The sequence below is a fragment of the Malania oleifera genome, chromosome 3 (assembly GCF_029873635.1).
Source record: "Malania oleifera isolate guangnan ecotype guangnan chromosome 3, ASM2987363v1, whole genome shotgun sequence".
NCBI lineage: Eukaryota > Viridiplantae > Streptophyta > Magnoliopsida > Santalales > Ximeniaceae > Malania > Malania oleifera.
In genome coordinates, this window is record NC_080419.1 from 17824150 (window position 1) to 17896238 (window position 72089).

Sequence of the window (72089 nt, forward strand, 5' to 3'; positions counted from 1 at the left end):
GCGTGCAATAAAGTCTGACTTATTCGAGACAAGATCAGTGCAGCATAGAGTCGGCAGAAAAGTTACGCGGATACTCGCCGCCGAGAACTAAAATTTGAAGTGGGTGATCATGTATATCTGAGAATAACTCCACTGAAGGGGATTTTGATATTTGGGAAGAAGGGTAAGTTGAGCCCTAGGTTTATTGGCCCATTTGAGATACTTGAGAAGATTGGGTCAATAGCCTATCGGCTAACTTTACCGCCATCTCTATTTTGAGTTCATGACGTATTTCATGTTTTTATGCTAAGGAAATACGTTCCAGATCCTTCCCATATCATCAATCATGCAGAACTGGAAGTCAGTGAGACTTTAGCATATGAAAAAGTTTCAGTACAAATTTTAGATAGAAAAGAACAAGAACTGCGTAACAAGAAGATACCACTAGTAAAAGTTCTATGGAGAAACCACGCGATTGAGGAAGCCTCATGGGAGCTTGAAGATGAAATTAGACGGAAATATCTCCACTTGTTCGATGAATTATAGTATTGATGTATATGTTAGGATGGTAATTTTATTTTGTTGAGTTCAGTATAATTGTAATATAGAGTATATGTTAGGTAGTATTTTGGTTTTGGAGGAAATTTTCTTTTATGGTTGTAATCTCCCAAGACTACCCATATAACCACGGTATTCCTCCGCCATAAGTGAGGGCAAGTAATAAAATAAGTAGACCATTTACTTTTGAGAAGGAAGGATCATATGAATAAGTGAATTTCGAGGATGAAATTTTATAAGGAGGGGAGAATGTAGTGACTCGAAGAATAATGTTATTTAAATAATAAAGAGAGAGAGAAATTGAAGCAGTAACAGAAGGAGGCAGCAGACTTTGTCGACGACGTTACATTTTGGATATAATAACCCCAGAAATTTTCCAAGTACTTGTCAACAAACACAGGGGTTTCGTCGATGGGAAGATACTGAGAGAGGATTATTGGGAAGTATGAAATTCGTCGACAAGAGGGCAGGTTTGTCAATGAACTTTCTACAGGACTTGTCGACGAGGTGACGTGGCTCGTCGACGAATCCCGCAGTATAAATAGTGCAAAACTTCAGATTAATTCAAAAATCCAGCGCCACTCTCTCTCTTCTCTCTTTCTCCTACGGTCCCTCTTCTATATCTCTTTGATTTCGGTCGCGTCAGTTGCCAGATCGACGATCTGAGGCCACCACGACGCTCCTGGTAGAGTTCTCTTCAAGTCTGCTGGGGTGGATCGTCGATGGGATCGAGTCGAATTTTTTCTCAGAATCAGGGTAAAGCCTTTTAGTCAATTTTTGACATTCTGACAGTTGTAGGAAATGATGTAGATAAAGAAAATATTGATATTCTGTTCTGGCAAATGTTATTTTTAGGGTATTGAGTGGAGAGCCCTGTGGGTGTAGGACCCGCTACAGTAAGGGATTTTTAACAAAAAATAGGTAAAAGAAATATGCTATGCTAGGTAGTTCTAAAATGATTTCCAGTATGAAATGTATATTTTTACCAGTTTATTATTCACAGCAGGACATTATACAGATTATTAATTATGAATATCATGTATTAAATTATTGTGTGGCTTGAGAATGTAAATATAGTACAAAAGCATGTTTTACAGTATTTTCAGGTTATATTTTACAGAATATACAATCAGTGAATATGTTTTATAGTAATTATAGAATACCATGATTATATAGTTTTCAGTACCATGATTATACAGTTTCCAGTACCATGACTTACAAATTACAGTTCAGTTCAAAAATACAGTTGACACAGTTACAGTTTATTTCAGTGTCATGGTTATTACAGTTATTTCAGAATCATAGTAATTTAGATAGTTGTATATAAAAATATATTATATAGTATCAGACCTTGTTGGACCATTACAGTTTATAGAGCACGGTACCATAGCTATAAATATTTCAGTTCAGAGTGCAACCATCTATTTAGATAATACGTGGCAGTAGGTCGATTGTGCCCGAACATGGACAGACTCCCCATCAGATATGGGTTGAGGAGTGGCCAATCTGACTGAGAGAGTATAGTGGTTTACCCTGGTCGGCCAGCCAGGGTAGATCCCGCCTATAGGCTGCACAACCCTGTCATGAGGGATTAAATCATGATACACAGTTATCCACAGGGAAGTTTTCAGTTATTTATTATGTATGTACAGATTTATAGAGACAGAAAATATACTTATGTACATTAGAAGTATTTTGAATAGTAACCTAAAATACAGATATGTTAAGCAACATGAAAATGGTGGTTGTTTCTATTACTTGTACGGTATTTACAGATCCAGTTATACACGATTATATAGAAACAGATTTTCATAATATTGTAACTCATTTGCCATGCACTAGTAATAGCATATTTCGTCTTACTGAGTGTTGACTCATCTCATTACTTTAACATTTTTCAGGTGACCCAGGTAGGCGAGCAGACCAGGCTCGCAGATAGAGGGATTTCAGTACTGCCCTGTCAGTAGACAATGAGTATGTTTTTGGAATATTTTTGTATAACCCTAACCCAGTTGATGGTATTTTGGGGAATAATCGTACATGTATATTTTGGGAAACATTTTAGCACTCTATTATTGTATATAATTATATATGGTTATGTTTATTTGATTTCCACTTCTCGCTGCTTAGGTTGATGGTTGAGTTTAATCCAGTGTGGTATTAGAGCATTATAAATGTTATAATATAAATAAATAAAAAACCCAAGTTAAATAGCAGGTCGTTACAATTGTCATGTGCCTTTATTTATTTATTTAAAAACATACAAGGCCTACTGGGTCAAAAGTAAATCATACATTACAAAAAATTTTACATTTAAATCTAATGTGGATGTTGTTATATAGGTGAGCCACACATAGAAGTGTGATCCATTTTCTTGAAGGCAGCAAATAAAATGAGAGTTTATTGTTTATAACCATCATTCTTAAACGTGCCAGGACCGACTCTTCATAATATAGGGCCCTAGGCGAATGGTTAAATTAGGGATCCTAAATATTTTCTTTTTCTTTCTTCGTTTTTCATTCATATTTTCTCGTTGACATAATTAAATTTCAAAATTAACACTAACTATAAATTGATAAATTATGAAAACAAATAAAAATAAATTTAATAAATCTACAGAAATAATAGATTGAAAAAATATAACCTGATTATTATTATTATTACAAATCGATCAGCAAGTAAGGTTTTAGAGATATCGGATTTTTACCAGATACAACGCTTTACCCTCAAAGCTTTCAAAATCTAAGAAAAAATAGGAAAAAAAAAATCAGAGTGAAAATAATAGAAAATAATGCACAAACATTAAAATCAAAATTAGGGTTGATGAAAATTACAGAGAATTAGAGGCCCGAAGATGATGAACACAAGAGTCAGAGCAAAAATCATAGAGAGACCAAGCGATGAGAATGAGAGAGTGTGAGAGAAGGAAAGATTTTTTTAGAGAGGTTAAGAGAAAGAGATGAGAGTAATAGATAGAAACATAATAAAGTTGTTAGTTGAGAAGTTAATAAGACTTGAAAAAAAATAATATTAAATTGTATTTATTTTACATTTTAAAATACAATTTCATTTATTTGTTAGTTGAGAAGTCAATGTATGGGAAGAGAGCATAATAAATAATGTTAACATTATTTAATTAAAAAAAATTTGGGGGCCCTAAAATTTTTGAGGTCATAGGCAAACACCTCAGCTGCCTAATCGTTAAATCAGCCCTGAGACGTGCACTAAATGCATTTTAGTGAATAGTTATACAAGAACAATGTTATGTTTTAATATTGTGAAATATCTTTTATGAATCAAAAAGTCTTTTATGAACCAAAAAAGTCTTTAAATAGGATAGAAATACACATTTTCATGGTAGAACTTAAAAAGAAAAAGTAAAGAGTCTTTTTCTATCTTATATTTATGATAGAAAAAAAAAAATCAAAACAATTGTTTTCAAAATATTCATTAATGGGGAGGACTTTTATACATACATTTGTAATAAGGCTAGAAATAATAAAGTTCAGGTGGCATTAACATTAACCTCCACTGCATTATTAAGCGTCTACGCCAAGGAAAGCTTGAAGCTGAAGGCAGATCAGACTGGTCGCCGCCGGACCGATGGGCCTCCTTCCATGGCAATTATCCGTTTGAGAGAGAGAGAGAGAGAGAGAGAGAGAGAGAGTGAGAGAGAGAGATCATCATGTCGTTCTCTTTTTTCAAGCCATCGAGGCCAAGAACCCCGCAGGAGCTCGCGAAGGCGATCAAGGACAGCCTGATGGCTCTCGACACCAAAACCGTTGCAGAAGTTAAAGCCCTTGAAAAGGTTTGTCTCCGTTCTCCAGTTCCTGGCCGAAAGAATGGGGAATGGAGAAGAAAATGCTTTTAAATGGTTTAATTTCTTTAGCATTCAAAGGCACTTTTGTTTAGCTGCTTTTTTCGTGTTTGCCTTCCCTTCCGGGAACCTAACCGATGTTAAATGGGCCCTAAAATTAACATGGTTTAGCCATTTCTTAGACTCTTCTAATAATCAAAAGCACAGTATATGATCATATCGTATGTGTATCTTTGAGTGCATCGGCACATTCATCGACTGCAATCTATATCTCATCCATCACAATGCTTAATTGTATATGGGGAATTAGGATATGAATGAGGCACAGGAAAGTGGCATCCCTAATAAAGGCTAATTTTGGAGAAATGTAGAAGTTTTGAGCACAGTACCTATTTTCTTTAGATTTAAGTGTAGCTTCAACGGGTTCAATGGGAGCCTTCAGGACCATCTTGTGTGAGGAATGTAGTTTCCTCTTTACGGATGCAATGGCTATTAAAACCGTCTTGAATTTAAATGTTCTTTTGATTAAGAACGAATGATGTTTGATTTTGAAGTATCCCAGCTATCCCATAGCTGGCTGCATAAGTAGGGCCTACCTACACCTCCAGCTGGATATAATGCTTGCTTGTGCATGACAAGTAGTTTGTAGTTAGCGTAGGCTAGAAAGTAAGTGGGAATTCAAGGAGGAACAACAAAGTCTTGGGGAGAGTTGGAGATCATGTTTAGTTTATGTGACTATGGAACTATTTGTGAAGGAAGGTATGATGGCCCATTTAACTGAAAACAATGGAAGAACAAATAACCTAATCCCATGTTTGGGAGAGGCTTTGGATTTGGATTTATGTGGATTTGTATAAAATGTAATACAAAATTGTATGAAGCTGTGTTTGGGAGCATGATTTTTGGGCCTTGTATTTAGATTTGGATGGATTTGGACAATTTTCAATACATTTTTCTATTAAATTTTATCCAAATCCAAATCTAAGGCCTTTCCAAATATAGGGTCAAGTTTTGTCGAAATTCTCCTAAATCCAAATATAAGGCTCGAAATCTATGCTCCCAAACACAACGTAATTATTTTGCAATTTTTATTTTTTATTTTTTTTTAAAAATTTATGCAGTGCAATTTTACTATGAATACATATTACCAAAAAATCAGAAGAGAGAGAGAGAGAGAGAGAGAGAGAGAGAGAAAGAGGGCCATCAATACATTTGTTTCATCAATTTAAAGAAAATTGAAAAAAGGCAAAATCAAAATGGAAAATCTACACCTTATATTCATGAGGAAAAAAATTGAGAATGATAAATCATAGTACCTTCAATAAGCATCTTAGCTCAAGGATGAATGCTAAAAGGAAAGGGATTGGACAAATTTAATGAGCAATGTCTGATGAACTTGTTTTTTGGTATTTCCTTTCAGCTTTTAAGGCATTAGCTAACAGTGTAAAGTGCATAAATAGATTACTTATCCCCTGATAGAATACAGAATGAAGTGTTATGCAGATAAAATTAAATTGTTACTACATCAAGTAAGTAATCTGAGGGACAGACAATTAGTGTAGCACAAGAGAGTGGGTCCTCAGTAGAAAGAGTGATTATAAATTTAACTGTGAGTATTAACTCACTCTTCATGTAGGTACGGACATCATTTTTCTGCATGTGTTTGTCTTATGTAGTCTCAAACTAAGGGACAGTTCCTTAGATAACTCATTTGGGTAATTATTAGTAACCAGCTTCTTGTAGTTCAATCTCTCCTAATTTGACAATAAAGTACACAACAAACTCTAGATTGACAATTCAACACCATTGATATCTAGTCTCTTGAATTTCAAGATCTTGGCATACAGGTGAGATTTACAATGGCCAATATTCTTCTCAATGTTAAGCTCTCTCTCTCTCTCTCTCCTCCATTAATATGCAAGCTATTATTTATATATGTGTGCATATTTATTTATCAATTTATTTATTTTTGTAGGCTCTGGAAGAAGTTGAAAAGAACTTTGTGACAATGAGATGTATGCTTTCCGGAGATGGAGAGGTTGAACCAAACATGGACCAGGTCACACAGCTAGCACTTGAGATATGTAGAGAGAATGTTCTCACTCTTCTCATTCACAAGTTACCTATATTGGGTTGGGAGGTAAGCTATTGTGATTCCTAGCACTTTGCCTCATAATAACACACATTGATGCATCACATTTGGTGTAGGCAAGAAAAGATTTAGTTCACTGCTGGTCCATATTGTTGAAGCAAATGGTGGGCTCATCATATTGCTGCGTGCAGTACATTGAGAACCATTTTGAGTTACTGGACTTCCTTGTTGTGTGGTGAGTTTATTTCACATTTTTGTGTAATCTTTATGTTTTCCGTTATCCTGTTTATCTCACGCACAGTCGATAATCTGCTCTCTCTCTCTCTCTCTCTCTCTCTCTCTACATATACATATATATATATATATATATATATATATATATATAAACTAATTGAGGTTTCCACCTCTAGGCATCCATGATGCAGAAATTCCAGAAATTTCATAAAGGAAGCCCTAGAAATGTTGTTCTTTGATAGGTCTGGGATGGGGAGGGGGGATCTATCGAGACAAAGGTTGCTAAAACTTATATTATGAGAATGTGTAACTGGTTTATTTCTTTTGCTGTCCAATTTCACATAATTCCAAATCCAAGGCCTTCATATTCCCAAATGTGGCACTAGTGATTTTCTTGGTTCTTGAGAGTTGCAAGTACTTCATTTGCAGCTGGAAAAATTAGAGATTATTGACAAGAATTTTTTATTTAAAATTGCCCTCACATCAGATTATTTTGGATTATATTTTGATCACTTCGTTTTGATCTTTTGGTACAATATTATTTTGATAAGGAAAAATGAAACTATTTGTAGAAAAAAAAATGTATAACAAAGGAGAGATTCCCTCCCAAAAGTAGAAAAGGAAAGGAAAATACAAAGAGGAAGTATTAGCCACAAAGAGGGAAAATAAAATTTTTCCATAAAGAACTATAAGAAGCTCCTTCTAACTAGGCAAGAAATAATGTATAAATCATGCATAATGCCGATTTTCTCTTTTCAATGATTGTTGCTGTCACATCCATAACTGAAAGAGTGACTGGCCTTACCTCTGCCACGAGTTTTCAACTTGGTTATGAGGCCCTTTTCAAATTAGAATCCTTTAGGGGTCTAGGTTAGCTACTAAAAATTTCCTTTGTATTTTAACATTATCCTGGGTCGTAAGAATAATTATTCCATTTTCCCGTACCAATAAGGTTCAGAATAGAAACCTAAATCTAAAACAAGGCGTCAAAACCCAATTTGGCAGAAAAACCATTTATTATTAAACCACTTTCACATTTCGGTGTATACAGAACATCATAATCTAGACTTGACAAAGGATACATTACAACAAACGAATAATACATACAACTCCTGCCCGCACATAGTTTGCCAAATATTCAGCTTCTTAAAACATTTTAACAACACGGAATCCATTAGGCTATTTTCATTCCTTGGTGCCTACAAAATAATTGGGAGCAATGAGCTAAGCTCAATAGGCTTTTCATTCTGAATTGTAGTGTGTGCATGTGTGTTCAAACACACACACACACACACACATGTATATGTACCATTTAAACCTTTCAAAAGCATGACACCAATGGAAGCCTACAAAATAATTGGGAGCAATGAGCTAAGCTCAATATGTTTTTCATTTTGAAATGTAATGTGTGCATGTGTGTGTTCAAACACACACGCACACACACGTGTGGATGTACCATTTAAACCTTTCAAAAGCATGATGCCAATGGAACACCCAACACGTCCAAGAAATAAAGGAACCATGTCATAAGGTGCATAAGAGAACAGAATCATTCAAGCGACCAGGAAGAGAACATGTAGGTATAACATAATGCAAGGATATACACCTCTTTTGTTTCAATATAAATTGTCAATTGAACAAACCAAACTATCAAGAAACAATCAAAACCGCTCTATTAGGTGCATGGGAGAGAAATTAGCATTTCATATCATCACCTTCATTCATTCGCCCCCACCTTTTTTTTCCAATGGCCTCCACATCCATGCAAATGCCCTTAGGTAGGTCACGTAAACCTCGCTCCTCAAAGCCTGGTCCTGCTTGTCAACAATCCGCCATGAACCAATCCTGCAAAATCCTATTTGCAAATCAATCATCAATCCATCCTCGATGGATTTCCAATCTGGACCACTCTCGCCCCTTAGGGTCTAGCAATTCCTGCTCTTTTGTCAATGGAATACTGTCAATATTCCAATTAGACTGCTCTTAACTCAATAGGCGTGGCAGGTCCTCACTTGTCTTGTCTTCATCATTTCCAAGTTAGAATATCCCATCACACACACCAATATTTGATTTTCGGATGTTTTGTCTCAATTGTACCACACCATAATGTGTATCACAATGTCAAATCACATAACGTCTACCATAGCAGATCACCACATTGCATGAACTAGCATTACCACTCTGGTATAGTTCGGCAAAAAAAAAAGAAGACAAACTACTTGATCACATAACCACAAATTATATAATTTATATTTATAGCAATAACCTCAGTCACCAAAGTGGATCGGCCAAGTCAAAACTCTAAATTCATATGAATATTTTATATTTCCTTTTAAGTTAATATTTTTTTGATTATTTAGATATATACATAGATATAAGCCAATGTTTTAAAAGGCGAAGGCAGGAAGCCAAGACGTTTTAACCCTTAAGAGGCGAGGTGTATGCCTTAAGGTGTTGAGGCGTAAGTCTTTTGAGAATTTTAGTTTTAGATAAAAATATGTAAAATTGCATATATGTTTAAATAATTAAGAAAATCACAAATAAAATGTCAAAAAAAAAAAAAAAGTTACAATTTGTAGACTGCATGCTGACCATTCAAAAATTACTCACTCGAATTCATTATGTATATTATTGTTGAGAATTTCACTTGTGAGCTTGTCCCACATTGGAAAATTAAAGTGGATGATGGGTGCTTATATACATGGTTGGACCCAAGACCCAATAGGCTTAAGCTTTTGGGTCAAGTTGGTGTTTACCCATGTGTATCAAGCCCACCCATGGGCTTCTCCGATTCCTAACAAATGGTATCAAAGCCGACAGTTCGTAAGTCTGGGTAATCGACATCGTAAAAGTCGAGACGTGAAGCTAATTCTCCTGACGTGCTAACAGTTGGAGGACCAAGTGTGTGACTGAGGCCAATAAGGATCATCTAGGTTGCGGATGGATCCGAATAGGGTCAAGACGTGAGAGGTAGGATTGGTTCGGAGGCACGTGGAATGCAATCCGACGCACGTAAGGCGCCAGTGGTAAGGCCCACTTGAGCAACTGTTGGAGAATTGGGCTTACTCTTAGAAGGGAGACGATTTCCGTTCAAGGGGGAGCAGTTAGAACTCACAAGTGAGGGGGTGATTGTTGAGAATTCCACTTGTGAGCTTGTCCCACATTGAAAAATTAGAGTGGATGACGGGTGTTTATATACATGGTTGGACCCAAGACCCAATAGGCTTAAGCTTTTGGGTCAAGTTGGTGTTCACCCATATGTATCAAGCCCACCCATGGGCTCCTCCGATTCCTAACAATTATGATGAGAGATGGGAATAACATTACAAAGTTTAAATTATTTTCAAGTTATAAGATACAACTCTCAGTTGTTTCTGAAAGGTTGGGGTTCATGAGTTTTAGAAATGAATTTATATTATGAGTTATGACATCCTTTTGTATAAACATGTAGTTAATAAATTTCTAGCCAAATCTAACTTGAGAATCATACAACCAAATTGCGTAAGCCTCGACTAAAAAGGCACAAAAGCCATGACTTTTTTAAAAGTGTGTAAACCTTAGTGCTAATACATTGGCCTTTTTGGGATTTGGCAGTGCCTTGAGGTATGCCACAACGCAAGCCTCGATTGAGCCTTTTAAAGAAACATTGACATAAGCATATGCGAACACATGCCCCCCATCCTCCACCCCAACATATATGTATATACCTGTAGATAATTATTTGCCTTTATACAGTTTTAGGGTTTGTTGACACTGCTGAAGTTTTCCTGTACTTTAAACACAAATATAATATATGTCTATATGCAATCTCGGGGGTTTGTCCCCACTAACATGCATTGGTGCCATCGACACAAACATAAATATTTATGTAATCACATTCGTATTTACACTTTCTCAAGGATTTGTGCACACCATGAATGTACACCTGTACCCCAAATTTAAATTTGTCATAAATTATATTTGAAAGGTCCACATGGCCACATCTAAATAACTCATAAATCAAACAACTCTCATCACCAAAATTAGTCATAGTTATCTTAAAATTCAACCACCTAAAAATCATTTTTCCTGCTACACTAAAATTTCAACAATATTATCCAATTAAAATGCCGCTTGAACAAATGAATATCAGGAAATCCATTCCCACAACAATGTTTTCATAAAAAGTATTATAATTTTAGAGATAATGGCCTAAACACACAACCCTATACTAAAACCCCAAATCTCAAAAGTGAGAGCTTCAAGAAAAACCTACCTCATAGTAATTCTCTTGATTTTTTATTTGGACCATTCCAGGCTGTCCAAAATCAGATCCAAAGTCATGTAGAAAAACTGTCTCTTTTGTTCTTTCCTTCTTCTTCTCCTTCTTCTAGCTTGATTTTGGCTGCCCTCAAGGTTATCCTATTTGACTTTTTTTTTTTTTTTCAACTTACTTTTTCTTATTTTGACCCTTATCAATTTAAATTTTTACGAATCTACCAAATCTTTTATTTCTTTATCAGTTATGTCCTAACAAATTGCCAATTTTCTTTCCCCAAACTCATTTCCAAATGTTCCTATTTCAAAGTGTTTTACATAGGTCAACCTATTGGATCCCACAAGGCATTAAAATTGTCTAATATTTAAATTGAAATATTTAAAAGCTTATCTATTACCAACTTGTCTTCGGTCAATGTACCAATATCCTAAACACAATAATAATGTTCAAAATAATGTGATTCATGTACAATTAAATAATTTAAGCACTTAGTTTCTTAAAATAATGATTTAACATTGATAAAACCAAGTAAATATTTTACCAATATATATATATATATATGTTGGGCCAACTTGTTTATATAAAATAAAACATACAACTCACATAAAATTTACATTTTGCATGGAACATTAATTATTTCCACTTATGATTCTCATTTATTGTTGTACAATAGATTTTCCAAGCTTTATCTTTAACTCCAACTAACAACCCACATGAGCAAAAGGTGCCATAATTATACTAATTATGCATTTAATCAAATAATAAAATCAAACACACAAAAACAAAAAAAAATTGTGAGCAAAATATTTTACAGATACTTTTTCACCTCAAGCATCATAGCTACTATGTGTTTGTTTTAATTAAATGCTTCAATCATGTATGCTACTTATTGTTGTCATTTTTAAGCAGCTATGATAACAAGGACATTGCATTGAATTGTGGAAATATGTTGAGAGAATGCATCAAATTTCCAACACTTGCCAAGTAAGATGTCCAAACTTCTACTCTTGCTGGGCATTCTTAGTGGTTGTTTATGATATTGCTCAAGTTGATGCTGTTTTAGTAATTAGGGTGTTAGGAGGTGAAACGGATTCAAAGAAGTTATTGAAAGGATTTTTTCTGTGTGCATTTGTCTTCGCATATTTGTCGTTAATACTGTTAAAGAAATCTAAAATAGTTGGCATTCATGTGTATGTTGCAATTGTCATCATGATGTGCTTTCCTAATTATAATATAAAAATGATTGTGCAGCTTTTGCTTGCCTTGAAATTGCTTAGAGTTGCAAAATTAAAGGCTCATATTCGTGATGCTTATGCCTCAACCCCCCAACTACTAGTTGACATGATCCTGTATGTGCCCTATGTCAACCCACATACTTTGTGACTGCTGAAATTTTGATTAAAATGAATGACCTAACTTGAAGATAGGTCTCTCCATTTATTTATAATACAAATTAAATACATTCTAATGACAATAATATCCTTACTCTCACTAATTAACATATTAACACATTTAATAATAATAATACTAAAAGACATAAATAACATCTAAGACTCCCCCTCAAGTTGGAGCATAAATGTCATATGCTCTTAGTTTGTTACAAATACATTTAGCATAAGTACCCCCCAAATCTTTGGTAAACAAATCAGCAAACTACATATTAGACTTCCCATAAGTGGTAGTAATGAGCTTCTACACAAATTTCTCTCGAACAAAGTGGCAATCAACTTCAATGTGCTTCGTTCACCCATGACAGACTGTGTTGGAGGCAATATGAAGAGCAGATTGATTGTCAGACATCAACTTCGTAGGTTGAGAATGTGAAAAACCCAATTCTTCCAAAATGTTCTTCAACTAGACAAGTTCACAAGTAGTGTGAGCCATAGCGCTATATTCTGATTCAACACTTAACCTAGCCACCACAATTTGTTTCTTACTCTTCCAAGAAACCAAATTGCCACCAACCAAGACACGGTACCTGGTTGTAGATCTCTGGTCGGAAGGTGACTCAGCCCAATCTACTTTTGTATATCATGGATATTAGTGTGACCTTGATCACGACATAAAGGCCTTTCCTAGGTGCACCTTTGAGATATCTCGAGATGTGAATTACTGTGTCCCAATGACTTGTCCTTGGAGAATCTAGAAATTGACTCACAACACTTGTTGCAAAAAATATATCCGACCAAGTGACTAGGAGATAATTTAACTAATCCAACAAATCTTTGGTATTGCCGAGGATTAGGTAGCAAATCACCGATATCCAGCACTAATTTGTTTTTAGTAATCCGTGGGTGTTTTAATTTGTTTAAATCCCAACAATCTAATTTCATCCAATAGATCGAGAACATACTTCCTTTGTGATAAAATAGTTTCCATACGAGATCTAGATACTTCTATACCCAAGAAGTATTTCAACGGTCCCAAATCTTTGGTTTGAAACTTAGTTTGTAGAAAAAGTTTGAGACTCTAAATACCTTTATCATCACATGTAATAACAATATCATCCACATAAAAAACAAGAAGGATCCTACCCAATGAAGTTTGATGATAAAACATGGAATGATCTACTGCACACCTTCGAAGACCAAACTCGAATACTACAGTACTGAAACGACTATACCATGCTTTGGGAGACTTTTAAATCATATAGTCCCTTCTTGAGTCGACACACTAAGCCTGACTCCCTTGAGTGACAAACCTAGGTGGTTGCTCCATATAGACCTCCTCCTCATGGTCACCATGCAAGAAGTCATTCTTCACATCTAACTGATGCAGAGGCCAGTGACAAGTAGTAGCTGAGGAGATGAATAAACATATTGATGTAAGTTTGACAACCGGAGAAAAAGTACTAGAATAATCCAAACCATACATCTGAGTATACCCCTTAGCTACAAGACGAGCCTTTAGACAAGCCATAGAACTATTAGGGTTGACTTTCATAGTGTAAACCCAACCGAAAACCAACCACAGACTTGTCAGGAGGAAGAGGTACCAAGTCCCAAGTGCCGTTGTGATGTAAAGCATTCATCTTTTCAAACATAGCATTCCTCCACCCAAAGTGGGCTAAGACTTCTGAAACAGATTTAGGAAGGGTAGTAGATGATAAAGCAGAAACAAAATAATAATAGGAGGCTAATAAGAAGTCATAACAAACATAGTTGGAAATGGGATGTTGAGTACATGTGCATTTACCTTTCTGAACAACAATGGGAGGATCAACATCATGAGGAATATGATCGTTAGACGAGGAAACTAAAGGTATGGTAGTAGAAGCTAGAGGGGACTCTTTTCCTTAGAGTCGCCATTGTGAATACACAGTATACACCTGCAAATTAGAATGATCAAGACAATGAGAAGGACTTGAACTACATGGAGACTCAAATGGTTGGTTGGGCAAGGACAGCAAAGTAGAATTTGGAAGATTAGACAAAGGAAGAAACTCATGGAGCTTAGAAGCACTTAGGGACTGGGTGTAGTAAGGTGTAGACTTAAAGAAGGTAACATCAGCAGAAACAAAGAAGCGATACAACACAGGACTATAACAATGATATCCATTTTGAGTATATGAGTAGCCCAAAAAGACACATGTTATAGCACGAGAATCCAACTTATCGACCCTAGGAGTTAGTTGATGAACAAAGGACACACACCCAAATATATGAGTAGGATGAGAGAATAAAGGTGAATTAGGAAAGAAAATGAAGTAGGGAATTTTACCACTCAGAACAGAGGATGGCATCCTGTTGATCAGATAGTGTGCAATAAGTACAACATCACTCAAAAACACTTTAGGTACATGAATTTGATAAAGTAAGGTGTGAGCGATTTCAAGGATATGCCTATTTTTCCTCGCAACCCCATTTTGTTGAGGAGTGTGGGCACAGGATGATTAATGGACAATACAAATTGAGTTATGTAAGTACTGAATTGTGCACTGAAGTACTCTTTAGCATTATCACTTTGAAGTATTCGAATTGGTAAACCAAATTGAGTTTTTATTTTAGAACAAAGGGCACAAAATACATGAAATAATTTGGAATGATTTTTTATTAAATATAGCCAAGTCATTCTTGGATAATCATCCACAAAGGCTACAAAATAACGGAAACTCAAGTTGGACACAACTCTACTAGGATCCCAAAAATCAGAATGAGCTAACATAGAAGGGCTTGCAACCCATTTATTGACTCGGGAAGCAAAAAGGACATGATGGTTCTTTCCCAACTAACAAGAAACAATCAAGACTAGACATAGAACTCAAATTAGGAACAAGACATTTTAACTTTTCTAGTGAAGGATGGCTAGGACGACAATGAGTTTGGAAAGGTGTAGCAATAGCAGTGCAGGCAGTAGAAGGAGATAGCGGATCAAAGTGATAAAGTCCACCAGCTTCACGCCCTCCGCCCATTGTCTTCCTTGTCTTCAAATCCTGAATAACCACAAAATCAGGAAGAATGTCACTAAAAAATTCATGGATTAGTAATCTTGCTAACAGACATAAGATTGAAAGGAAATTTAGGGAATATACAAAACCAAAGGAAGAGAAATAGAAGAATTGGGATTTACAGTCCCAATTCCTTTGACTGCTGTGGTGGATCCATCAGAAACAGTAACGCAAGGTAAATTTTTAGAATATTTAAGAGTGGAGAAGATGCTAGGTATACCTATGATATGATCAGTGGCAGTGGAGTATGACCCAAGGACTAGGACGAGAAGTATTGGATGACTAGCATACTGTGAGATTACTTGTTTGGACAAGAGATGCAATGGAAAGAGAAGTTTGTTGTAACTCTTGATACTGCTGGAACTTGGTCTTCCTTTGACATGGATACAATACGTTGCCCCTCACTCAGCCCCAAAGGTTTGGAGTTGGTGGTGGCTGCATTGGCTGCCCCCAAAGGTGTGAAGTTGGTGGTGACTGCATTGGCAACACGTGAAGGTCCACCATAGAGATCCTAACACTGCTCAATAGTATGATTACTCCACCCACAATGAGTGCTCTTGAGAAGAGTACCTCTACCTCGTTCGTCTCTACCACCATGACCACTCGAAACACCACGATTACTTTTGTGGTTATTTGGTAGATAAAGGTTGTCTTCTTAGAGCCAGATGCAAGAGTAGGAGAATGCGTGCTAAAGGAAGCACAAAGGACACGAGAATAAACATTGGCAAATGATGGCAGCTTGGCACCACTAAGTATATGGGATCGGACTGCCTCAAACTCAGGTCTCAAGCCCACTAGAGCCTGAAGGACTATCATCTGTTCCCTCTGCTTCTGCATCTCACGAGCGTCAGCAGTTTTAGGTTGCATGACGTTAAGCTCCTTATGAATACGATTCGTCCCTCCAAAATAATCTGCGATGCTCCTATCTCATTGTTGTAATTGAAAGTACTTCTGGGATAAGCCATACATATGTGTAATGTTACTAGAGTATAGAAGCTTGACATAATCCCAAATCTCCTTGCACATATCTAGATGCATACACATCCATGCAATCTGTGGCTCCATCGAATTTCATAAGAGGGAAACAATTAAGGCATCTTATTGAACCTACACTTTTTTTCTCTTCTCGTAAAAAGGATTAGATTGGAGCAAGTGGTTAGATTTTCCTAATCCTACTAAATAAACCTGAACAACTTTAGACCATTGAACATAATTCTTTCTGTTCAACTTTTGAGTCATTATCTGTGGCAGTGATGTAGGAAACAGATTTTTGGGATTCATAGACTCCATCCCAACACTCAAACTTGCAGTCACACCAATGTCAAACAAGAAGAACAATAAAAATTAATCGGGGCAATCACAAACTATGTGAAGCACCGGCACAACCACGGACGAGATGAATGACTCATCGACTGATATAGCACGCCACTGCTTCACAACTGGATGCACGAACACTGCCACTGCTCCAATAAACTCACAAAGAAGCCTTTACAAACACCAAACATAAATTAACAGAGTACTGCAAGTGCATGGTCAAAAAGGTTGGATTTTTTTAGCAAAAAACGTGCACAAAAGCTTGATAATATTGTCTAAAGAGGGGATCAGAACATGGCAGATGGACAAAAAAAAAAAAAAATGTTGGCTAGAAAGTGGAAACTCACTCACGCGCTGATGCATGGGGTCGGCACTGTTGGCAGTTAGCCAGCGCGTGGGACCTTTTCCGGTGATGGGATTTTGTGGGGTTAGGCTTCAGAGGGTTCTCTGTTTGGGTATATGGTTGGTTTTGTGAAATAATGAGGGGTGGAGGTGGATTTGAGAAGGACAGCGACAGGAATGTGTTTTCCAGCGACAGCTGAGTATAATAGGGTTTTGGTTGGATCACACTTTGATACCATGTTGAGATTTTGATTAAAATGAATGACCTAACTTGAAGATAGGTCTCTCCCTCTATTTGTAATTTAAATTAAATACATTCTAATGACAATAACACCCTTAGTAACTCTCACTAATTAACATACTAAAACACTTAATAATAATACTAGAAGACATAAATAACTTCTAACAGTGACTATATGTTGGAATTTAAGTTTTTTTTTTCCCTCTGCAAAGAGTAAGAATGAATTTATTATGAGCTCAGGGAAAAACCAAAAGAATACAGGCTGCCTCTAAAAGAAAGGCAACAAAACAATCAGAAAAATTTGAGACATGAATGACTAGAAGACTCTTAGGATTTACATCTTCTAGTCTGAGCCTAACATCTTGGATGATTTTTTTAATCACTTCTTCAATGTTAAGATGATTGCCAGCATACAGTATAGAATATCTTAGTCCCCAGGTAAACTGCAGCAGACCATATAAATCTGTGAATGTCACCTTTTTTCCTTGCTGGGATTTTAGAAATCCAGTTGAGATTATCTTCCCAAGTAGCGAATAATCTGGAGACGTTAAAGGAAGAGGAAGCTTTTCATAAAACAACAACAACAACAAAACCAAGCCTTAAGTCCCACTAGTTGGGGTCGGCTATATGAATCCTTTTCTGGCAATTTATGCGATCATGGACCATTTCTTTTGAGCTTTTCCTATATATATTTGTAACTTCACTCTTGAAAAATAGATGATTCCTATCTTCAGTACCTTTTCCACAAAGAAGACAATCAGCACCAAGTACTTTCCCCCATGAGAGAAGCTTATTTAAAGTTGGGAGTCTGTCCAAGATTGCTAGCCAAGTAATATAGGCATGCTTTGGGACTAAGCTCTTCAACCAGATGACCTTATAACATGAAACTTTTTTTTTTTCTCTCTTATTGAATTCCATACAGATTTAAAGGAAATTTAAGTTTTTATTAAATGATCAATTGATCGCTGTTTGTTTTTATCTATATATCTCGGAGTTTAAATTCCTTCTAAATATTAAACTATTGAGTGTCGTTTATTTTATCTACTTTATATATTTAAGAAGAAAACGAACTAGAGCAAACGTCCTTTCAAAAGAAGGAAAATTTTAATTTTTCCCTTGGAATTTCTGTTGCCTAACTAAATTCTGTTTTTTTTTTTTATGCACTTGAAAAGATGGGTCATGGATTGATTTTTACTGTGTTTAATTCATATCCTATTGAAGTGATTCTCCCAATACATTGGCTCAGTTAACCACTATAAATGGTGGAACAAGAGTGTTTGGTATCTAGGGCTCTCCCTCAACTTTAAAAGACGCTTACGGCTGTTTAGTTGTGGAAAACAATTTTCATTTTCCATTTTCAATTTTCCAGAAATTAAAAAAAGGCCACATTGTTTTCCAAATTTTCAACATTTATGTGGAAAACTTGGAAAACAATAAAAAGATGTTCTCCAACCCTTTTATACAAATGTTGGAGAATTCGAAAACAAGATGGTAGTTTCGTATGCATTTGGAAAACTAGAAATGAAAAATGTTTTCCACAACTAAACACACCTTTAATCCCTTGAGTACTCCATTGCTTTTGACAAACACAAATCCTGATTTTTATGGTTTAATAGGCCAAGTTTTATCTTTATTTGAGTGTAAAATCTTGAATCTTCACTCACACACATCTCTCGACCATTGTTTCCATTTCACCCTTTGGGAACCTTTGATTCAACTATATTAATGAAGAAAAAAATATGTTTAATTGTTTGTACCATCTTAAATGTCTCACTTTATGATATATTGCTTGGGTTACTCTTACATTCCTATTACATGAATTTGTTTTTGACCTAAGCATCATTTCTCATTACAGCTTTTTTGACTGATTGTATTTAATTTCTCATAGCTTTATGACGTGTGCTGAATTATTTGGCTTATGTTGTGGATTGAAACTTTCATTGGTGCTTCACAGACAACAAGAGTGAACAGATTGCTTTATGGTTGCATGTTGGCGTAATGGTTTAAGAACTTTAGATGTATGAACTAACAGCTAATGCTTCATTTCTCTGAAGAGAATCATTTTGTGAGTTCTACCCATGAAAAAGTAGACAGACTGATTTGATTGAAAGGAGTGCGTCATGTCCTAAGAGATCACCGCGGGAGCCATTTGTCAATGAAAGTAACATAGGTCAAAGCATTAGGTGAAGAAATGATCTAAAGATTTGATGAAAGTCACGGCTCTTGATAGTGGAATGTTGGTGAAGGATTTGTGCTGCAGCAATAGAAGTTGGGATTGAGGTTTTTTGAGTTGAAAAGGAAAAATTCTTGGAAAGGGATAGAATTTCTTATAAGAAAGTGAGAGGTTTCATTCCACTTTATCAAGGCATTGTTGCCCTATAATAGGATTTAAAAAAGGAGGGGATCTGTTTTTTTTTTTTTTTTACCCTTTCCCTTTTTAATCCGTGGACAACTGAATAGAGGATGATAAATAGAGAGTGAATTTTTAACAATAACGAGAGCCATCTCAATAGGTGAATATATATATTGAAAAGAGAAGTTAATCTAAATAACACAAGGGGTCATTTGGTTCGTTGCTTCTTTCAACATTCCCAAGGGTGTGAAGTCATTGCATTACATTCCTAAATGCTCCTTTTTTTTTTTTTTTTTGAGGGAGAGGGGGGTGGGTGGAGGAGGATATGACGTGGTGGGGATCTCACATTCTCTTAAATGAAAGATTCCCACAAAACATGCGAATCTTATTTTTCAACTAAGTTGCCCTGCTATTTTGGTGGATGTAAATGCCCTTATAATCATTGTTGTTAGAATCTTATGATTCACCTTCATATGATTTGTATCAATTCCACCCAAAATTGATTTGAATCTTACTAGAGAATTAAAAACAACAAAATCTATCAATTCACCTCATGAATCTAATGAATCCATCAACTCACATGATTCTAGACCCATCATGTCTTGATAGACCGACTACTATAAAACCAAGAAACAACATATCTTTTTTCTTTTTATTGCTTTAATTTTTACATTATTATTTTCCATTCCTTGCCTACATCATTCTATGCTAAAAAGGAGGAGAAAATAGAACTTCAATTTAGTTGCCTTCGCAAAACCATTCTTCACTTTTGAGTATAGTGTTCCTCTAGCGAGAGGAAGGAGCAGAAGAATCATTGGCTAAGTTGGAACTCATATTTCACTCTGTTGTTAAGAGTCAAAAGTTTTCTCTTAGTAGTTTGTTCAATTATTATCAATTATTTTAAGTTAATTATTTTTTCCATATAATTTTAAGAATATTCTTTAAATATAATTTTTTAAAAATTGTTGATAAACACCAAAATTTCAGTTTTTTATTATTTTTTTCTTGATTATTTCTGCTATTCAACATAAAGTTCTTATTCCTATTCATATTTATTGATTCATTCCCTTACTTTTTATTGTTTAGGGAAGGCATACACATGAAATATGATTTTCTTTATTGTCAAAATTTAAATGTATTTTTCTATTTTTCTTGTTGTTCAAATATCAATATATGCATGTCATTTGGAATCGATTTTGGGAATTTGTACGATCTGATTCGATTCTTGATTCCTAATTCCCAAAATTGGAGTTTCAATTCACAATTCAAATCTCAATTTGACAAGTATACCTATAATATAGTAGTATTACATGTCATAATTATATTTATAGTAATGAATTATTATAACAACAAAAAGATAAATAAAAAAACAACAAATAACATTATTTTGTTATAAATTATAATTATATGACATAATAGTTGAAATTTTGAAATCATGTTGATCCCATTTATTTTTCTTTGGTTTAATTGGATTTTATGCTTTGAATTTTTTTTTTGGTTCATTATAGTTGAAATATTTAGAGCATGGGTTTAATTTGTTAGATATGTTTAATAGGTTTTTGTGCTGAAAATATGATGGTCTTCATATATTGTTTGTACACGGGTTAAAGGTATAAAAGTAATCTTATTGAATTGGCTGCAAAGAGTCCCATGTTGAGCCAAACGCTGACATGGGCATCCTGTAAATATTTCAATTTTATCATGCGAACCGAACAAAAATATTCTCTTGATATTGGCATCCCATTCTCAAGAATGAAATTCTTGGTTATATCATTCCGTGGGAATATTTTTGATTCCCCAAAGTGTACACCTCCTAAGGAAAGACTAAGATAACTTTCAAGAATAGAAAGTCCACCAAACTAATTTATCCTATGAAGTGCTCTCTCAGAAAAAAGAGAGTTCCTATTATGTAGAGCCATGAAATGAGCATCCTCAACAATAAGCTAAGGCTTGGTGAAAATGGAGGAGAGGTGCATAGGCTGAAAATAGCTCCAGAAGAAATGGAAAGCTATAGTGAGATTTTAATTCAGTTCTTTTTTTTTTCTTTAATTGATGAGGAAAAATGAAGCCCCTTTTGGGGGGCTGTATAATGCTGCCTTTATTTTGTTGTTTTGACTTCTAAGCTTCAACAGATAATGTCAGTGAAGGATATCGCTTCTGAACTATGCTTGCCCTTTCATTATTCGCTTATCAATAATTAAATATTAAGGCATCCTTTTACAAAAGACAGCATACGATGAAAAGGTTTAATTTTGATTAAATGGTGGTAGGAATTCATTCTTCAGAAATAATCAATTGTCAAATTATGAGCATTAGGGACATTTGAGGAAGAAAAGTCTCTTGAAATGCTAAAGTAGGTGTTTGGGTTTTGGTCATGAGAGTGTTCTAAATAATTGGTTTACACACTTCTAAAATCTGAGGGTTAGGACTAAATCCAGACCATCCCTTCCAAGATCACCTCAGCAGAATCTGGGTAAAAGCCTTTTCTCAAAATTTTTGTGCCATTTTGCTGAGTTGAGCCAATCATCTTACTTTTGGATGGCTCAGGATGAGAAGCATTAATGCAATTATATCCTTAATTGGTTTATTAATCTTGCCTTGTGTCACATGTATTCTACACGTGGGCTTTTGATTGATCCAAAGCACTACCTCAGTGTCTCGTAGCCCAAGGATGGTTGTTCCAGTGGTTAAAAGTGGAGGGATTGATGGTCTACTGTACTGCTGAAAAGAAGGCCAATTATACAGCATCGTAAAGCATATTGAGATGAACCCAAAAGCTACATAGAAACATTCAACCAAGAACAGGTGTCAGAAACCAATGGACCTACATAAAGGACAATTGGCAGCCATGAAGAGGGTACAGCAGCAATTGATTGTTAGCCTGGGAAGCAGTTTATGGGAACTGTAGGAATGTGGATATTGAATTAGTTTATAAATTGGAGTAGGGGTTTTATTTGAGGGGAACCATTTACCATCCAGAAACTCTGCTGGCGATGATATTCCACCATCCTTATTTTATATTTAACTTCAGTATAGAATAACTTGGTTTAGTTTTTCTGTAGTTTGAGGGTCTATTTCAGTGGGAATGGGATTAGACTCCAGTTATAAATTCTCATTAATGAAGGTATTTGGCTTCATTTACCGATAATTATCCAGTTATTCTTAGTTATTGTTGTTGTTGTTGCTTCTTGTTTTTTTCTTTTGGAAGAAGGTGAGAAGAAAATATAAGCATTTAGGGGAAAACAATACAAGAGAAAACAAGCTTATAGTCTAAGCTTGTTTAAACCATAACATCTACATTTTACATCAAACAGAATACAAGTGGCAATAGAATCAGAATTAGAAGTATTTCTTCAAATGGCATGGCATTACTTGTCTTCCAAAGATAGTAGATGAAGCTGCCCAGCTCAGCTTGTTAATGACTGCAGAATGAGTACTTCCAAGAGATGAGAGCCAAGTTGGTTCCACTTCCCAACTTGGTCTTAGATGAAATTGTTTCAATGAGCATATTGCAATCAGCTTTACTGGCAAGACACACTCTGAGGTTCCTAAAATCTGAATGGTACTGCCCTTGTCAGATTTAGGGATACCAGAAGTGAGCAAGTCTGATTTTGAGTGGTTGCCCTGAAAAGAATTAAAATAGATATAAAGCATCAATCTTTTATGCTTTTTGCAGAAATATAGGAGCCATTCACAAAATCAGTAGATCATCAGCAAAACACAGATTTTTAATTCCCAGTTTGGTGCATTCGGTATGATACTTCAATTCACCATGACTTGCAGCCTTATGTAAAATTCTTGTAAAGATTACCAAACCATGACAAAAATATAAAGGGTGAGAGGATCCCCTTCTTGAACTCTTTCTTTTCTATTAAAAACTTTTTTTTCCATTAAAAAAAAAAAAAAGCCTTCAAGTGAACCATTGATGCATAAAGAAAATTGAGGAGTAGAGATGCACTCTTTAATGAATTAGTGAAGTTAACTGGAGTTCTTATCCCTTTTAGAATCTGATAATTATGTCCCACATAATAGAATTGAAATCTTTTCTTAGGTCAACCTTCAAAGTCATTTTAGGGAGGCCCCTTATTTAATTGGTAATTGTGGAGGCTCTCTTGAGCAAGGAGGATATTATCCTGTATAACCCTTCCTTTGACAAAGCTGTCTATTTTGTACTAATAAAAAAGGAAAACGGGATTGGAGCCTATTAGTGAGAAGTTTAGTGATGCATTTATAGAGAAAATTGCAGCAGGCAATAGGTCTGAGGTCTGCTGGATATGGGGGACTTTCTGTTTTTGGAATTAGCACCAAAGCTGTGGCATTAATTTGCCTCAACAGATTAGAGTCAGAACTCATAAGAAGGAGAGAATAGATGCATGAACATCTTTTTCGATAATATGCTAGCAGGTTTGAAAACCTAGCATTAAAAACATCTGGATCAGGGGCTTTATTTTCAGTAAAGGAGAAGAAAGCTTTCTTGATTTCCTCCTTGCTAACAGGTTTATTGAGTTGGTTCTTCTCTTGCTCTGATCATGAAACTTAAAGGATCATTAGAAAAGCCTGATTACAAGGGATGGTGGAATATTCTTGGTTCCCATAAAGTTTTGATAAAAAGAAAGCAGCCTCATCAGTCGTCCCTTGTATCTTTAAAATCTTCTAATTTCTCATCTTCATGGTTAATCATGTAGCTGATTTGAAATTTGCTTTTCATGGAGTTCACTGAAAGAGAGAAAAATTCGTTATTTTTATCCCTGAGCTGAAGCCAAGAGATCCTGGACTTTTGCTTCAAGATACTTTCTTCAGCATTTAGCATATTTGGGTAGCATTCCTCCTTTGAAGAAGCAGTAGAAATGTTTTCAGGCATTGAACAATTCAATAGAGCCACCTGAGCTTTATCCAGCTCTTCCTTTGCTTGATTAGTTCTATCACCTATACTGGTAAGGAACTCCTTATGAGATGACCATAGGGTATTCGTAAGAGTTTTCAACTTCTGGCATAATATGAACATAGGTGTACCACTTATAGAGGTGGAGTCCCAAGAGTTTTGAAGATCATCAAGGAACTTAGAATGGGTAGTCCAACAATTCAGGAATTTGAAAGGAATTTTATGAGCTCCTTTAGAAATTTCAGTGTATAAATTGACCACAGCAGAACAATTATAAGAGATAGTAGAAGGAAAAAATTCCACAATGAAATTAGGGAAAACCATGTTGCTGATCTGATTTGTTACATTCTGTCATTGTGTCATCCATGCTCGAGTGGAATAAGAAATCCCTAAAATCAGCCATTCCTGCCTGACTGGGAAGGGAAATGGGTCAACTGCTTTCTGTCATATTTCTAATTGTGCATGCGTTGGAGTCACCCAAAGGAAACCAGAGAAAATTGGTCAACTTAATTGAGAAGTTGAGTAAAAGAGACCCCATCTCTTCTTTCATCTACTTCATTTAGGCATACATGAATGAGATCCAGAAGCTTGGAAATCCAGAAGGATCAAGCATGCCCTTCCAAAGAAAGGCATTGAGCATGAGGAATCACCTCTATGATATTGAAAAAAGATTGGTCCTTCCATGGGAAGGTGAGAGAACCCACCGCTTACTCTTCTCAGTTGCTTGAGAATCCTTGGCCAAATGATTATTGGTTACTTTATCATCTTGATGTAAATTGAGTGAGCAGATTATGTGCTAAATTATGTTAAAACTGATGTGGCTAATGCTAACTAAAAATTCTGAAGGAATCACACAGGTAATTGTGATAAATTTTGAACTCCTCAATGTAACTGAAATCTTGTAATATTGCTTTTACATTGCTTACCTTCATTGATGGTTTTTTTGTTCCCATTCTTGGTAATTCTAATTACTTGTGTGAATCACGAAGTTATTTGGTGTTTGTTCTCCTTCGACACACTGTGGCCATAACTTTAGATTCGGATGTTCATTTGTTTTCCAGGACTTGTGTGCGGCTGGGAATGTGAGGCATGATGCCTAGGGGCTTCATATATCATTAATTTGGAAATTTACACTATAAGTAGTCTTGTGGTGTCTCAATAAAGTAAAGGAATGAGAGGAGTTTTTTATGATCGGAGAATTGGAAGCATTGGTGACCTTGTTCTAAGTAGGTTGGTCTTTGGTGCTTGTGTTTTGACAGATTTACAAGTTTTTGACTGGCTGATATTCGTAGCAACCATCTTCTTTTCACTCTTTTGTCCCCCCCCGCCCCGGGGTAGTTTACTTGATGCCCTTTTGTTGGATAATTAGATTTGCATACTATTGCTTTTTTAGATGTGAAGCTTGTCCACATTGAACAATTTTTAAGCAAAAATTGTGGGAAGTAGATTTCCTCACTTTAGGAGTCAACAAGAAAGGGTCGACATTGCATTCCTTGCTTCTTTTTGAAATCTTTCTTTGATTTATTTATATCTGTCATGCAAGATTCGTTTACGGCACATATAGATTTTCACAACTGTCTTTCAGATATATATTGGAGTCTGCAAGCTTTGAGTTGTTCTTCAAATTTGTGGAGCTGCCTAACTTTGATGTCGCTTCTGACGCATTCACTACCTTTAAGGTTGGAGCTATGAGTTCGTAAGTTTTGACGTTAGTTTGTTTTTGATTATCAAATGAGAGAACCAATTCTTGCTGCAACTTCTAAATGTCCTTAATATAAAAAACATGGGCAGGATCTGTTTACTAGACATGGAACTGTAGTCTCTGAATTTCTGACTGCTCATTATGAGGAGGTTTGCTTCTTTCTCTGTATTTTTTGGGAAATATATCCTGTACAAGTCTAGACATCACCAAATTTTGGATTGACATGTTATCCAAAAAGGATTTTGGATTGGCATTTTGGAACTTTGATATTCATTGAATTCTTCTTGATCTTCTTGGACAAAGATTCCTTGGAGGAATATTCTGAACATCAGGAAGCTCCTGTATTGTGGGGACATTGACGTACTTATCCCTGATTTTCTGTACCTTCATGGTGCTGGAAGTGAAGATAATTTCCTTCACACATTAGTTTTACTTCTCATTGTTCATTTTATTTTCCTATTTTTTTAGTTTTGCTTTTGTCTTATCTTATAAGAAATTGTTGTTTCAGTTCTTTCATATTTATGAAAGACTCTTAACCTCATCTAATTACGTGACTAGAAGACAATCCTTGAAGGTTAGCTTGTTTATGATCTCCATATTTGCTTCCTGCTTCTCTTGATCTATAATATGTGTTAAGGGTAGACCTTCAATGGGTTTTAGCTTCTCTCGGAATTTCTTTTGGAGCCTCCAAATTCTCATATAATGAAGCGCTACATTTTAGAAGTTCGGTACTTGAAAGTAATGATGACGTTGTTAAAGGTAATGAGTGTTGTCTCATCATTAATTTCATTTTATGGATTTTTTTTTTATTTAGACGGGTAGAGGGTGGTATTGCACAACATATATGCTTTAAGTTCTGTGCAATAATCCTGCAGCTGAAAATATTTATTTTTAAAAAGTTCCATAGCTTTAATTCGTGCATGCTAGGAAAAGATTGTTTTCACAATGAGTTAGAAAGTTCTGCAATTTTCTGTAGTCTTTATTGTCAATTTATTACCATTTGCCAGAATTCCACATCATGCCTGTGTAGCTTTTTTGCATCTAATTAAGATCACTGAGTTAGCATGCTATTTTCTCTTGATATTTAAAATTTGTGACTGATTCTTTCCTAGTTCTTTTGCCCTGCTCTTTTTCTATTTCCTTCATAATTTTGATTGCCTTTTAGATCAGGTTTTTGTATTTCCTGGTTGCTATTGTTTCTGTTTGGGTTGCAACTTGGGCCTGGTTGGTTTCAATATTTTTATAATTTTAAATGTATCAAAACAAAAAAATTCATCAAAATGAATGGAACTGCAAACTTTTACAGAAACAAACTTGCATCTGTACTTTCAGTCGCTCATAAAAGTATGGGCATCCCTAAACCTCTTTAATACTGGTACAGTGTGGCCTTTAGCGGTCTGTTTTTCTTCTTGTTCCAATACGTTGAAGCCTCATTAGCCTTCCTTGCCTACAGCTGGAACTAGTTCCCCATAGTGGCAAGCCTTTACCTACATTCTGAACCATGTTTTTGTCAGGTTTGATTGTTATGGACTGCTTCCTTGGCATCTTTACACTCGGGATATTAATTTAGATTCTGGTTCTGCTCAGGTACACTTTTCAGTTAGACTAGATTAGTTTCCACATTTAATACAACAACAACAACAAAACCAAGCCATAAGTCCCACTAGGTGGGGTCGGATATATGAATCATTTTCCGCCAATTTATGCAATCATGGACCATTTCTTTTGACAAATTCAGGGATATTAAATCCTTATTCACTATTTCCTCCCAAGTTATTTTAGGTCTACTCCTACCCCTTCTACTATCCCCCACAATAACTACCTCTCTTCCTCACTGGTGCACTATATGGCCTACGTTGCAAGTGTCCATACCATTTGAGTCGTCCCTTTCTTATCTTATCTTCTATAGGAGGTACACCTAACCTACCATGAATATGTTCATTCCTTAAATTTATCTTTCAATGTTATACCAAGTTTCCACATTTAATATATTGAAAAATTGAAGCACTGATTTTATGAAGCAGTAAGCAACTATGGACATTAATTTAATTTAATTTTTTTTATGTAGAGTATTTTAATTTGGTTAAAATCTTTTAAATTGTAGGTTGTTATTGTTTAGTAAAGTTGTATTTGAGCTTGTTTGGATTTCTAAATTATTTTTCTTGCTTCCCAAGCATTGTCAGCCTATAATGGCTCCTACACATTAGTTTTTCTTGAGTAGGATTGAAATTATAATTGTTTCGGGCATTCATCTTGCATCACTTCTTTTCCTGTGCTCTTATCTACTTATTTATTTTATTCTAATGGCTTTTATTTATTTGTCTTGTGCAGGACTCGAGCAAAAACATCCAGATATCTGCTTTTCATATTTTCAAGGTGCAGGAATTTCTTTCTTCTAGTATATGTCAGGTGCTAGCTTTTTGATTAATGAGATTAAAATGTGGGCAGAAGGGGAGCCTTTGTGCAATGGTAGTTGTTGCCACGTGACCTGGTGGTGGTAATGGGTTTAAGGCGTGGAAACAGCCTCTTGCAAAAAGCAAGGTAAGGCTGCGTGCTATAGACCTATTGTGGTCTGCTCCTTCCACAAACCCCACATACATGGGACCTTCATGCACCCGGCTGCCGTTCTCAATTAGAATGTGGGGCAGATTCAATGTTAGAATAACTTAACCATTTTAATTAAGCTCACAAAAATTTCAGCACTGGACATATGATTTTACAAAAATAGGAAGGTAATGGATTGTCCTGTAAAATGAAGATTCCATTGTATTTCTAATTGCAGTGAATGCGCAATGTCTTGCTGTGAAATGCAGCCTTTTGGGAGAATCAATGACTGCATATTTAACGCACTGCTAGTACTAGTACATCGGAGAATTCTTAATTGCCCACAGAACTGTTGTCAGAAGAAAAATTAGAATTGTGTGTTCCTAAAAATAAAATCATAATGCACTTTCCTTTAAAAAAACACTGAAAAAGGTTGCTGTTCTAGATGTTCTGAGAGCCAGTCAATTTACAGTCAGGCCCCTTTGTTCTAAAATAAATAAATAAATAAATACAATGCTGAACAAGATAAAGCCATTTGATTTTGATTTTTACCTGTGATATGTAAGCCCATATTTATTTATTTTATTTTTTCTCGAACATCGACATAGTGTTAGGACCTTGTGAGCAACCAGAAAAATATGACACTAGAAATTTAACGTGGTTCGGTCAATATCGACCTACGTTCACGGAGCATACCACAAATTCACTATTCACCGGAAAAATACAACTCTCTTCCTCCTCTCACTCTCTTCCTCCTCTCTTTCTTCTCTCTGCTCTCTGAGCTTCTCACTTGTACATATTACAACTTCCTCAGCTCTCTATTTATAGGGCTGATATTTAATCACAATTTAATACAATAAATTATAAATTTGGGAGATTATAATCATGGAGATAAATGGTGGATAAATGTCCAGCTTGCAATGGATAAATGATGGATAAATGTCCAACTTGCAACGCCAACTCTTCACGCCTGGCTCCAGCTGTATCTCCTGTCTCCTGCTACAACAATCTCCCACTTGGAGACGGAGACACCTCCTCATGAATAAATGATGTGCTCAAAATATGTCTTTAAGCATGAAGACCAACTGAAGTTGAACATAACTTCACCTTCTCTGTAGTCACCACCTTAATTAACATATCTGTCAGATTTCTGCTACCTTGGATTTTTTCAAGTATCAACATGCCGTCCTCTATCAGAACTCTGACGTAGTGGTAACGCAATCCAATATGCTTAGTTCTAGAATGAAATGCAGAGTTCTTTGCTAGATGTATCGCACTCTGACTTTCACTGTACAAAACATTCCTCTCTTGCTTTAAATCAAACTCCGTTAACAAACCCTGAAGCCAAATCATCTCTTTACTGACTTCTGTCACTGCTACATATTCAATTTCTGTAGTGGATAAAATAACAATCTTCTGTATCTGTGACATCCAACTAACAGCTGTTGTGCCAACAGTGAATATGTACCCGGTGGTGCTTCTGCGATGATCAATTTCACCTGCAAAATCAGCATCTACAAATCTTCGGATTTTCATATCGCTTTTGTCGAAACATAGGCACTTATCAATAGTGCCTTGTAAATATCTCAAAATCCACTTTACTGCTTCCCAGTGTGTCTTCCCTGGATTTGATATATACCTACTAACAGCTCCCATTGCTTGACCAATATCCGGTTTGGTACCAACCATAGCATACATTAGACTTCCAACGGCTGAGGCGTATGGTACCTTAGCCATGAAGTCTTTTTCTTCATCTGTCTGGGGAGACTGATCCTTTGAGAGACGGAAATGACCTGCCAATGATGTATTTACAGCCTTGGTGCTGCTCATGTTAAACCTCTGTAAAACACGGCTGATGTACTCTTACTGAGATAACCGCAACTTGTCTTGTTGCTTATCTCTAGAGATTCGCATCCTAAGAATCTGCTTTGCAGGACCCAAGTCTTTCATATCAAATTCCTCAGAAAATTGCTGCTTCAATTTTCTGATCTCTTCTATATCTGATCCTGCGACTAGCATATCATCAACATTTAACAGTAGAATAATATAGCTAACACGATACCTTTTGAAATAGTAGTAGTGGTCGGCATTGCATTTTAAAAAATTGTTCCTCTGCATACAGTTGTCGAATTTCTTATACCACTGTCTAGGAGCTTATTTGAGACCATACAAACTCTTCTTCAATTTGCATACAAGATTCTCTTTACCTTTTATTGAGAAACCTTTTGGCTGTTGCATATAAATTTCCTCATCAAGATCACCGTGAAGAAATGCCGTCTTCACGTCTAACTGCTCAAAATGTAAACCCTCCAAGGTAACAATACTCAGAACAGATCTGATGGTTGTCAACTTCACAACTGGTGCAAAGATTTCGGTGTAGTCAATTCCCTCCTTCTGCTCGAAGCCTTTAACTACCAACCGACCTTGTACCTCCTGGATCCATCATGTTCTTCTTTGATCCTGTAAACCCATTTGTTGTGAAGAACCTTCTTACCATTGGGCAACTTAGCTAGTTCCCATGTTTTGTTGGAGTTAAGAGATTTCATCTCGTCTTTCATTGCAAGCTCTCACTTGCTCGCATCTCCTGCTTGACATGCTTCAACATAGCATTTAGGTTCTTCTCCATTTATAATAAGTAAATGGTTCACATACCTCTTGTTTGGTACGTGCTGCCGAGAAAATTTCCTAAGCTCTGGTGTTAGAGTAGGAGGTGGTGGTGCAACAATCTGCTCCACATGTTCCTTTACCTGAGGATTCTCGGTGTTCTGCTGAGGATTCTCGGTGTTCTGCTGATGTGTCCTTACACCTTCTAAAACATCATCCACATCTACAAAAGTTGTTTCAGACTCTGTAGATTTTGTTGTATGTTTATCTTTGTACATCACATTCTCATCAAAAATCACATCTCTGTTTCTGATCACCTTTTTGTTTTCATCATCTCAAATGCGATATCCATATTCATCTCCACCATAACCGATGAAAGTGCATTTCTGAGATTTCGGATCCAGCTTATTCCTGACATGATCATTGATATGTACATATACAACATAATCAAAAACTTTCAAATGTGAAAGTCTTACCTCTTTGTTCCTCCAAACTTCTTTTGGTAGACTATAGTCCAATAGTACTGATGAACTTCTGTTAATCAAATAAGCTGCTGTGTTGACTGCTTTTGTCCAAAACATCTTTGGCAAACCTGACTGCATACGCATGCTTCTAGCTTTTTCTGTCAATGTTCTGTTCATCCGCTCGGCTATGTCGTTGTGTTGAGACGTACCTAGCACAATTCTTTTCATTCTAATACCATGCTTATAGCAGAATTTCTTGAACTCGGTGTCAACATACTTATCACCGTTATTTGTTATAGCTTTTTTATTTTCAAACCAGTTTCGTTTTCTACCATCGCTTTCCAAATTTTAAAAGCATCAAAAACACCAGATTTATACTTTAGGAAGTAAAGTCATACCTTCCGTGAATGATCATCAATAAACATGACGAAGTAATGTTTTCCACCTATGGACGAAACGGTTGTTGGTCCCCATACATCTGAATGGACTAGCTCAAGTCTCTCCTTCTTCGGGGTACTGATGTTTGTCTGGAAACTGAATCTCTTCTGTTTCCCAAATATGCAATCCTCACATGTGTCAATCTTCACCAACTGTAAATCACTCAACTTACCCTTTGAGTGCATTACCCTGAGTTCCTTCTCACTCAGGTGTCCGAGTCGTTGATGCCATAAGTTGCTATCATCATTTCCTATAGCAACTGTAATAGACATGCATGCATTAGGAGTTACATAAAGAGTACCACTTTTCTTACCTTGAGCAATTGTCAATGCACTCTTTGAAATCTTCCATTCATCACCAATGAAAGATGTGTTATATCCTTCATCTGCCAATTGACCGACTAAGATCAAATTCTTCCTCAGGTCTGGAATATACTTGACATCTCTCAGTTTCCATACTGACCCATTCATTTTGATCTTCACTGTCCCCTTACCGGCAATGTCGCAAGGTTGATCATTGCCCAGATATATTTTACCGAAATTACCTGATGTATACTCCTCTAGGCAATCTCTGCTGCAAGTGGCATGAAATGAAGCTCCAGAGTCTAACACCCAAGACTCCTTTTTGCTCTCCAAAGAGCAGATCAACAAATCATCATTTTCTAAAACAACATTTACTTCTGTCTTTGCCCTCGTCTCGTATTCTTTCTTCTGACTTCTGCACTAGTTCTTATAATAACCAGTTTTTCCATAGTTCCAGTACTCAATAACTTTTGTATTATGGGAACCTGTGTCCTGAGAATCTTTGAGATTTCTGGATTTAGACCGCCTGGGTCTAGATCTACCGCAGTTGTTTGATCGTCCATGCCTGTTTCCTCTGCCTTGACTTTCCATGTTCAAGGCTAAACTCGAAGTGGAGCCATGGTTTGACTGCATTCTGATTTCCTCCGTCAAAATCATGCCGACGACCTCATCGTATACAAGCGTCGATTTTCATGTAGAGCTATTGATGGCAGTAACAACATCATTCCAATTTTCGGCCAACTGACTGAGAATCAGTAGGGCACGAATCTCATTATCAAATGTTATCCCGACTGAGGCGAATTGATCCGACAACTCGTTGAAATTATTCAAATGTCTGCTAAAACTTTCACCTGCAGACATGCTCATGGTAAATAGTCTTTTCATAAGATGTACCTTGTTTGTGGTTGAAGGCTGCTTGTACATATTAGAGAGCGTATCTATCAAAAATTTGGTGGATGATATATGCTTGATATTGAATGCCACAGACTTTGACAACGTCATTTTGATGGCTCCGAGAGCTTTTCGATCAAGTAACTCTCACTTGTCCTAGTACATAGATGCTAACTTACTCTTCAATGGTAAGTGCAATTTCTTCCCAAACAAATAATCTTTTATCTGCATCTTCCAGAAACCGAAATTGTTGTCATTGAACATTTCAATTTTTGAGTTCTTTTTGTTCGACATCTCGATTCGCTGATCTAGAGATGAAATTAGCTCAAATGGATGACACGGTTGGATCTGGAACGATCGAAAAACCTCAAAAATGGTTTAAGTTGCTCGAAAAACGGACCCAAAATGACTCCGAAAAGTTAAGTCAAAGTTTAGGTCAAACATTGTCAACTGGCCAACGCTGACGTGGCAAGGCACTAACGTGGTCGAGTGCTAACGTGGTAGTGGGGTCCACCTGCTGATGTGGCACTGTGGGCCCAGTTGACGTAACGGTTGACCCAACATTGCTAACGTGGCCAGATGACGTGCCGCCCCAGGTCTGGATCGGTTCGGGTCGGATACAGATCCGCTGATCGGGTCTCGGGTTGATCCAGTCTGAGAGAGTCTCTGTGTCGGGTAGGGTGTGTTCCAGGTCGGGTTGAGGCGGTCTAGGCGAGGAAGACGCGTGGCAATGCGTGGGGCGCGTGAGCAATAGGTCAACGGCGCGTGGCGAAGCATCCTGCTCCGACGAGGCGCGTGGTGGCGCGTGAGGCTTCGTCTGGGCTCTGTTCGAGCTCCGACTTGCACGGTTCTCTTCGTCTCGTTGAGCTGAAGGTGATGGTGGCCTCAAAATTCAGTTTCGAGCCACTGTACAGAGCTCTGATTTCGGTGTACAACTCCGATCTGGCTTTTCTGTTCCAACCAGGCTTTGATACCACTTGTTAGGACCTTGTAAGCAACCAGAAAAATATGACACCAGAAATTTAATGTGGTTCGGTCAATATCGACCTACGTCCACGGAGCACACCACAAATTCACTATTCGCCGGAAAAATACAACTCTTCCTCCTCTCACTTTCTTCCTCCTCTCTTTCTTCTCTCTGCTCTCTGAGCTTCTCTCTTGTACATATTACAACTTCCTCAGCTCTCTATTTATAGGGCTGATATTTAATCACAATTTAATACAATAAATTATAAATTTGGGAGGTTATAATCATGGAGATAAATGGTGGATAAATATCCAGCTTGCAACGCATAAATGATGAATAAATGTCCAGCTTGCAACCTCTTCACGCCTGGCTCCAACTGTATCTCCTGTCTCCAGCTACAACACATAGATTTTGACAAAATATCTGAATGTTCATAAATTTGTTCATAGGTTAGATTTGTTTGCAACAAGCATTTTAATACTTGATACAATTATTTAGTATTGGATGCATCTATTAGCAGTAATAGTTACTGATTTCTGCTTTATAGTTATTGGATTGTGCTAAGCATTGAAACCATCACTAGGGACATACAATTGTTGAACAAGAAAATCTGACCTGGTAGTAAAGGAGCTAATGAATGAGTGGCAGGTGCTAAATAAAAGGGGTGAAAGACTTGCTTTGTACTGAATTGATCTCTGTGGGTAATCTAATAATAAAAGCAGCTTGTGTCTTGATTGAGGGAATTTGTTGAATTGCAGTAATTAAAGTCTTGCTAAGATGAAAAATGTTGGGATGTCTGATCAAGATCTACGTTTATCCTAAGTGATTTTCATTTTAGACTACCAGGTGGCTGTTTAAATTTCATATTAGGCAATGTGGTGCACTTCAAGAGTGCCATCATTATCCTTTTGATCAGGCATATATTACTTCATGTGTTTCTACTGCTTCTTTATTTGAAAAATATGACAGGCATAGAGTGTTCTGAATGTGTTAGTTCTCACAGATAATTTATCGGCTTTTCCCCAAATTTACCTGCAGGTTTTTGTTGCAAATCCAAACAAGCCACCAGAAATAAAAGTAATCTTGGCAAAGAATCATGAAAGATTGCTCACACTGCTTCACAATCTATCAGGCGGCAAAGGTAGAGCACATACCTGACCATGTATCTCTGCATTAGAATATGTGATTGGGTGCTAATTTAACATGTCTGGAATAATTCCACCAAGGCACTAACACATACTTCCTGGTACGGTCTTCTGTGCTAATTTATCACTCTTCTGCAGGTGCCGATGATGATCAATTTGAAGAGGAAAAGGAGCTGATCATCAAGGAAATTGAAAGAGTATCTCGCATACCCAATCCTCATTTTTAGATTTCTCTCTCTATTGTTGCTTTTCCTCTTGCACTGCGATTGTTTTTCTGAGGTTCAATATCCAATCCATATAATGTCTGCTGCAAATGCCATCTCTGTCTCCATTGTTGCTTTTCCCCCTGCACAGAGATTGTATTTCTGAGATTCACTATCCAATCCATATTACGTTTGCTGCAAATGCAATCTCTCTCTCTCTCTCTCTCTTGTGTTGACCGACCCGCAAAATATTAGTTGTAAATGATATTCTTGGGAACTGTATGCCTCAGTTGAAAATTTACTTTCATAATTTTTGGCATGAAAAAATGGCACTTCTAAACTGTTGGTGATCACAGAAACTGGTGAGTGCAAAAGACCTAAGCTATAAGCCATAGGCCAAATTCTTGTGCTGCTGGCTGCAAGTACCTCACACCACTTGCACACCAATTTTGAGTGGAAGTGCTAGGTGGGCCTTGTTGCCTTTGTAACTGAAGCCTAAACCTAGCCTGTGACCATTTACTGGTTGCCCATAACAACTAACACTTGTTCATCATTTTTTGTAGCATTTGTTTTTTCCAGCTTTAGGGCTCAATGATTACTTCAAATGGATTCCATGGTTACTCCCTAACCGTTTGCCTGTCAGGAATTATTGCATCGTCTGTGTTTGCACACTGGATTTATTGATAACTAAGACTTGAATCTTGTTATGGCTTGTCATTTTGAATGATTATTACATTGTGTGAGAGCATACATTTTAAACATTGAATTTATATTCGTGCAAATTTGGATAAGATTGTTTTTACAATGTGGATAAGATTGTTTATATAGGTAAGGTTAAGAGTCTTGCATATATGACTTTTTTGTTTTTTTAACCCCATTCTATGGGCAGCCTCCTTTACATGTTCAATTTGTTCTTGGCCTTCATGTCATTTCTCCTTGTGTCGTATTTGGAGTATAAAATTCGAGCCTTCAATTTTTAATTCAGTGTAGAATATAACTTGTTTGTAATATAACCATATATTTTATTTTATTCAAATTTAATATTCCATTTCTGTGCTACACAAACCTCATTTATAATTCTTCCACATAAATTTCAGATGCAGGTTGAAAGGAATAGGCTTATATCTTAAAGCTAGAATGAAAGAAATGAGACCTAAAATATCAATTTTAAAGTGTATAAAGATTTATAAATCTACCTTATTTTTATGTGAATGAATGTATTGGCCCCTTAGCCTAATTGTGAGGGAAAGAGGACTTAAGGTTTTATCATTTTAAAATTTTCTATTTGGAAGCATGTGTTTGTTGTTTGGAATTTAATTCTAATGTTATGTGAATTTAAGCAAACTAAATTTTTATACTCCAAAAATTATGTAGTTAGCAAGGTTTTAAATGAGTTACATCAATCATTTGTTGAATAATTATTAAAACTTACACAAATTTAATTCAAAGTTGGAAGGTTATGCTCTCATGCACAATGTCTTTTGAATGTTAAATGGAGCTGTTGTGATTAATGTGATGGTGGTAAAGTTGCAAATGAGTCAAATTTTATCATATTCAAGCTTGTTATTTAACTTTTAATCGAGTTTAAGCTCAATCAATGGTCAGATTGAACTTTAATATGCTTGTTCAATCCTATTTATTATGTAATGAATGAGCTCACAAGCCTTTGTCGAGATAAGATACCAAAATGTACACAATTAGTGTAATTCTTTTGAAACACCATTTCAAGAGGCCAGAGGCTTTTAGGATTTTGTTATGCAAAAGGTGAAAAGAAACTTATTAATACTACCTTCGATATTTTTTGTCACGCTAGCTTATTGGCCTTTGACATTATTTATATCACTATATTCAGATTATGGAATTTGAACTAAATATGCTCATGCCAAATCAGTTCCTACTTTTTAAGCCCATTGTAGTTAATCTAGTTAATTTGCCATTATTTAATTAGCTCATAAATGAGTTTAATCTAAAGTTATTAAATAAGCTCAATCGAGTTGCATTAAACTAACTCATAGATGGGTCTAATCTATACCTAGTAAACAAGTCCAATTAAGCATATAATTGAGCCACTAGCCAAATCCATTCATATTTAAGCTTGACTTATTTATTTAAGAAATTGCAAAAGTAGGCTTGGGAATCGTTCAATTTATATAATGAACAAAGCTAAATAAGTTCTTGTCGATCCAAGCTCCCGAGCTACTTGTGAGTGATTTGATTCATTTGTAATCTTAGTACTTGGATAGTTTGCCAACTTTTATGGCTAACTAAGGGAGGGTGAGACCTCCTATTTTTCAATTATGAGCATAAATAATAATTAGGCAACTTTTTTGTTTTTCTTTGTTTTTGTTAATTGTTTTTTTTAAAACCTATACTAATATGAAACCAAGTCACCATCTTGTTAGGTGAGACACATCTCAGTAAGACGGAATAAATTAATACTAGTGTGTGACTATCATGAGTTTAGTGTATACAAAATATAATCAGTTGTTAATTAACCACAGTTATAAAATCATTCTTAGCCCATACTCACACACACACACACACATAATTATTTATAAGTGAAAGTTCTCGAGAATAGGGAAGATTACACGCTCATACATGTACCCTCCCTCTGCTCTAATACCATTACAATTACCAGGGCACTTACCTTACTCAGTAAGCCCTCAAGGTTATGTTTATAAGTGAAGTCTCCGAGAATAGAGAAAATTATACGCCCATACATATAACTTCCCTCTACTCAGGTACGAAACTGTAATTACTAGGACATTTGCCTTTCTCAGCAAGCCCTCGGACGGAGAGTTTACTTCACCTCAAATACGTATAATACTACTATATTTAATGTTGACCTTATAGGTCATGCCTGGTTTTGATTATGACAAATACTCATTATATCTAATGGGTGTTTAAAATTATGTCTGGGAACCTCAATTGTCAAGATCAAGATGCACTTAGAAAGAGTGAAGAGTCAAGACCCAAATAATCTTATGTTGTAATATATTTCTTTTATGTCAATGGTCTGTAATAGTAATTAGGGTTGTTACTTGTAAAAATCACACACCCCACATGCATGGTCCAATAAGTAAGCTAAGATTGAATAATAACTAAAACTGGACCTAGAAAATACCCTAGGACACTCACCTTTGCACTTGTATGTATTAGGCACTTGAATAGGGTGAATGAGGAATGAAATAGGACCGAAATGCACAAATTGTGCACCTTCGGTCGACTGACACGTGTAATTCATTCTGCTCTTGGTCGATCGAACTCGGTCTGGTTCAACCAGTTGACCACAGCCTGGTCGACCGAGCTTCTGAAACTCATTTGACCCTGGTCGACCAAACCACCTTGAAGCTAACTATTTGACTTCATAATCGACCGAGATAAATTTGTACTGCACCAACTTGGTCGACCGAGTTCCCACGTGTGGGAATCCAATGGTCTGGTCGATCGACCAGTCTAGTTCATTCTAGTCTTGGTCGACCGAATCTTGCTAATTTGGAAAAATTGCCTCGAACATACATGTCCGATCGACCAACCCTGGAATTCATTTTTGGCCCGGTCGACCGAGCCTCAAGAACTTTGGTCGACCGAACCCATCCTAGTCGATCGGTGCTCTCGGGTTGCCCTGCATTTTTACCGCGGTTAACTATTTTTTTAATAGGGTTAAAATTACTAAATGTCATTAAAACTTTTCTAATAATCCCAACCTTGTCACCAATGGTTATAATTCATGGGGTGTCTATATATACCCCTTCATTTGGGAAAATTAGCAACGCGATTAGCAAAATAGATTAAGAAATTCTCTCTCATTCTGAAAAATCCTACTACTCATTTTCATACTCAAAATCACTCATACTTACCCTCTTCGATTGCTTAAAACCTTTGTAAGTTGATTGAGTGTTTGTTTTAATAGGTTTGCTCTCCCATTCGTGTTTGGTTGATTTGATTTTAACGAGAGCTAAACCTAAGTGTTCTTAGGGGGCTTTGCTAATAAGTCTATCTTACGAAGACTTGCATTAAACTTTTGAGTATTGCATTTGTGTTACAATATTTTAGGAAGTTTGTATTTGTTTTTGGGTTGCAAAAATATTTTCAAAAACATTCTCAAATATCTTGAGTGATTATCTTGACTTACTTTTGAAAAGATATTTGTGTTTGTGATATTAGTCTTTGTTGCAATATTCACTAACTTACATATCATTTTGCTGAATACAAAGATTAAATATCTTTTGCAAACCAAACATATACATTACTTGACATCTACGCGATTGAGATATCCTACTGATTTATATTCTTGAGACTTGTTTGATATTTTTGTGTGAACCCGTTGATTGAATATCTTGAGATACAAAAATTGCTTGTTGACACACTCACGCACTCAATACACTGATAGCAAATATATTTGAGAGTTGAAATATTAGACCACACTAAGCTTACATATTAAATCATTTTGTGGTGTATGTGACTGAGCGCATTTGGGTACATATCTATTTTACATGAAAGCACAATCACTGTACCGATATTATTTGATTGTAAAATCTGAATGTTTCCAGGCGTGGCCTGAGGGGGGCGGTAATCCAGTCCGGTAAGGATTGATTGTAAAGGTTGAGGTCAGCCCTGTGCTAATTAACCTAGTTTGTTTAGGTGTCGCTCCACCCGTTTAAGTGAGCAATTATAGTGGTAATCCTTGTGCTTCTTAGCCAAGGCGGGGACGTAAACAATTGGCCGAACCTCGATAAAATTTTTGTGTGTCACTCTTACTTTACTACTTTCTAGTGCATGTGCTGTTAATTAAATTACTTTATTTAATTTCTGGTATATTTACATTACTTGCACTAAATTGATCGTAGGGTTGTAAATATACTAGTGTTAGGAGATTAACCTAGGGCTTAAATCTTAAAAATACCAATTCATCCCCCTCTTGGGATCACGGTAAAGCTAACATTTAATACTTTGTTACTTTACTCTGTATGTTGTTGTCTTTATAAAACCCCAACTCTTCATAATCTTTGTCCTTTATATATTACTTGGCTCTTCATATGCTCTGTTTTCATATACTCTACTATGTTCTCTTATCACATACTCTATTTTCACAATTCACATCCTCTATCTTCATATATTTTGTATTCACATACACTGTTCTGCATTGTTCTATTATACTCTGGTTAAATCTACAAATATGAATTTAGAACTCACTGTCAGATGGATAAAATCGACAAGCTTCCCTCTATGATGGGTTGTGCGGCCTGTAGGCTGGACTTAACCCTGATCGGCCCACCAAAGTTAAATCAATTCCCAACTCTTCAGTTTGCTAGTCCGATTGGCTTTCCCATGCTGGTCTAGATTCCAGGGAGAACACTACCCTTCACAGCTCAATCGACTATTCCATACCAATACTCACTCTAAAATGTGTGGTTGCACTAAACTCTCCATAACTCTTGCAATGCACCCGTGCATACTATGGTCCACCGGAGTTCTCAAACCATACATTACAACTTAACATTAATATTTTGCTCTAAATAAACAATTCCAAATACAGTATAATCCCAACACATTTCAGTATTTCCACATGTTATACATATTTCATAACTCAACACAGTATTTTCATTTTTCCTTATGTCACAAAATTTGAATAATACACATATTTATATAACTACTGAAATAATAAGTCAATCCATGTTTGTTATCTGCTTTACGGAAAATATAGGTTAAATTATCTCCACAATCTATCATATACTCAAAATAAGCGTTAATAAGCAAAATGGAGATAATTAACCCTACTCACCTTGACCAATTTTTAGAAAATGTAAAACAATTCCGACCACTCATTTCAACCAATCAAATTATCCAAAGAATCCATTATTTAAATCCTATTGCCTTTTTCTTTATTTTAATCGGTTCATTTTCAAAAATAATAGCCATTAACTCAACCCTATACTCAAAAACCTCAGTTTAAATGGTTGGCTTTCAAAACCTACATGATAATCATATACATACACATATAATTTCCATTTGAACCGGTAGAATTTACAAAATAACTGACTTAATCTATTCCCCTTACCTAATTTCCTGAAGCTACGCCTGCAAGGATCCCAACACTATGCTTGCGGCGCTCGCACGAACTTTGAATTCATAAATCCTAATTTAATCAACTCAACCCTAGGTAAAATACTAAATTAACATTTCCTAAGCCCATAAACTCCAAATAAATAATTAAACTACCAAAATCATCAAATTTGCTTAATTTCCTAAATCTTACCCTAGCCTTGAGTTGGTACTTGAAAGCCTAATTCAAAAATTCGCTCCGGTTAAATTGACACGGATCGATGCTAGGCCCTAGAAATGACGTCTGATCGTCAATTAGGCTGAAGATTTGAGAGAAATTGAGGAGAAAGTGTGGGTTTACTTTACCCCAATAGTGGTGCTTACAACGCTTTTACGAAAAATCGACTCCAGTTAAATTAACAATGACGGAGAATGGAACCCAGCAGTATTTTCCATTTTCGATCGGCCAAGTATTAGCCGAGAAAATGAGGAGAGAGAGAGAGTGGAGGCGAGGAGAGAGAATGATGAGAGCTACGCTTAAGGTGGGGTTCTATCTGCTAGTATTGCAAATGGAGATTTCAATTTGAAATCTCTTAAGCTCAAAAACGTTCTAGCTTCCTTTATATATGTATATAACTTAAAGTATAATAATATTATATTATATACCTATATGTGTATAAATATATATATATATATATATATATATAACCATCATATTACTTAACTTAATTAAGTCAATTTAATAATAATTAATTAATTAATAATTAATCTTTGTTTTTTTTTTCCCGGGTTACTACAATTGGATCATAAAGAATGTCTTTGGATAAAGAAGATATAGAATTCAATGGAGTTGAGAACACAAGGAAAAAGAACCTCTACATGGGGTACTTTGTAAAAGCCTCTAAAGATTATGCTAGCACCTCCTCAAATGCTTACACTCATACCACATGCTTCTTATGTAAGAAGAAGAGACATATAAAGTTTGAATGTCCATTGAAGATAAAGGGTGTAAAAACTAAATAGGTTTAGAAAGTAAAAGAAACATCTCTTCTTAAATCATCAAAACCTAAGAAAGTATGGGTACCAAGATGAAAGCTTAGATCACAAACCAAGGACTCCATAGAACAGTTATTCCCTTTTTAGGAATTAAGAAAGCTAAATATACTAAAATGAAAAGGGATGCCTCCATAGCCTATAGGATTTAAGGTAGTCAATTCAAAGAGATTTAGTGATAACTATAAGTGTGCTTTGATAATAGACAATGTTTAACTCATAAAATATTAATAAATATGTCTACTATATTAGAAACCTTGAAGATCTAATGCATAAACTGAAAGTTTATATTGACTGTGCATATCATGGTAAATAATTCACTATATCAGCTATAGATAAAGAGATGAAATAGCATATCCTTAGTTGAATTGTTAAGGAAAGGTTATAAATACTTAAGGTTAAAATTAGCACGCCATATGTTGCTTTTTGCATAAACTTGAGATTTAGAAGAACTAATTAAAAAGGAACCTAGTTGATTGATTAAAACACTAAAAGAAGCTCCAAAGTGAAGAATCTGAAACTCATAGCATATAGCTGATTCAAGAAGAAAAGTTCAACTAAGAAGTTTTTTGAAATTGTTATTAAAAGCCTTCACTCCATGATCATATCAGAAGCTGCTACTTAGAAAATCTAAAGAGCTCACAAATACTAAGAAGAAAATTCTCTTTGTTCAATATATGGAAAACCACTTAATCAAAATTAATACAAGGATATTGAACAAGTAGAAACAAGGCATAAAAATCTAAAAGATGAGCTTCTGAACTTATTGATAATTATTATATTGAATTAAAAGAATATAAAAACACGGCATTGTTGGCCACAATCAAAGGATAGATTATACAAGGCTTATCTTCGAAGTTAAAGAAGTCATATACTTCAATAAGTGGATTTGGAAAGATATTTGAAGCTTGGTAAAATAGGAAAGGGAAAAATCAAATGAGAGAAATTTTGAAACCAAACACTAAGCTGGGTTGAAATGTTTGACACTACAATTTGTTTGCTTAGCTCTTTTTTTTTTTTTTTTTTTGTTTTCTCTTGACCATATTAGTTCACATGTTGATGATTGGATTAAGTTATATATTTTTTGGCATGCTGAATGATTGATGACCATGTTATGATTGAAATATATGTTGGCTTATGGACCTTATTATTGCAATCTAAATGTGAAATTTTTTTTGTGTCCTTAGTACTTTTGCATAGTATTTCTTTCGGTCTATCCTTTTGTTGATATAAAAAAGGGAAAAAATTTAGCAAACTGAGCATGAGCATGACATGATAAGTTTAAAAGCATGACTGATAATGATGATAGTTTCACATGATATTTACACTCATACTATACATGAATACATAGTTTGTCCCTCAAGAATGAATTATGAATTTATTGAATATGAAATACATTTCATTCAGGGGGAGTTAAACTTGTTAAGTAATGATATCATGATTATTGAAAATTATTAAAAATTCTAATATACAATCTTTTGTATTTTCTCATACTATTTTGGGACCTGCATAAAGGATAGAAAATTAGAAACGAGGTGACAACTTTACAATTATTTGAAAAATAAAAATAAAAATAAAAATAAAAATAAAATTTTATTTTTCAATATTTAAATTTGGATGTTGAAAATTAATTAAATATGAATTTCAAGTTTTCTATATAAACGATAAAATTTGAAAACAATGTGACTATTTTATAATTATTTAAAAAATCAAAATAAAAAAATATATTTTACAACTAAACTGGCCTAAAAATTTTTTATGTTGTTTTCGGTTCTTGCTCAGCTAATTTAATCAATTGATTTATTAGGTCATGATATATGCAAACACACACACACACACACACACACACACACACATATATTTCTAATCTTTTAAGGGGTTTTTTTTGCCTGCAAAATCTATAAATTTTTTAAATGTTTCAAAGGGAATATATTTAAAAAGGCTTGCTTGTTGGTATCAAATGGCTGAGTTTACAAAACAACAATGTCCAAAACTGAAGGGCAAGTTCAGCATGAAGTAGACAGGACTAAAATTATGAAATCTACATTTTTTAAACACAACCTACAATCAAGTTTTATTTTTCTTAACAATAAATAAATGGACTTATTGTCTATCTTTTTATGCATGATGAATGCAAAGTTTCTGTTTTATGCCTTCACTAGATATATACTTTTACTTATGGTTGCTCATTGCCTTAATATATATATATATATATATATATATATATATATATATATTCTCTTTTTGATTGATGTCAAAAGGGGGAGAATTTTTGGGCAAAAATTGAGCATGACACCTGCGTACCTAAGCGTGTATACTGGCTCAACTATGAAATGAAATAAATGAGCATGATATTGAAATTGATATTGAAAATGATCATGATATTTCAAATATTGTTAAGTTGATGTTTATCGTAAGGGAGCGCCTTATTAAGTCTTACTCATTTTTACTCCTTGTTTGTCATCATAAAAAAGGGGGAGATTGTTGGTCTCACAAGACTTAGAATCTTGTTTTGATAATAACAAATCAAGGGACTTAACATATTTTGATTAAGTGATGATGTTTCAAGAATCAAGCATATAAGTTCAAGATCAAGTGCTTACAAGCTTTGTTGAAAAATTATACTCCTAAGACAAGTGGTCAAATGAAAGCTTAAAGTATACTTAAAGCGTGGACTTAAAGATAGAAAAATCTGATGAAGCTTAAAGCATATTGAAAGTTTGAAGACAATATGGACTCATGAAAGATAAGCACATGAAGACTTAGTGCATAAAACATTTAAGTTTTAAAGAGTCTTATGTAAGTACTTCATTTAATGTTGATATGGATGCATTGAAGCTTTTAGGTTTCATTATTGACTTAGAGACCAAATTTTGAAAATCTCAAAAAATATTTACAAATGTAATGACTCGGGAATTTAAATAATTAGAAAATATGATAAATGAAATGGATTAATGGATAATGAAGGAAAAAGGAAAGAAATTAGAAGGAAAAGTAGGCCTCGTCGACGAAAGTCCTATATTCGTCGACGAGTGTCCTTCTAAGCTCGTTGACAAAGTCTACTTCTCGTCGACAAAGAAATCCTAAGAGAGAATTTTGGAACTCTGAATTTCGTCGACGAAGGTATCTTCTTGTTGACGAAGTCTCTATAACACCTCGTCGACGAATCGACGTGTCTTGTCGAGGAAGCCCTACCTATAATGAAATCTCGCGAATTTTCTCCACTCTCTCTCTAAAAAACGACCTCCCAGCCTTCTTTCTTCAATTTTGGGCCGATTTTGACCCGGTTTGACGATCTGGAACCGCCACGAGGTTCGTGGGATCATTCTCTTCAAGGCTGTAGGAGCTGATCATTAGGTTGTGAGGTTTGGAAAACATCCCAAAATCAGGGTAAGTTAGTTATTTTGAGATTTTCTTAAAGAATGTTGTTATTTGGAGCCTAGGAAGTAGTAAATAAGTATTTTTTTTAGATTTAAGTTAATTGAAATTTATTTTAATTAAGTTAGGATTTTTGGATTCAGGGTCCAAGTGAACGCTGCGGGTATTGGTTCAGGGATCCTGCCAGCTTAGTTTGAAAGTCAGGTAAGGGGGAAATTTATATATTAAATCAGGTTTTTCATGAATTAAAATGGATTATGTGTTATTTATATATATATATATTTATATGTGAGTTTAAAATATTAGCCATGAAATTTATGTTTTCTGAGCTTAGGATTGTTTATATAGTTATGTATATGTGAAAATAAATGAATGAAAGTGAAAACATATTTTTCTAAGGAAGTAAGTAATGAATGAAATGTATTTTTATTATATCAATGTTAATTTTGGGTTGACTTATTTTGTAAGAAATGTATATGAAATTTTACTGCTAAAACAATGTGGCATGAGATTCTGTGCAAATATATGTTAGATATATGAGATGCGGGTTAAGTAAGTAAAGCTTATGAATAAAATATGATATGGACAATATTGCTTGTGTATGTTAAATGTAACCATGTAAATGTAAAACAACTGAAAGACAGTCATGTTAGCAGATTCTAGCGCATTTTTATGTGAAAACTAACTGTAACATATTCTAGCGCATTTTTATGTGGAAACTAATAAATGATGGCTAAAGACCAGCTGTAATACGAAGTAATGAAACGAAATGTTATGCAATGAAATGACAATGGAATGACAATACAATGAAATTAAATGTGAAACATGAATGATACAAATGGGAAAGAATCACTTAAAGTGAAACGAAATGCAAAGTTAAGTTATGAACATGAATGAATGTGTATGAATGTATAATGACAGAAAGAAATTATGTATTATAATATTAGAAGTATGTATGTACGCAGAACATGTTACGATTGAGCAAGGCGACTTCTTCACCTGAGGGCTTTTTGAGAAAGGCGAGTGCACTAATAGTTTCAGGTGTGACAGTAGCTGCATAACGTACTAGGGCAGAGGGAACCTATTTGTATAGGTGGGTAGATTTCCCTATCCTTAGGGCCTTTGTCGATAAACTATTGTTGAATGCGTGAGTACGAGATTAATCTAATACTTGAAGGCTTACTAAGTAAGGTAAGTGTCCCGGTATGTTTTAGTTGTGATCTTAGGGTTACCTATGTATCAGAGCAGAGGGGTGCTACTTGTATGGGCGGGTAATCACCCCTATCCTTAAGTAATCTCGTGGGTTAAATTTCTGCATGTGGTTGATTAGGTTCAGAAAATGATTTCAGAGTTATGTTAATGATTTGCAAATGTAATTAAAATGATATCTATATATCTCATGTTAGCCACACGCTGTTTTAATATGTATATTTCTTTCCTTCCTGAGATGTGTCTCACCCGAATATGAATGTTTCTTTTTCAGGACATCCTCGAGGTCGGGCCTAAAGAGCTTGAGAGTTTTAGAATTTTTGAGGATTGTAAAAGAGAAAGGGTATATTATGATAAACTTTGGGGATGTAAATATTCTATGTTTTACATTTTTATGTTTAAAGGTTATTGAGTAGAGAATGGAATGATTGTGAATATACTGGATTGTTTTGGAGATGTATGTATCTATGGAAAATGCAGGTGATGGATAAATTTTATGGATTCTAGTTAGAATATAGTAAACTCTGGTATTATGGAATGTTGGTATTGTAGAACTATGTTTATGGAGATTATGGTTATATTTTCCGCTGCAAATGTATGTAAGGATTTATGATTTATCAGGTTATTATTAGGTATAATGCACCGGACCCAAGTTTAGGGGTTCGGGGTGTTACATCAAAAGTCTCAAAACAATATGACAAGTATAAAAGTTAATAAAAGTTTTTGGAAACGAATTTGAAATAGCATATGTTGTGGTACATACAAGCAACTGACTTGGTTTGGACAGGCAACTGTACTTTTATACTGAAATAAATTGTGCAAACAAAATAGGCACAGTTGACTGACCCCATGAGTACAAGCGACTAACCCCGATAGTGCAGTCGACTTTACTTCGTAACGATCAAATTTAAACAATGAAAAAAAGTTTCCAAACTTAATTTCTTGAACCCCAAACTTTATGAAAACTTGGGAAGTACTCAAAGCAACTTGGGGAACACGAAATAGAAGCTTTTTTCATCTATAAATACATGGGAAACCAAAGGATTTCACACACCAATCAATTGCAAATAACATTCAAGCTATATTGTTCATACTCTTCAAACTCTCATTACATACACTCTATTGAAGTTTTCTTGTTGAAATTCTTGCTGATCAAATCACACGGTTCTTTACTCACTTACTAAGAAATTCAAATTTAAAAGAGAACCCGGTGATAAAATTATGAGCTTCAATTCTTTCTATATTGATATATAATTAAAGTATTTTCTGTTGTGCATTAAATTGTACTAATCAACTTTTTCGAGAGTGTCATTGTACACAAATTGTATCTTGTTGTTTTTGATGGTTCTGGTTGTTGAATCATTGGACTAGCGATAGGGGATTCTTGCTAGGGAGATTTGTTGACGGTTTAGGGGATTGGATCGTTGTACTAACGAGAGGGGATTCTTGTTAGAGAGGTCATAACTTTGGCCTAATAAAAAAGTTAGAAAGGAAAATCCTCACAACGGTTTGCTTGGGACAAGGACGTAAGTCTTGGACCGAACCGTGTAAAAATACGGTGTCACTCTCCTTACCCTACTCCCTTTAATTTTTTGCATTTTATAAATTGCATGGATGCTTAGTTAATTGTTGGAAATTAATTTGACTTTGATAATTACGTAAACCTGGATTAAATAAAGTACGTTGATAAATATCAAAGTACATTAACAGATCTAAACGTAAGTAACTTGTTTGATATAGAAATCTGAATTTTGAAGGCTTGTTGAAATTTCTTTTTTATTGTAAATTCAAGCTTATCTTATTGATTGGATTGAGTTTTTGGTCATTGCAAATATATTATACTTGTGTAATTGAGATTGGTTAAAGTTCAAAGGATTTCTTAAATCATTGTGTTTGTGTGTGATAGCTTAAAAGAAAAGCTAGGATTCAAACCAACTAAAGGAACTTATTAAAAAGAATTTGTAAAGAAAATTTTTAAATCCCAGTTCACCCCCCCCCCCTCTTGGGAGTATACCTTACTTTTCACCCAATAAATGTCAGGATTAAAGCTCTTTGTTGACTTTATGAGTCCTATCTCGTTTTGATTATAACAAATCCAAAATATCTCACTTGTGCATCTAGTGCTTGAATAGATATTCGTTTTAGAAGGCACGTAGAGTCAAGATACAATGGAAGTCATGAGGAACCAAAAGCTTACTTCACCTGTTGTGTGGCATGGCAATATGAAGAGTAAGAGTTGAAGACATTTAATTTGAATTATAATAGCATTTAAGTTTGGTCTGTAATAATACATATCATGCATGATGTGGATGAATGCTCAAATAAAGACCGTAGATTAACCTTAGGGAACCAAAACGTTTCTATAAAACCTTTTCATAAGTTGTCATACACATACCCTAAAAGTTTGAAAAATTTTAAGGTCAAAAACAGAGCTAATTCTTTTATTTTAATGAACCCCGGTCGATTGGCCCTTATACATTTAAACAAACCCAATTGACTGACCATAGCCTTAGGCCAAATATCGTTTTTAAACTAAGCCCAGTCAACCGGTGTAATGACCTGGAATTAAAATAATTAGAAAATATATGAATATAATGGATTAAAGGAAAATAAGGGGAAGAAAAGAAGAATTTTTAAGAAAATAACAAGCCTCGTCGACAAATGTCCTGTATTCGTCGACGAGTGTCCCTCAAAGCTCGTCGACGAACATCAGTTTCTCGTCGATGAAGGAATCTCGAGAGTATATTTGGAACTCTGAATTTCGTCGACGAAGTCTCTATAACGCCTTGTCGACGAATCGACCTGTCTCGTCAACGAAGCATTGCCTATAAATTGAAGTTCTTTCATTTTTCCAAGTAAAACTTGAGGAAAATTCTCCTTCTCTCTCTAGAAAACGACCTCCCAGCCTTCTCTCTTCGATTTCGGGCCAGATTTAACCCGGTTTAACGATCCGGAACCGCCAAGAGGTTCGTGGGATCATTCTCTTCAAGGCTGTAGGAGCTGATCGTTGGGTTGTGAGGTTTAGGAAACATTTCAAAATCAAGGTAAGTGATTTGTTTTGGGATTTTCTTAAGGAATGTTGTTATTTGGAGTCTAGGAAGTAGTAAATAAGTGTTTTTCTTAAGATTTGAGTTAATTGAAATTTATTTTAATTAAGCTAGGATTTTTGGATTCAAGGTCCAAGTGAACGCTGTGGGTATCGGTTTGGGGATCCTACCAACGTAGTTTGAAGTCAGGTAAGGGAGAAATTTATGTATTAAATCAGGTTTTTCATGAATTAAAATGGATTATATGTTATTTAAATATATATATTTTTTTTTATGTGGGTTTAAAATACCAGTCATGAAATTTATGTTTTCTAAGCTTAGAAATGCTTATATAGCTATGTATATATGAAAGTAAACGAATGAAAGTGAAAATAAATTTTCTAAGGAAGTAAGTAAGGAAGGAAATGTATTTTCATTATATAAATGTTAAATGTTGGTTGGCTTATTTTTTTAAGGAATATATATGAATTTTACTATTAAATTGTGTGGCATGAGATTCTGTGCGAATATATGTTAACTATACGAGATGCAGGTTAAGTAAGTAAAGCTTTATGAATAAAAAATGATATGGAAAATGTTGCTTGTGTATGTTAAATGCAACCACGTAAATGTAAGATAGCTGAAAGATAGCCATGTTAGCAGATTATAGCGCATTTCTATGTGGAAACTAACTGTAGTAGATTCTAGCGCATTTCTATGTGGAAACTAACAAAGGATAGCTAAAGACCAGCTGTAGTACAAAGTAATGAAATGAAATGTTATGCAATAAAATAACAATGCAATGAAATGAGATGTGAAACGTGAACAATACAAATGGGAAAGAGTCACTTAAAGTCAAACAAAATGCAAAGTTAAGTTATGAACATGAATGAATGTGTATGAATGTATAATGATAGAAAAGAATAATGTATTATGATATTAAAAGTATGTATGTATATAGAACATGTTACGATTGGCCAAGGCGAACTCTTCGCCTGAGGGTTTGCTGAGAAAGGCGAGTGCACTGGTAGCTTCAGGTGTGGTAGTAGTTGCATAACGTACTAGGGCAGAGGGAACCTATTTGTAAGGGCGGGTAGATTTCTCTATCCTTAGGGCCTTTTTCAGTAAACTATTGTTGAATGTGTGAGTACGAGATTAATCTAACACTTTAGGGCTTACAGAGTAAGGTAAGTGCCCTTGTATGCTTTAGTTGTGACCTTAGGGTTACCTATGTATCAGAGCAGAGGGGTGCTACTTGTATGGGCGGGTAATCACTCCTATCCTTGGGTAATCTCGTGGGTTAAATATTTGCATGTGATTGTGTAGGTTCAGAAAATGATTTCAATGTTACTTGATGATTTGCAAATGAAGTTAAAATGCTGTCTATTTGCCTCATGTTGGCCACACGCTATTTTAATATGTATGTTTCTTCCCTTACTGAGATGTGTCTCACCCGAATATGAATGTTTCTTTTTTAGGACATCCTCGAGATCGAGCTTAGGGAGCTCGAGGGTATTTAGCGTTTTTGAGGACTAAAGAATCAGGGTATATGTTGATAATATTTTAGGGATGCATATATTATGTTATAAGTCTTTATGTTTTAAGTCTGTGGGGAAAAGAATATTTGTGGACATACTGGAATGTTATGGAATTATGTATTTATGGAAATGCAAGTGATGGTTGGTTTTATGGATTTATAGGTAGAAAATAGAAAACTCTGGTATTACGGTATTATGGTATTACGGTATTATGGTATATGTTGTATGGAGATTATGTTTATATTTTCCGCTGCGTATGTTATGAAATATGGGTTATCAGGGATATTATCAAGTATAATGCACCGGACCCAGGTTTAAGGGTGCGAGGCGTTACAACTGGCCTACTTATTTGGCCCATTTCTAAAGCCCCAGCCGATCAGCCAAACTTAGAACTAAAATGCCCAGCCGACCGATTCTCGAAGGATTGAAAATCGCCTTCGTCCAGCTGACCGGAGATGTCCCTAGTCGACCGGACCCCTATTTGCTTTTTTGAAAAAGTACTGAGGCCAGCCAACCAGTGCCTTAACAAGTCGACCAGACCTCTCTGGCAATTTGAAATTCGGCTTGGGCCGGCAGACCGGTGCATTCCCCGACTGACCGGACCTCTCGAGTTGGGAAAATTTTTAACGCTAAAATATCATTAAGTTTTGATTAAACAAATTCTAAAATGCCCAGCGTGTCCCTACTAGTTAAAATTTCTGAGAACTCTATATATAGCTCACTCATAAGCTTAATTAGGAACTTGATTAGCATTGAAATTCTCTAAAAAAATGTGTGCAAATATTTCTTATACTCTCACATATACAAGCATTTTGTTCTTTCTCTTTCTTACACTCATTTGAAAAATCATCTTAGAAAGAGAGCATTAATTCATCTTCTTCATTTGCAAATTGATTGCAACTTGAAGATTTTTTGAATACACATTCTTGTGGGCTTTATACATTCTATTTAAAAGCTTTTACTCTCACTCACTCATTAGTTTTTGAAATCATTTTTTAAGAGTAAGTGAGCCTTTGTGCATATCCATTGCAAGGTTCAAAAGCTTATATTGTGTTTATTGCAAAAATATTTTTATAAGCTAATCTCCAACATCTCCTACACTTCATATTTGAAAAATACTTTTGGAGATATTATTTGAGCTTTTGATCTTTGAAATACACTTAGTGAATATTTCATACTTGAATCAAAGATCATTTTTCATTTCTCACATTATATCATAAATATATTTTTTGAGAGATAAACAAATACTCTATTGAGCATAAACTCCCATCATATTGTACACATTTGCTTATAGTAGAAACACTTTATTTATACGCAAAATATTCATATCTTTGTATTCCCAGCGTGTGGTATCGTCGGAAGAGGAAGGCACCATCATGTAAGGTGCATCGGTTTGGTTCAGCTCGGTCAAGTGAGCTAGGGAGACTCCGCCCTATAAGGAGAATCAGTTTGGCTCAGTCTATTTAAGTGAGTTAGGGAGACTCCGCCCTGTAAGCAGAACCGTTTTGGCTCGGCCTAGTAAGTGAGCTAATGAGACTCCACCCTGTAAGAAGAACCAGTTTGGCTCGGCCCAGTAAGTGAGCTAGGGAGACTCTACCCTGTAAGGAGAATTTGTAAACAGCGTCACTCCGCCCGGTTAAGTGAGCATATAGTGAATCCTCAAATGGGTTGGCTTGAGGCAAGGACATAGGCATGTTTTGCTGAACCTTATAAAAACTTACTATCACTCTTTCCCTATTCTATTTACATTTTTGTATTTGCTTGTTTATATTTATCTGTTGAGATTACTACAGGTGCATTTAAATACTGTTTCGTGGTTGATTAGGAAATACTAGAACTGTCATACTTGTTTAAGTTATTTAAAAGTTCATAAATCTGCTTGACCTGTATTTGATTAGACAGACTTTAGGTTGTGTAATACTGGTCTTAATTTTAACTTGACCTAAAAGTTTTTTAAATATCCAATTCACCCCTCCCCCTCATGGGATTACACCAAAAATCACATTTGGTATCAAAGCCTCGTTGTATTAGAATTAACCGTTTTTGTAAAAGATCGCAATGACTTATGTTAGTGTAACCCCTTTTGGTGAGGGATAGTCGTCCACGCGTCCTCCAATTTTCATTGGTGTTGACTACACCTTCTAGAAACAAAGGATGCGCATTTTTATTCAAAATATTGATTGGAAGGTGTGGAGGGTTGTCTCAAAAGGAGATTTTGTCTCTATGAAAACTATTAAAGGAAAGAGTGTACCTAAGAATGAAAATGAATTTACTGATGAGGATATGAAAGGAGTTTAGGTTAATGTCACTCCCATGAATGCCTTATATTGTGCATTAGATGTTAATGAATTTAATAGAGTCACGGAATGTCAAATAGTTAAGGAAATATGGGAAAAACTATAGGTTAAATGTGGGGACCCGAAACAAAAAAATAAAATAAAGAAAAGAGAAAGGAAATTAAAAAGGATAAAACAGCGGAGCTCGTCGACGAGACTCCATTTCTTGTCGACAAAGTCTCTTCTGTAGTTCAGTGACGAGATGCAGGGACCCATCGACAAGGATATACCGAGGGATTTTCATAGATTCTTAAATCTCAAGCTTGTTGACGAGGTCACCTTCTCAGCCACGAGCAACCTTCTTCGGCTCGTTGATGAGAACTCTGATTCGTCGACAAGGCTGGCCGGGTCAAACATGTTATAAATAGAATATTCTTTTTTTTCCTTGCTAAGTTATCCCATTTTCTCTCTCTCTCTCTCTCTCTAGGATTTCGTGTCGTCTGTTGCCGAAATCAACAATTTGACATCACTACATTGATTAGAAGGAGAATCTCTACAGTTATAGCAGATCAGATTTTCGATCTGAGGATTTTTGGATTTTTCCCTAAAATCGAGGTAAGGATCTGATTTCATTTCTGGTTCAAAATATATGTAGTAGTCGAGATTATAGTGAAGTATTGTTCTTCGGTTTTTAGGTTTCGAGGATCCAAGGTCATTGTTTTGGATTGATCCGTTCGTATTTTGATTTTCAGGATTAAGGTAAGGGGATTTGTTTACATCAATATTTTTAGAAAACTAAACCGCTAAAAAGTTAGCTTATGTCTGTACACACATTTTGACTGCTTATTTGCAAAATTTTACTGGCTATAAATATTGTTTCTTACGATTTTATGGTTTTTGACAAAAATAGTGGTTTTGGGTTTGTGAACTCCAAACTTTCCAAACTACTCTAATTGTTTTCAAACTAAAGTAGGAGCTTCTTGATACCCTTGTTTGCCGTCCAAATGGTATTTTTCGAGTTATACACTGTTTATAGTGGATTTTGACTGAATAAGCATAACATATGATATGAAGTGAAACATACTGAAATGTTATATTTGTGAATGAACTGTGAAAACTGGAATCCATTCTGTTATCTGAAAATGTGAAAAACAAGTGCCGATTAATCACCGAGTTTTATATGTAAAAAGGGTTGAATCAAGAGTGTTTGTGCCAGTTAACACCACTATCTGACAGAAAGAAAGAATGCATAAAAGATTGCATGATTACGATTGTGAAAATACTGAAACTGCACAGGTTGTTATATTTTATTGTAAATTATATATATGATTGATTGGGACCACAACTTGTTACTAAAGGAGTTGAAAGATACTTTAGGTTATCTGAAGCTTTAAATAGCTTGAGGCGCAGTTCCGTTACTAACTGAGGTACAGTGCAACCACACATGTGAATCAGTGTGGGTATCGAGATAGTCGGCTTGTAGGAGTGTATGGGGCCACTGGTGAAATAATGTACCAGGTGGGGCAGCCGGACTATATCTGTGATGCTTAACAATGCCTACACGAACAGGGCTCTATCAGAGTTATCAGTGCACAACTTGTGCCACGAGGTAATTAGGCATATTTCTTAAAGTTTCAAAGCTAGTCATCATCCTAAATTTTCATATACATTATTTAAAAACTAAAATGGGCAAAGTCACAGGGTTAAGTACTGTGTGGAGGGAATCGTATAGTGTATGGGCCTGTACCCTACCTTAACCTCGAGGGCTCTCACTTGTAATGATGTTGTATTATGTTTATATATCTCTGATAGTACTATACTATGAATAAGATACTGTGCAACTGTTTTTAATTGGAATAAACTCATGTAGTCACGTGCTGATGTAATATCTTCCACCTTACTAAAAAGTGTCTCACCCAATCTTACAACCTCTGTTTCAGGTCCTATAGGACGTCGGTCCTAGTTCTTCTAGAAGGACTTTGGCGTGTAGAGTCTTGTTAGTAGACGTAAGTTTTTGTATCTATACTGGGTTCTTAGCCTGATTGAATGTAAGGGGATGTAATACAGTTTATGTTTTAAGTATGGATCTTATGTACTAAAGAATCCAGATAGAACTCTAGTATATGTCTAATAGAACCCCGTAAGAATGTTTATCTTTTCCGTTGTGCATGAATACAAATATGTATGAGATACACTTGGTTGTCCCTATTTAGGGCAGGTTGCTTATGTATGTTTATCAGATACATGTATAACGTATGGATAGTAGCACTCTGGACTCGTATAAAGGGTCGGGGTGTTACAGTGTGGTATTAGAGCCCTTAACCAGTCAAAAGTGTGATGCGATTCATACTGCTTGGCTAGGGGTATACTCAAAGCTTAAGTTACTAGAATCTGTAGTTTAGAATATACTAGAGTATAGGAAGAGGATAAGACCTTGAGTTTTGCTTATTATACCTGGAGACATAAATCCATTGACAGACTTCTGTGCTTTTCTAGATCATTCGAAAGGTTTAGAAAATCACAACAATCTATTGGCAGTTTTGTTTCTAAGTGGAAGGGCAGAACTTAAGTCAGAATGAGCATGTGAGTCATTAGGGTATGTTAGTACTAGGAATGTTATTATGGGAAGTGAGTTATAATGTGGCTGTATTAGTTGGTTAAGCTTCTAATTGGTTTCCTCAATTGTTTTTCAAGATGGAATCCAAGGGTAATACTGCCAATATTAGAGGCAATAGCAGTGAGGGAGCTGGCCCTGAGGTGGGCAGTGACTCTACGAATGTTCTACGGGACTTCACTCAGCAGCTGATGGCTAGGTTGGTTCGGACGAATAGGGGGCAGGATCGTCCTGCAGTTGAGTTGGGTTGTTCCATTGATCAGTTCACCCAACTGAAGCCTTTTGTTTTCATGTGAAGTGCGGACCCGATTCGAACTGAGAATTCGATCGGGGAGATTGAGAAGATTATGGATGTCCTGAACTGCACTAAGAAGTAGAAAGTGGCCTTCGCAACATTCAAGTTGTCGGGCAAAACGGAGAGATGGTGGAAGTCTACAAAGATGCTTGAAGAGCATCGACCCATTCCTATAGTAGTGATGTGGGCCAGGTTCAAGGAGTTATTCTTTGAATAATATTTTATAGCCACGGTCAGAAATGCTAAGATTGAGGAGTTTATGAGTTTGGAGCAGGGGCAGCTGACAGTTCAACAGTACGCTGCCAGTTTTCAGGAGCTATCCCATTTTGCTCCATTCACGGTTCCAGATGAGGCAATGAAGGCTTGGAAATTTCAAAGGGGCCTAAAGAAGGAGATCAGGAAGTAGACTGCGATCTGGCAAATGCAGGACTTTGTTACTCTGGTTGACAAAGCCACCGTAGTAGAGGAGAGTCTATAAGAGGAGGTCGGGGTTCAAATCTCGAAGAAGAGACCTACGCCTTCCAGTTCCTATGGAGGGGCAAAGCAGGGCAACTAGAAGAAGATGAACCGTAGTGGTGCTTCTCAGAGTACCACGTCCACTTCTATTTGTTCTATGTGTGGGAAACCTCACGCAAGGCAATGTTGGAGGGCTATGGGGGCTTGTTTACGATGTGGCAAGATGGGACATCAGGTGAGGGATTGTAATCTGCTGAGATATAGCGGAGCTCCACAACAACCTTTCAGAGGTTGTACGCAGGCACCACGAGATGGACAGCAAGGGGAACTGCCCAGGCTAGGGTGTACTCATTGACTCCAGGTGATCTAGAAAACGCTGGAGATGTGGTAACAGGTAATATTTACATGTTATCCAATAAAGTTGTTATATTATTTGACTCGGGAGCAAAGCATTCCTTTATCTCTCGAGGATTTGTTAAACTGTGTGGATTAGAGATGCAATAGTTGAGTTATAAACTAGTAGTGGCTACACCATCGAGGACGGCAATTGTATGTAGCAAAGTAGTCCGTGATTTTCTTGTAGTGATCCAAGGAAGGGCACTACCAGTTAGCCTTATAGTATTTGACATGTACGGCTTCGATATTATTCTGGGTATGGACTGGTTGTCTTCCTGTTATGCCAGTATCAACTGCCATAGGAAAGAAGTGATGTTTAGACCTCAAGAGGAGCAGGAATTCAAGTTTATAGGGTTGTGTGTGTGTTTTGCACCACAGATCCTTTCAACTTTGCAGGCTAGAAGATTGCTCTGGGAGGGATGCCAAGGGTATCTGGTATTTGTGAAAGACACGTCGGAAAGAAGAACGTATACTGGAGATGATTCCTGTGGTGCGCAAGTTTCCTGATGTGTTTCTAGAGGACTTCTCAGGATTACCTCCAGACCGTGAAGTGGAATTTGTTATAGAGTTAGCTCCAGGTAGGGCGCCAATATTGAAAGCTCCATATCGTATGGCTCCAGCTGAATTGAGAGAGTTGAAAGAACAGCTTCAGGATCTGCTAGATAAGGGGTACATTCTACTGAGTGTTTCTCCTTGGGGAGCACCTGTGTTATTTGTGAAGAAGAAGGACGAGTCGATGAGAATGTGCATCGATTATAGAGAACTTAACAAGGTAACAATAAAGAACAAATACTTGTTACCCAGGATCGATGATCTGTTTGACCAGCTACAAGGCACGCATATTTTCTCCAAGATCGATCTACGATCTAGGTATCACCAGTTGAAGGTAAAAACGAAGGATGTTCTGAAAACAACTTTCCAAACTCAGTACGACCATTACGAATTTATGGTTATGCCATTCGGTTTGACTAATGCACCCACAATATTTATGGATTTGATGAATAGGGTATTTCACAAATACTTAGACCAGTTCATCGTGGTATTTATTGATGACATCTTAGTGTATTCTATAAGTGCTGCAGAACATAAAGTTCATCTGAGACTGCTACTGTAAATGCTTAGGGAGAAGAAGTTATTTGTTAAACTGAAGAAGTGTGAGTTCTGGCTGGAACAGATTATATTTCTAGGGCACATAGTGTCTAAGGAAGGAGTATCAGTGGATCCGAGTAAGATAAAGGTAGTAGTGGATTGGGTGAGACCGAAGAATGTTCAGGAGGTCAGTAGTTTTCTAGGTCTTGCGGGTTACTACCGACGGTTCGTAGAAGGGTTCTCCAGTTTAGCAGGCCCTTTGACGCGACTCACGAAAAAGAACGTGAGGTATGATTGGACTGATGAGTGCGAGCTGAGTTTCCAAGAGCTGAAACAGCGGCTGGTTACTGCTCTAGTTCTGACCATTCCATTTGGGAATGGTGGATTTTTTATCTACGGTAATGCCTCTAAGAAGGGTCTCGACTTTGTTCTAATGTAGTAGAGTAGAGTAGTTGCTTATGCTTCTCATCAACTTAAAGAGTACGAGAAGAACTACCCAACACATGATATGGAATTGGCAGCTGTAGTGTTTGCATTGAAGATCTGGAGGCACTACCTGTATGGTGAAAGATACGAGATTTTTCTTAAGTACATTTTCACCCAAAAAGAGCTGAACATGAGACAATGTAGGTGACAAGAACTGATAAAGGACTACGACTACACCATTAGCTATCACTCGGGGAAAGTAAATGTGGTAACTGATGCTTTAAGTAGGAAGTCAGTTGATGCGTCAGTATCTGCAGTGGGAGTTCAGCATCAGATCTGTATGGACCTGGAAAGGTTGGGCTTGGAGGTAGTGGAAGGGAATCATCACGCCAGTCTTGCTAACTTGGCGGTACAGCTAACCTTACAGGAGCGGATCCGAGCAGCGCAGAATGAGGATCCAAAGCTTGTTAAGGTTATGGAAGGAGTTCAGAGTGGGTTAAAGCCAGATTTCAGTATCTCTGGTGATGGGATATTGAGATTTCACAGCAAGGTTTGTGTACCCAATGACACCGAGATTAAACTAGTCATTCTGGAGGAGGCACACCGTTTACTCTACACTGTACATCCTAGCAGTACGAAGATGTATCGAAATCTAAAGGAATATTTCTGGTGGTCGAACATGAAAAGAGAGATCACCCAATTCATAGAGCAGTACCTGATATGTCAGTAGGTCAAGGCAGAACACTAGAGGCCGGCAGGACCACTTTAGCCACTTAACATCCCCAAGTGGAAGTGGGAACACATTTCGATGGATTTTATGATAGGATTATCTGCAGCAGTGCATGGACATAATGTTATATAGGTTGTAGTTGATCGGCTTACAAATACTGCACATTTCATTCCTATCAGAGTCAACTATTCCTTGAATAGGCTAGCAGAGTTGTACATGCAGGAGATAGTACGACTCTATGGTATCCCTGTTTCTATTATTTCGGATTAAGATCCACGTTTTACGTCTTGTTTCTAAAAGATTTTACAAGATGCCTTAGGATCACAACTCACATTCAGTACGTCTTTCCACCCGTAGACAGATGGGCAGTCTGAGAGGACTATTTAAACATTAGAGAATATGTTGCGGGCTTGTGTACTGGACTTTGGGGATAGTTGGATATGGTATCTACGATTGGTTGAGTTTGCATATAACAATAGTTATCTAGCCAGTATAGAGATGGCACCTTACAATGCATTGTATGGTCCTCGGTGTCGATCTCCGTTGTACTGGGATCAAGTATGTGAGTGGTAGATACTGGGTCCGGAACTGATTCATCAGGCCTCTGCAGAGGTCTAGTTGATCAGGGAGAGAATCAAGGCAGCTCAGAGTTGGCAGAAGAGTTATGCTAATACTCGCAAACGAAAGCTGGAGTTTGAGGTAGGAGATATGATGTTTTTGAAGATCACTCCGATGAAAGGGGTGATGAGGTTCAGAAAGAAAAGGAAGCTAAGTCCTTGGTATATCGAGCCTTTTGAGATCCTCGAAAGGATAGGTTCAATAGCTTATTGGGTGGCCTTACCCCCAGCACTATCCAAAGTCCATGATGTGTTCCACGTGTTAGTGCTGAGGAAGTAGGTGTCAGATCTATCACACGTGCTAAGTTACGAACCTCTAGAGATCAGTGATGTTTTATCGTATGAGGAGGTACCAGTATAGATATTAGATCGAAAAGTTCAGCAGTTATAGACAAAGGAAATACCGCTAGTAAAGGTATTATGGCGGAACCATGCAGTGGAAGAAGCTTCATGGGAGTTAGAAACTGAGATACATCAGAAGTATCCTCAGTTGTTCAAAGATGGTTAAGTTAGTTAGATAAGTGAATGTATGTATGTTAGTATGTTTAGTAAGTAAATATGATATTCGGGAGAGTTTGTATGTACGTTGTAAACTCCCAAAACTTTATGTTGTAACCACGGTATTCCTCCGCCATAAGTGAGGGTAGGTAATAAATTCGGGCCGGAGTTGCTTTGTGGGTAGCTTCCAACTTTTCTGTAGGTCTTCGACGTAAGGAAGAGTATGCTTGGTATTGGTTGGTGAATTTCGAGGACGAAATTCTTATAAGGAGGGGAGATTGTAGGGACCCAAAACTAGAAAATAAAATAAAGAAAAGAGAAAGGAAATTAAAAAGGATAAAACAACGGAGCTCGTCGACAAGGTTTCATTTCTTGTCGACGAAATCTCTTCTATAGTTCGGCGACGAGACGCAGGGACCAGTTGACGAGGAGATACCGAGAGATTTTCATAGATTCTGAAATCTCAGGCTCGTCGACGAGGTCTCCTTCTCGGCCATAAGCGACCTTCTTCGGCTCGTCGACGAGAACTCTGACTCGTTGACGAGGCTGGCCGAGTCAAACTAGTTATAAATAGAATATCCTTTTCTTCCATGCTAAGTTATCTCATTTTCTCTCTCTCCCACTCTCTCTAGAACACAAACCAACTCTCTCTCTATAGGATTTTTGTGCTGTCCGTTGCCGGAATCAACAATCGAACATCACTACATTGATTAGGAGGAGAATCTTTACAGTTATAGCGGATCGGATTTTCAATCTAAGGATTTTCGAGTTTTTCCCTAGAATCGAAGTAAGGATCTGATTTCATTTCTAGTTCAGAATATATGTAGTAGTCGAGATTATAGTGAAGTATTGTTCTTCGATTTTTAGGTTTCGAGGATCCCATGTCATTGTTTTGGATCGATCCGTTCGTATTTTGGTTTTCAAGATTAAGGTAAGTAGGTTTGTTTACATAAGTATTTTTAGAAAACTAAACTACTAAAAAGTTAACTTATGTCTATATGCACATTTTGACTGCTTATCTGCAAAATTTTATTGGGTATAAATGTTGTTTCTTATGATTTTACGGTTTTATGATTTTTGGCAAAAATAAGGGTTTTGGGTTTGTGAACTCCAAACTTTCCAAACTACTCTAATTGTTTTCAAACTAAAGTAGGAGCTTCTTGATACCCTTGTTTGCAGTTCAAATGGTATTTTTCGAGTTATACACTATTTATAGCGGATTTTTGACTAAACGAGCATGACATATGATATGAAGTGAAACATACTGAACTGTCATATTTGTGAATGAACTGTGAAAAATGGAACCCATTATGTTATCTGAAAATGTGAAAAATAGGTGTCGGTTAATCATCGAGCTTTATATGTAAAAAAGGTTGAACCAAGAGTGTTTGTTCTGGTTAACACCACTCTCTAACAGAAAGAAAGAATGCATGAAAGATTGCATGATTATGATTGTGAAAATACTAGAACTGCACAGGTTGTTATGTTTTATTGTGAATTATATATATGATTGATTGGGACCACAGCTTGTTACTAAAAGAGTTGAAAGACACTCCGAAGGAGTTGAAAGATACTCCAGGTTAACTGAAGCTTTAAATAGCTTGAGGTGCGGTTCCGTTGCTAACTGAGGTATAGTGCAACTACACATGTGAATCAGTGTGGGTATCAAGATAGTCGGCTTGCAAGAGTGTATGGGGCCATTGGTGAAATAATGGACCAAGTGGGGCAACTAGACTATATTTGTGATGCTTGACAGTGCTTGCAAGAATAGGGCTCCATCAAAGTTATCAGTGCACAACCCGTGTCACGGGGTAATTAGGCATATTTCTGAAAGTTCCAAAGATGGTCATCGTCCTAAACTTTCATATACATTTTTTTAAAACTAAAATGGGCAAAGTCACTGGGTTGAGTACCGTGTGGAGGGAATTGTACAGTGTATGGGCCTGTACCCTACCCTAACCTTGGGGACTCTCCCTTGTAATGATGTTGTATCATGTTTATATATCTCTAATAGTACTATACTGTGAATATGATATTGTGCAACTGCTTTTAATTGGAATAAACTCATGTAATCACGTGCTGATTTAATATCTTCCACCTTACTGAGAAGTGTCTCACCCAATCTTACAACCTCTATTTCAGGTCCTATAGGACGTCGGTCCTAGTTCTTCTAGAGGGACTTTGGCACGTAGAGTCTTGTTAGTAAACGTAAGTTTTTGTATCTATATTGGGTTGTTAGCCTGATTGAATGTAAAGGGATGTAATACAGTTTATGTTTTAAGTATGGATCTTATGTACTGAAGAATACAGATAGAACTCTAGTATATGTCTAATAGAATCCCGTAAGAATGTTTATGTTTTCCGCTGTTCATGAATACAGATATGTATGAGATACACCCAATTGTCCCTGTTTAGGGCAAGTTGTTTATGTATGTTTATTAGATACAGGTATAAAGTATGGGCAGTAGCACTCTGGGCTCGTATAAAGGGTCGGGGCGTTACATTACATATGAGGGCACTAGAGATGTAAATGATACTGCATTGACATGTTAACTAGTGAATATGAGGCATTTAGGATGACCTTCAGTGAATCCATACAAAGCATGTACAATCGATTCAAACATATCACTAACTCATTACATGCTCTTGGTAAGACTTACCTCACGTATGAAATGATCATGAAAGTTTTTAGGGGTCTACCACCTATCTGGGAAGCAAAAACTACTACCATAGCTGAAGGAATGAACTTAAAGGCAATGACACTGAATGAGGTTATCGGATCGGTCATCACGTACGAAATGGAAATAAATGAGAGAATGGGTGAGCAGTGCAAAGCAAAGAAAGTGATAGCTTTAAAAGCATCCACCTACAGCTCTAATGAAGACAATGATTAGGAGCTTGATGAAGACATGGCCATGCTGACAAAGAAGTTAAGTAAGATCTTCAAAAAGAACGAGAGATCATCCAAAAAGTTCCAGAGCTTTACATTTGAAAAGGGAGAGTCGAGCAAAAGAAAGCAAAAATCAGATCCTTTCACTTGTTACGATTGTAATGAAGTCGAGCATATTAGACCAAAATGCCCACTACTAAAGAAAGATTCAAAAAAGAAGAAGAGGGCAATGAAAGCCAGCACGTCTTCGGATAAACATGGTACCAACAGTTCAGACACCGAGTCTAGTGACATTGAAATCGCGAAGTTGTGTTTAATGGTACACAGTGACCATGAGGTGTGCTTGAGATCGTCCTCCTCTAAGGACAAATGGTACATGGACAGCGGCTACTCAAGGCACATGACGGGTGATAAAGCCAAGTTCGTGTCCATCACACTAAAGGATGGAAGATTCGTGACCTTCAAGGACAATGCAAAAGGCAAAATCATTATGGTAGGTAAAGAACCCTCTCTAGTTATTGATAATGTTTTACTAGTAGATGGTTTAAAGTATAATCTGTTAAGCATAAGTCAGTTATATGATAGAGGCTATAGGGTGTCCTTTGAACATGATAAATGCACAATAAAGAATATATCTGAAAATAAAATTGTGTTTTCTACTAAACGTCATGAAAATGTTTATACCACTAGCTTGGATAACTTAGCCTCTCAACATGTGAAACGTTTTTTTGCTATAAATGAGGCTAATTGGCTTTGGCATAGGACACTAGGGCATGCTAGCATGGATTTATTGTCAAAGCTAGTAAAAAATGAATTAGTCAAAGGCTTACCAAAGACACAGTTTGTGAAAGATAAAATTTGTTATGCATGTCAATTGGGTGAGCAAACTAAATATAACTTTAATAAAAATAAAATCATCTCCACTACTAGGCCACTTCAAATGTTGCACCTAGACTTATTTGGCCCTAATCAAGTTCAAAGTCTAGGAGGAAAATCATATGCCTTTGTAATTGTAGATGACTATTCTAGATTCACATGGGTATTATTTCTTGCACATAAAGATGAAGCATGTGAATGTTTTACCAAACTTTGTGGGAAAATTCAAAACGAAAAAGGTTATAAAATAACACGCATCCAAAGTGATAGGGGTAGAGAATTTAAAAATAAGGATATGGAGGACTTTTGTGAATCACATGGTATATCTCACAATTTCTATGCACCTAGGACCCCACAACAAAACGGTGAAATTGAGAGAAAGAATAGGTCGTTACAAGAAATGGGTAGAACAATGCTTAATGAACATAACTTACCCAAATATTTCTAGGCTGAAGTAGTTAGCACTGCTTGCAATATAATGAATAGAGTTTTGATCAGACCCACTCTTAACGAAACCCTCTACGAATTATGGAATGGTCATAGACCTAACATTTCCTACTTTCATTTCTTTGGTTGTAAATACTTTGTGCTTAGAGATAAAGACAACCTAGGGAAATTTGATGCAAAATTCGATGAGGGAACATTTCTAGGTTATTCCTTACATAGTAAAGCCCACAGGGTGTTTTAACAAAAGAACATTGACTGTTATAGAGTCCATCTATGTAATATTTGATGAGTCAAATCCCTTTTCTAAGAAAACTGATGAGGATGATCTTGAGATTAGGAATGGTTTAGAAAAACTATCGATTGAAAATAATGAAATTAAGAGCATAGAAATTAGAGAATCATCAGCTGAGCATAATCAAGCAGAGAGTGAGGTACATAAACTACCTAGAGAATGGAAATTTGTAGAGACTCAAAAAATAGTAATTTATGAAATAATAAAGGAAAGAAAAGGAGTTTGTTTGGCATAGGTCCAAACCATCAATGGTTTGAGGCTATCTTAGGAAACCGTCGACGGTTTCATCAAGCCCAGGAAAACTGTCGACGATTTTGAGTTACTGCGGCTAGGTAAAGGTAAAATAGTAGAAAAAGTATGGTTAAAAAGGCCAAACCATCAACGGTTTCCCCTGCGCCAGCACGCCTATATAAGGCATTCAAGTTATTTTACTTGTTAAAAATAAAACTCTCTCCTCTCTCTCTCTCTCTCTCTCTCTCTCTCTCTCTCTCTCTCTCTCTCTCTCTCTCTCTCCCTCCCTCTCTCTCTCTTAGGGTTGCGGCCATCTTTCTTTCGCTCTTCAATTTTAGCCCAATTTCAGCCCGAATTGAAGGATTAATGTGATTCAAAATCCTTGTTACAATTCTTCGTTGTTTAGCCGAAGTGATTTTGCTGTTCAAGCTTCCTAGGCACCACTCCAAACTTGGGGTAAGGAAGTTGTTTTTCAAGTTTAATTAATTATTGGAATATGTGGGTTTGAAGGATATTAAAAAGTTAAATATTCTAGGGTTGAGCTGATTGAGTTAAGGTATAAGGATATAGGTTTGTGCGAGCGCCGCAGGCATAGTTTTGGGTTCCCTACTGGCATAGCTCCAGGAAATAGGTAAAGGAAATAAGTTACATTAGTTATTTTAGAAAATTGTACTGAATAAAGTATAGCATGCAATTACAAGATTACAGAGTATGAATGTTTGAATAATATAAAGTATGAAAGTTATGGGTATGGAAATTATAGTTTTATGAATATGTATGCATTTTGGGAAAATCCTGGTATTTGGGATTCAAATAAACCCTAGAGATGAGAATATTATTATTTTATAGTAGAGGATTATAGTTAATCCCATACAGCAGGGAAATACAGTTTTTTCTCATATAGATTATTATATTATGAATATTGCTTAAATTGTGTGGCATGAGAAATGATAGTTTTAAATATAGAGTTTATATACAGTATTTTACAAAACCATGATATACAGTTTTATACAGATTCATAGTATTACAGATTTATATAAAACCATGATATATAGTTTTATACAGATTTATGCAGAACCATGATATACAGTTTTATACAGATTCATAGTATTACAGATTTATACAGAATCATGATATACAGTTTTATACAAATTCGTAGTATTACAAATTTATACAGAACCATGATACACAGTTTTATACAAATTCATAGTATTAGAGATTTATACAGAATCATGGTATTACAGTTTATACATAATCATGGAATTGTAGTTTCTACAGAATCATGGTAACATAGTAATATTTATAAATAGTATTATATAGCATCATAACCTTGATGGACCAGAGATTTACAGAGAGCGCGGTACCGTTGCTATACAGTTATAGTAGTGCAGCCACACTTTCAGATAAAGTGTTGGTAATCAATCGATTGGGCCAAAGGAGAGTAGAGGATCCCCCTGGAGTCCAGACCAGGCTGGGTAGGCCAATCGTATTCACAGTTACAGTTACAGTTACAGTTACAGATACAGATAAAGTTTGACTTAACCTGGTAGGTCAACCACAGTTAAGTCCAGCCTACGAACCGCACAACCCAATCATGCAAGGTTAATTCATGATTACAGTTATCCATCCAGGGAAGTTTTCATAGTTTTATATATATACAAATTTTAAAAAGTAGAATTATTTATCATAATTAAAAGTATGTTCAAATAGAAAAAGTGTATTTGAAAGGACATAGGTGCCGGTTATGATATATATATACAAAGATGCTTTTACAGTTACAGTTGAATTAATAGCTATGTTTTAATTATATAAAACTCATTTGTCATGCACTGATATTAACTTATTCCCACTTATTGAGAGGTGTCTCACCCTAAGAATTCAAACATTTCAGGAGATCTAGATCATCGAGCAGAGCGAGCTCCAAAGTAGAGGAGGTTGTGGTACTACACTGGTTTCAGGGTAAGTGTTTGAGATGGGAGATATGTTTTTGTATAATCCCTAGGGTATTTCATGGATTGTTGGTGATGTATATGTATATGTATGGAGGTTATAGCACTCTGGTATTATATAAGGTTTGGGTATTTTTATGTTTTCTACTACATAGATAGTAAGCATTTATGGACAGGTATATCCTTGGTACCCCACTTTGGTTCTGGTTGATTATGTGTATATTATAGTTTGGTATCAGAGAAGACATATCATATTATTTAAATAAAAAAAATATAGCAGAATTTTTGATTCGTGACAAAAATTTTTAGGAGTCGCCCCAAATATCAAATCATAGGTGAACCATCTCGAGGTGTAGCTACTCGATCATCCCTTAGAAACTTGTGTAGCCACTTTGTATTCTTGTCTCAGGAGGAGCCTAAGAATTTCAATGAGGTCCTTGAGGATGAATCATGGGTAATGTCCATATATGAAGAGCTTAATCAATTTAAGAAGAACAAAGTCTAGAACTTGGTTCCTAGACCTGAAGACCATACTATTATTGAAACTAAATGGGTCTATAGGAACAAGAAAGATGAAAATGGAATAGTAATCAGAAACAAAGTCAGACTAGTAACCCAAGGGTATAACCAGGAGGAAGGTATAGATTTTGAGGAAACATATGCTCCTGTGGTTAGGATGGAAGTCATTCGTATGTTATTAGTATATGCTGCTTTTAAGAATTTCAAATTATATTAAATGGGTGTTAAAAATGCATTTTTAAATGGCTACATCAATGATAAGGTATATGTAGAACAACCTCCAGGATTCAAAAACCACAAATTCCCTAATCACATTTATCAATTGACGAAAGCCTTATATGGATTGAAGCAAACTCTTAGAGCTTGGTATGAGAGGTCTAATGATTTTCTCCTTGACAATAAGTTTACTAGAGAGAAGATAAACACAACACTCTTTATAAAGGCTAAAAATATTCACATGCTCCTAGCAAGGCCGGCCTGATCATAAGGCCATTGAGCATTTTGCTATTTTTAGGGCCCCTAAATGTCTTGTAATGTTAACATTATTTATGATATCATCTCTTCCCATACTCTTTTCTCTCACTGATGATTGACTTTCCCACTAACTCAAAAGTAAATGAAAGTGTATTTTGAAAAGTAAAGTAAATGCAATTTAATTCTTTCTTTTTCAAGTCCCAATGTTCATGACTATTTGGCACAACTCTTGAAAGTTGAAATTGACTGCATCTATTATGTCTTTAAATATTCTATTGACTATTACACTGCCCCTCCCTCACACGGTCTTAGATGCTCTCTCTCAGTCATTCTTGTCTCTAACTCTCTATTACTCTCATCTCTCTCTCTGTCTCTCTCACTCTCTATGATATTTTCTTTACACTTCAACGTTTTCGATTCTCTGATTTTCTGTGATTTTGCATCTCCAAAAATTAGAAAAATTAATTTTAAATAAAAATTAAAATTAAATTAAATATAAAGAGGTTCTAATTAAAACATTCACCCAGGGCCCCATATTATGAAGAGCCAACCCTGGCTCCTAGTACAAATATATGTTGATGACATCATATTTGGAGCTTTAAATGATGATTTGTGTAATGAGTTCGTCAAATGCATGCAAAATGAGTTCGAAATGAGCATGATCGGTGAACTTAATTTCTTCCTAAGACTTTAAATAAAACAGACCAAACATGGAACATTTATATGTCAATCAAAATATGTTAAAGAGTTGCACAAGAACTAGAAGCACAAGTAAGATATTTTAGGAGGGAAGCTTAAAGTATTAATGGGAGGGAAGCTTAAATAACTATAAAAGAAGGATCTTAAGAAAATATAATATATCTTATAAACACCCAATTCATATACTTTTTTTTTAATAAAAATGACAGTGTTTGAAATTCTTTAGACACTCAATTAATTCACCAAAATAACGAGCTCGCTCATCTAACATTTTTCACTTAAATATCAAGGTATTATTTTAAATTAAAATTCGTAACTCCCAAAACTTGAAACTTGAGATTTTAACCAAAAAGAAAAAAAAGTCTTGAGTTTACCACCTGTGCTACTTTTAAAGGACCTCAATTCGTATATTGTTGTTATTTTGTAAACTATTGTTGTTATTTTGTACTAACTCTTTTATTTTTAACTCAAGTAGTAGTAGGCCTACATGCACGTGAGTGGGGGGTGTGACGACCTCAAAATTTACATCATTTTTTTTATATATATATATATTAACTGTTCTGATACCCCATGCTATAAAATTCGAGCCTCGGAAGGCACCGGGGTAAATCTGAATATAAAATCATACCTATGCAGGAGAAACGTAATTCATACATCCATACCCATCATACAATACCAGAAATTTGTATTTCTAAACCGTACTATATAATACATCTCTCTCCAAAATACCTGTCTCAAAATACAAAACCCTACACAAACTTACCCTCTAAACCAGGGTAATCAATATATTCTCTATCCGGGAGCCTGATCTGCTCGCCCAGCTTGCTCACCTAAAAAATGTTAAAGTCATGGGGTGAGTCGACGCTCAGTAAGTGAAACTATGCTGTTACTAGTGTGTGGCAACTAAGTTAGGAATACTGTTTAAATAACAACTGAACTATAATATAATAGTGAATCTGTAAAGCATATATTTCTTTTCACAATTTAAAATATAACTGTATCATCTATATTTTCTACTTTTCATACTGCTAATATCATACTATACTCATCATAGTAAAACTGTATACATATACATAACTGTGTTTTATCCCTAGAACTCTGTATGTCATGATTTGACCCCTCATGACAGGGTTGTGTGGCCCGTAGGCAGGACTCAATCTGGTCGGCCCTCCGGATAAGTCAATATACTCTACACTACCTCAGCCCGGCCAAACTGCATCCATTCCTAAGCTCGGGACTGGCTGCTACCTCATCAAACTGGCCCCCTCCACCCAGCAAACTGGGGAGCTACATACTCTTTGAGCACGGTTGACGGTACCCACACACTATCTGAGATATGTGGTTGCACTTTATCTGTATCTAACAACGGTACCGTGCTCTGTATTCTTTATCTGTATCTGTCTGTAATCTTTCCTCAGGGATCTGATACTATATATATATACTCTTTTACTGTTTTCATCATGTTCCCAAAATTACCATAATGTTATCCTTCTATACTGTAAATACTGTAATCTCTGTATACTGTATCTGTAGCATCTTGATGCTATCTCTATATATCTTTCTGTATACTCTATCTATATGTTCTGTCTTTATACTCTGTATGTTATGGTAATAGGAAACATGGCATACTATAAACACTATATATACTATTCTGAATAAAGTTGTAATATACTATCTGAGAAAAATTGTATACATGTATATGTATATATATATATATATATATCTATTTTATGAAACTATTCGAATAAAAGCTGTATATTTATGTATATCTTTCTGTATAATCTCTGTGAATATATGACTATATCTGTATATTCTGTATAACTCCATATACTGGGAAAAACTATATAAACTGTATATACTGTCTATATTTGTGTATTCAGTATATTATGATATACTGTAAAAACTATATAAGTTCTTCATCAATTAAATATCTACTCAGGCCACACAAGCATTTAAAACTCATATTCTGTAAAACTGGATAATAAGCTGATATATACATATGTGTAAACTCTCAGTTAACATTATAAAAATTCCTAGCATAGCATATTTCCCTTACCTTAGCTCTGAAAAGCCCCTAGTAAATTCTAGTCCTATACCCACAAAGTTCTCCACTCAACACCCTGAAAATCAAATCCCTCAGAACAAAACATTAGTATTTCTTCGTGTATTGCATTTCTTATAACTGAGCAAAAGACAAATACTGAATAAAATGTCTTACCCTAAGATTGGGACGAAATCCAAACCAACTTATCCAATAATCAGCTCCGGAAGACTTGCAGATAACTTTAC

General features: G+C 35.9%; 1 protein-coding gene across 2 annotated transcripts; it reads left to right on the plus strand.

Moving 5' to 3' along the window:
- The first annotated feature begins 4017 nt into the window (after window positions 1–4017).
- LOC131150174 (uncharacterized) lies at window positions 4018–35979 on the plus strand. 2 transcript variants are annotated; one of them, XM_058100763.1, is made up of 11 exons: window positions 4018–4345; window positions 6330–6494; window positions 6563–6681; window positions 11848–11922; window positions 26103–26196; window positions 26309–26368; window positions 26728–26793; window positions 26880–26978; window positions 28551–28595; window positions 35468–35570; window positions 35713–35979. In XM_058100763.1, the coding sequence occupies exons 1-11, from the start codon at window positions 4223–4225 to the stop codon at window positions 35799–35801; spliced, it is 1038 nt and encodes a 345-aa protein (XP_057956746.1). In that variant the 5' UTR covers window positions 4018–4222; the 3' UTR covers window positions 35802–35979. The 2 variants fall into 2 exon arrangements, with proteins under 2 accessions (XP_057956746.1, XP_057956747.1); XM_058100764.1 differs by lacking the exons at window positions 26728–26793; window positions 26880–26978 and having other exon boundaries at window positions 4040–4345.
- The last annotated feature ends 36110 nt before the right edge of the window (window positions 35980–72089 follow it).

Coding starts and splice junctions, on each gene's coding strand:
- LOC131150174 (XM_058100763.1), top strand. CDS start 4,223: ATGTCGTTCTCTTTTTTCAAGCCATCGAGGCCAAGAACCCCGCAGGAG. Junction 6,682..11,847: donor CTGGACTTCCTTGTTGTGTG/GTGAGTTTATTT, acceptor ATTTTTAAGCAG/CTATGATAACAAGGACATTG. Junction 26,197..26,308: donor ACGCATTCACTACCTTTAAG/GTTGGAGCTATG, acceptor AAACATGGGCAG/GATCTGTTTACTAGACATGG.